General features: G+C 32.6%; 7 protein-coding genes across 8 annotated transcripts; 2 read left to right on the top strand and 5 right to left on the bottom strand.

Moving 5' to 3' along the window:
- Nucleotides 1-3,659: 3,659 nt before the first annotated feature.
- LOC11436998 (vacuolar cation/proton exchanger 5) lies at nucleotides 3,660-8,393 on the bottom strand. 2 transcript variants are annotated; one of them, XM_003601435.4, is made up of 13 exons: nucleotides 8,190-8,393; nucleotides 7,981-8,066; nucleotides 7,291-7,548; nucleotides 7,138-7,205; nucleotides 6,668-6,696; nucleotides 6,242-6,438; nucleotides 5,941-6,153; nucleotides 5,700-5,834; nucleotides 5,377-5,493; nucleotides 5,052-5,105; nucleotides 4,668-4,784; nucleotides 4,256-4,352; nucleotides 3,660-4,137 (listed from the first exon to the last, which is right to left on the bottom strand). In XM_003601435.4, exons 2-13 carry the CDS (start codon nucleotides 7,996-7,998, stop codon nucleotides 4,109-4,111), a joined length of 1,332 nt encoding a protein of 443 aa, XP_003601483.3. In that variant the 5' UTR covers nucleotides 7,999-8,066; nucleotides 8,190-8,393; the 3' UTR covers nucleotides 3,660-4,108. The 2 variants fall into 2 exon arrangements, with proteins under 2 accessions (XP_003601483.3, XP_039687495.1); XM_039831561.1 differs by lacking the exon at nucleotides 7,291-7,548 and having other exon boundaries at nucleotides 8,190-8,392.
- Nucleotides 8,394-14,558: 6,165 nt separating this feature from the next.
- Nucleotides 14,559-19,208, top strand: LOC11429054 (uncharacterized). The gene is made up of 4 exons (XM_003601433.4): nucleotides 14,559-15,948; nucleotides 16,716-16,788; nucleotides 17,319-17,457; nucleotides 18,901-19,208. Exons 1-4 carry the CDS (start codon nucleotides 15,110-15,112, stop codon nucleotides 18,909-18,911), a joined length of 1,062 nt encoding a protein of 353 aa, XP_003601481.2. The 5' UTR covers nucleotides 14,559-15,109; the 3' UTR covers nucleotides 18,912-19,208.
- A 734-nt stretch (nucleotides 19,209-19,942) lies between these two features.
- Nucleotides 19,943-23,743, bottom strand: LOC11436552 (glucose-1-phosphate adenylyltransferase small subunit 2, chloroplastic). Its single transcript, XM_003601432.4, has 9 exons — nucleotides 23,398-23,743; nucleotides 22,211-22,507; nucleotides 21,835-22,104; nucleotides 21,563-21,742; nucleotides 21,348-21,451; nucleotides 21,131-21,242; nucleotides 20,883-20,981; nucleotides 20,658-20,777; nucleotides 19,943-20,447 (listed from the first exon to the last, which is right to left on the bottom strand). The coding sequence occupies exons 1-9, from the start codon at nucleotides 23,641-23,643 to the stop codon at nucleotides 20,331-20,333; spliced, it is 1,545 nt and encodes a 514-aa protein (XP_003601480.1). The 5' UTR covers nucleotides 23,644-23,743; the 3' UTR covers nucleotides 19,943-20,330.
- Nucleotides 23,744-27,550: 3,807 nt separating this feature from the next.
- On the bottom strand, nucleotides 27,551-31,817 carry LOC11435659 (transmembrane 9 superfamily member 12). The gene is made up of 2 exons (XM_003601431.4): nucleotides 31,616-31,817; nucleotides 27,551-30,039 (listed from the first exon to the last, which is right to left on the bottom strand). Exon 2 carries the CDS (start codon nucleotides 29,960-29,962, stop codon nucleotides 27,983-27,985), a length of 1,980 nt encoding a protein of 659 aa, XP_003601479.2. The 5' UTR covers nucleotides 29,963-30,039; nucleotides 31,616-31,817; the 3' UTR covers nucleotides 27,551-27,982.
- A 2,992-nt stretch (nucleotides 31,818-34,809) lies between these two features.
- LOC11443035 (receptor-like protein EIX1) lies at nucleotides 34,810-38,114 on the top strand. The gene is made up of 2 exons (XM_003601430.4): nucleotides 34,810-37,520; nucleotides 37,843-38,114. Exon 1 carries the CDS (start codon nucleotides 34,928-34,930, stop codon nucleotides 37,517-37,519), a length of 2,592 nt encoding a protein of 863 aa, XP_003601478.2. The 5' UTR covers nucleotides 34,810-34,927; the 3' UTR covers nucleotide 37,520; nucleotides 37,843-38,114.
- On the bottom strand, nucleotides 38,081-39,953 carry LOC11443034 (LRR receptor-like serine/threonine-protein kinase GHR1). Its single transcript, XM_003601429.4, has one exon. It carries the CDS (start codon nucleotides 39,493-39,495, stop codon nucleotides 38,260-38,262), a length of 1,236 nt encoding a protein of 411 aa, XP_003601477.1. The 5' UTR covers nucleotides 39,496-39,953; the 3' UTR covers nucleotides 38,081-38,259.
- An 11,517-nt stretch (nucleotides 39,954-51,470) lies between these two features.
- On the bottom strand, nucleotides 51,471-53,440 carry LOC11443033 (36.4 kDa proline-rich protein). The gene is made up of 2 exons (XM_003601427.4): nucleotides 52,313-53,440; nucleotides 51,471-51,845 (listed from the first exon to the last, which is right to left on the bottom strand). The coding sequence occupies exon 1, from the start codon at nucleotides 53,365-53,367 to the stop codon at nucleotides 52,351-52,353; it is 1,017 nt and encodes a 338-aa protein (XP_003601475.1). The 5' UTR covers nucleotides 53,368-53,440; the 3' UTR covers nucleotides 51,471-51,845; nucleotides 52,313-52,350.
- Nucleotides 53,441-62,563: the final 9,123 nt, after the last annotated feature.

The raw sequence follows: 62,563 nt of genomic DNA, 5'->3' as shown, positions 1-62,563 counted from the left end.
TTTTGGTCTCTATAAATATACCATCTTTTGGCTTTAGTCCCTCTAAAATTTTCCTTCAACTTTTAATCGTTATAAAATTTTCAATCATTACTTTTGGTCTCTATTTTTAAGTTAATTTTTGTATTTTCTTTTTAATGAAATTGTGGAAAAATATGTAGAATATTGTAAAAATCTTTCCCAACAAAAATTAGAATTTTTAACGAAACATAAATTTAATATGATTTTTTAACCATCAAAAATATAAATATTCATATGTTAAAAAATTCTAAATTTTTTTGGGGTGAGATTCTTATAATATTATGAATTTTTTCTACAAAATTTTATTCAAAAATATGAATTCTGAGTTTACTTTAAAGGAGGGGTTAAAAGTGAAGATGAAAAATTGTTTGGAGATTAAAAGTTGAAGGAAAATTTTAGAAGGATTAAAACGAAAAATTGATATATTTATAGAAACAAAAAATATATTTAACCCTAAAATCAAAAATTCTCTTTCATCAAAATTAGATCGTCCACCCGTGCTGCCGCACGGGTCATATACATTGTAAGTGTAGTAGACAAAAGTAAAATTTTATAATACAGTCCCAACTTGTAATTTTAATGTCATAATTTTAAATACAACTATAGAAGGAAATTGTATAATTGATTCAAAATGTTTTTAGTGACATTGAGCAACAATCTATAATTTAATAACATAAGAGATTTTGCCAAAAGCATTGCACACATCTCTTTTTCTGGTAAGTCAATTACATTGAAAATTCATATATTATATATCACTAACAAAGATACAAAAATTATGTTGAAAGAAATTTGTATAATTGATTCAAAATATGTTTAGTTAACTTTAATATATAAGAAGATGTATCGAGAAATTGAGAAGGGGGAAAATTCAATAAGGTTAAACAAAGGAATTTAGCATCAGGGTTTAAATAGTAAATTTATGCAATAGGTTTAGGTTAAAATTAGGGCTAAAATATGCTTCTGTGTTAACTTTAATATATAAGAAGATAGAAGGAAATTGTATAATTGATTCAAAATATTTTTAGTGACATTGAGCAGCAATCTATAATTTAATAACAAAGAGATTTTGCCAAAAGCACTGCACACATCTCTTTTTCTCGTGAGTCAATTACATTGAAAATTCATATATTATATATCACTAACAAAGATACAAAAATTATGTTGAAAGAAATTTGTATAATTGATTTAAAATATGTTTAGTTAACTTTAATATATAAGAAGATGTATCGAGAAATTGAGAAGGGGGAAAATTCAATAAGGTTAAACAAAGAAATTTAGCATCAGAGTTAAAATAGTAAATTTATGCAATAGGTTTAGGTTAAAATTAGGGTTAAAATATACTTATGTCTTGACTTTAATATATAAGAAGAGAAGATAATTTATTTCTCTGTGTCAACCGACTCTTGCGGATCAACAGTTGAGATTATATTCTGGAAGAAAAAAAAAGGAGTGAACAATGGTCATGGAACACTTTATTTATTTATTTATTTATTGAAACAGATGAATAATAGAACACTTAATTTAACATGTCTATTGTAACGAAAAAGAATATTTAACATGTCTATTTAAAATGAAAGGTTTCATAACTCACCAACTGACGTAGAATCAACTCACATAGGATCAGTATGTTCAAAATCACTTGTAAAAACTATCAGTTGCAATTCCATTATACTCCCACTTTTCAAATTTTACGACATTTTACTATTTCACACAAATTAAGAAGATAATTAATTTAAATGAAAAATTAAAATTACTATAATTGAACGAAGAGACCAATTAATTTGTATAATGATTTTTTTTTTTTAATTGATCATCCAACACACATAACACAGAGATTAAAGAGGCCAAAAGTTTTTTTTTAGGGGAAAGAGGCAAAAGATTATAAGATTGGTGGAAATTCTTGTTAAAGATAGTAGTGATATCTTGTTTGTTTGTGAGAATTTCATCAGAGTTTTGTGAAGATTCTTGTTGTAAGGACAGTGGGGTGCTATCTTGTACTTTTTAGAAAGATTGTTGGCCTTAGGGTAAGGCTTGCTTTGTAACAAAGATTACGTTTTATTGAAAATCCTTCATGTGGTATGAGGGGACCAGACTATCCTTAGGTTAGAAGGGGAACCAGTATATATCGTTGTGTCCTTTTTCTCTTCTATGCTCTCTTTTTTTAGTATTTTGTTCATACATTCATAATAGTTTTTCAGAAAATAAATAGAACCAAAAAAGTCTTAAAAAATTTATTTTTGTTTGGAAATAAATTATATTATATGATTCCGTATAGGCAATAAGTCAAAGCTTCGTTAATTATCGACGACATTTGCTGCGCCGTTGTCGACACCCATGATCTCCTCCGGCCTCCATTGGGCATCAACGGTGGGAGATAACGGATGAAAGGTGAAGAATAGTCAAAAACCCTCTCCATTCCGGCCAACATGTTTACAAGTTGGCGGTGATTGGAGTGAAACACCGCCTACCGCCTGAGTTCCAAACCCTAGTTTATACCACTTAGAAATTTTTGATATCCCGTGTGGATCCAGTCTCGATGCAGGTCGGGAAAATTAGATTAGTAATATTTTTTTTAGGGATAGATTAGTAATATTTAAAGAGGACAACAAACAAGTTATGCATAAATATGTATGATTAACGTAAAGTTTCAAGTTCAATATGTTTTGTGCTATGTACAAAAAAAAAAAAAAAAAAAAAAAAATTGGTGATATGTTGGATAATATGTGTATTGTTTTAGATTCCCTAAAAACAAAAGTGTAATGTTTTAGATAAATTGAATAAAGTTTTGTATTACAATAATGTATTATTTTAGAAAATTTAGATTTAGTTTGTCTTAATTATGTCAGATATTTGTGTCTTATTTTGGACGATTTGAGCCTTAAAAACATGTCGTCATAATATTTTTAGAACTGAATAAAATACTTTAAAGTGACATATGTTTTTTAAGAGTAAAATATTTATTTGATAGACAACGTAAATAACCCCCCTTTAAAAAAAAAAAAAAAAATTATTGTGACTCTGTGAGTCTTATCTTAGTTTATATAGACAATGCATAATAATAACATGTAATGTACATGGTTCGAATCCCAATCACCACAAAAAAAATTAAAATAAATAAATTAAAATATCCCTGTAAGCTTAACTCAGTTGATAGGATATTGCATTTTACATGCAGGAACCGGAGTTCGAACTCCGGTCACTCCACTTCTTTAGGAAACCTTGATATCAACCATATTCCGATGTTGTTCAATGTTTTATTTTAATCCGAGCTTTTTGGGTCACATCCCCTTGCTCATTAGAATTACCTTCATTCATCAATCTCATTATGACCCTACTAAGCCAGCACCTTAAATGTCAATCACCAAATGAACTACTTTAGCCATGTCTCCTTGCTTAGTATCATCACATTCCACAACAATTCTGACATTTATTTAATTTTTCAAATAATGAGAAATTTAAAATTTAATACAATTTATGTTGACACCCATAATTTGTTGCGAGGGCGTTGTCGGTGATTGCACCTGACGTGATCAATTATCATACATTGCATGTATTGGATACGGGCATGCGCCAGATACGAGTATAGGTACGTGTACATGTGTACGTTATACATGATTTTAAGAGAAAAAAACTAAGGTAAATATATATAGATAGATGTAATTTATAATACTGAACATGAGTACAACATGGATTTTGGTTACTAGTTACTACAGTTGCCACTTGCCTATCATTTTTATTTTATACAAGTACAGTTGCCTATCATCTTGTTTCAGTATTGGAAAGTAGTACATAAAAAGAATAGAGTATCAAATGTAGATAGCCAACAACTCAATGGTGCAAAATAAACCTTAAGCGGGGACAAGTCGAAAAATCTACCAATGTTTAACATCAGTAAGCTGGAACAATATTCATGAGCTTCTTAATTTGTGATGTGATTTCCTCTGTTAGATATACATATCTTATTTTCGACTTTAGCCTATGGTCTTGAAGATTCTTTAACTTGATATTTTACCACGAAGTCGCAAAACCAATCCTTCGTTTCAGAAATGGGAGAAAAGAAAACAAGAGAGACCTTAAAGGCAACTGATTCTTATGGACCGGCAGTCGAGGGATTATCTTCTGAAAAATATAAAATTTGGAGCTTTTAATGAAACACTGAGAGCTTATACTTTATAAAACCATATACAATTGAATTCAAATATTCTATTTAAGATGAAGGAAGGGTTTCATTACTCACCAACTAACATAGGATCAATATGTTCAAAAAAACTTGCAGAAACTATCAAATAGCAAAGAATAAGCACAATCCCTTTGAAGTAGTTTGAAGTTCCATTCTGCATTTCGAAACAAAGTTCAAGTTGTAAGGTTTAAATGTGATTATCCACTTGTTATTGATACTATCATGGCATATATATAGCCAATTACACAAGGGATTAATTGTCTCTGTTCTTACTTGTATTACAAGTAACGTGCCAAGTAAGGACTAACTAAACAATTAACACTAATAGTCCTAACACAGTAAAGATCAAGTCTATAAAGATATAAGTGGTTCATATAAGACATTACTGAAGACAAAAACTTAGTACAAAATCATTTGTAGTATACTCAACAAATTACGGAGAAGGAATTTAGTTCAGTGATTGACTTACTTGCAACATGAAGGCAACTATGATAACTGACATGAAAAGTGAAGTTGTCTCGAAAGGCTTAAAATTCAAGTCCATAGGACATTCAATCGTCCATCCAACGACCACACAAAATGGAATCTGCAGGGAGTGGAGTAATAACCATTCATATGGAATAAGATGATTAGTAGAGTGTTAGCTAGAATCTGTATCTCAAAATATTCAGTTATATTCAATTTCATTTCCTAAGAGTTCTATAACCTGAATCACATTTGTGTTTTGTTTTGCTTCATTAAACTTGATTCATAACAAAATAGAGTAAAAACCGCAGTTAAGGAACTATGAAACACTATAACAAACCATGGAAAAACCAAAAAAACATAAGAAATTTCGTTGACAAAATCTTACCACAAACATTGATATTTGTATTGAAGATCCTACAGCCACGCCCAACGATATGTCCTACAGAGCCAGTGAATTATAGAGGAAAATCACACTCTTAATTTTTCTCATATTCATTTATCATTAAGATTATTTTTTCATCATATAAATTAAATGTGACATTTTAATGTATCCATTTTTAATGGTAAGTTTTATGTTGTTTTCTTTCTTTCTTTCTTTTTTTTTTTACATTAAAAAAAAGGAAAATAATACAAAACTTACCCTTAAATTTATAACAAAACCTTTCATATATGTTAAAATCACGAAACTTGTAAGTAGTCAAAATACTTACAAGTTTGTCTTTGATAGCAAACATAACAGATCCAACATGCTCAGCAGCATTCCCTACTGCTGGAAGAAGAATAACACTAAGAAATGACACTGGCATTTGAAACTGTTTTGATGCCCCCTGAAAATATTTTATTATATGTTATTTCAATAACTTATCCCATAAAAACACAAATATTAGGAAGGAAAAAGTAAACAAATATTAAGATTTTTTTGACGACAAAGAATATGCTATTATTAAGTCGAAAATAGGAAGAAAAAAAATATTAAATCAAACAAAAGATATATGCTCTATAATGGAATGAAATAAACAAGATTTTAATTTACCTCTATGGTGTTAACCAAGTATTCTGACAAGATAGATATACCTCCTGTTAAGATTGAAATCCATATCATTGATTCCCACATTGAAATCTCAGGAGTTTCTGCATCATTTGAAGCATCTTCATTGAAATTCTTGTCCTAAAAATCATTAATTACAATTATAGATCAAAAATAATATTAGTACGATTCTCGCTGTAACCTGGATATCATTATTTGCATTAATAACTAACAATTAAGGCTTAACCTCATGAACTGAAAGTTCTAAATTCTTCTGAATCTTCAATTGAAACACTACATAGGAAGCATATGCCACAAGCATAATGCAACTAGTAAATCTTGAAAGAGATAACTGAGATGTCCCATATTCTGATTCTGTTTGTGTAGCATGGAGAATTGCTGGAAATAACAGTCCCATTACCGCCATCAATAATAATCCGAAATCCACGTTTGCATCTGCCTGATGATCAGTTAAGGTCAATTTTCTGCTATATACAAGAAAATAAACTCAGAGAAAGCGAAATTGTTTGAATTGAACAAAACCATACATGGTTAAATAGTTGTTCCTTCTTATGAAATACTAATCCACCAGCAAATAATGCAGATCCAAGCACTAACAATAGGTTAGATAAAATTGAACCGAGTAGCGATTGTTGAACAAGACGAACCAATCCACTTTTGAGGGCGTGAATTGATATAATTAATTCTGTTGCATTTCCAAATGTGGCGTATAAAAGACCACCAACTGCAACACAAAGTCATATTGGAAATGAAGTAATTAAAATAGGCTGCTAACGATTATGTTAGCGAGTATTGGCAAAAACACTTAAATTCCTCGGAGATTCTCGTTTATAGGTGCAAATTAACATCCCTAAATGTCTATAGCAGTGGTGCTACTTCAGAAGAATTTCAATGAACAGATTTGCACAAAGTTAAACAAATTAGGATGTAATTGAAGGGAAACCTAAGATTACCCGCAGGTCCAGTAAAGAAAGCTAGTTGCCTGCATCAAAGGAAGACCAAAATTTCCATTATAATCAAATTCTTAAACTAAGTTTCTATGAAATTCCATTTGAGCATGTTGTATTAAACATCACATATGATTGATCTTATTACAACATGCATACCAAAATAATAATGAGAAAACAGAATAAATGTCACATTTTTTCATCTTCTTCACAAAAGAGGGGTAAGAATTAAGGTGTTATGAATGATGATTATAATAAGGTTTTTATTTTAGTTGCAATACTTACATCACAAAATTATTCCCACTCTTAATATTTTAGTAAAAACAAAGTTAGCAACAGTTTTATGTGCAATTAAATGCTTAGTATCCATCAACAACAAAAAAATTAAAATAAATGTTTAGTATCCTGGGTCCGAATCCAACTCTAGGAATGCAGCAACGTTAAAACTCTTAAGCGTGAAATTTTGAATTACTTACTCAGTCGTATATCCCAAACGCTCTGCCAAGGGTATAATGCCTAATAAGCTAAAAAGAAAGACCCAACCCTGAAACACATTTGAAGAAATCAAATGTAGCATGATTTACAATTGAATTTGAATATTTAGCAATCAAATGAACAAAGAAACTTACATGACTATGAAACAATTTATCTACCAAAATTGCCATGGGACCAAAAGGCAGGAGTAAGTTTATCTTGGTTGAAAGGATTACAAGTTTTATGCTACTAAGCATCTTAATTTTTATTACATCCTGTGAGAAATTCCTATACTCATGATCAATTGGTGAATCTTCTTCTCCAAATGATGCATCTTTTTTAGGAAATGAAGAAGGATTAAGTAAGCTCGCGTTTTCGAGTTCTATCACACCTCTTCCCTCTAAAGATCCCACCTGCACAACCATATCTTTCTTAACACATGATATTCCTAACTATATAAAGAAAGTAAACCAAGTTGCTTGGGCTCCAGTGGCAAGGAGCTTCTTCCAAGGACGTACCCGTGGAATATCGGATTAGATTTCCAAGGGGAACAACGTTTGGCCAGTGCGCATGAGCCAGATTAGTCGTCCACCAAAGTCGGAAACCGGTGCGAAAGCCAACAAAAAAAAATAAAGTAGAAAAATGCATTGATATAATTGTGTGTATAAAAACATATCTTGAATTAGTGACATACATTAAGTTTTTATATACACGATTATAGTCACGGGACTGAGTCTTCGATTTCTTTTGAGAAATAAAGAGAATGTGTATCTATACCGTACTTACAATTAGACATCAACATAGAATGCATGTAAGTTAGCAATTAAGGAAATGTTACGACGTACCGAGATAGCCCTCTTCATATTGTTTTCAAAATTTCACGTCTTCTTTGTAGAAATGTTTACCAAATGAATGATAAAAAAACTAACACCTGCATGAAAACAATTAGAACGTGACAAAATATCATCACAATTCACAAGTTTATACATTTAATAATTGTGGAAAGTGGAAAGTTAGAAGAAAAATGAAATTAAAACATAAAGTATAAACTAACCTTTCACAATTCCATTGTCCAAACCAACTTATATGTGGATGAATATTCAGAAGGGGAGTTAACTCAAACGGATGCAGATAATAAACAAGTTTTATTAAGAGAAGTTTAACTAACAAATTATATTTTCTTGTTCTTTGGTCATAGAATCTGCCTTTTGTTTTAGATCTAAGTTCGTAGAAGAGATTAAGAATTCATCAAAACTCATTATCGACGTGGCTCTGATGGCGCAAACATAGCCTAGTTCTCTCTTATTTTCTAAACAATGCAATTTTTATTTTTATTTTAAATAAAAACAAAGCACCTAATCAACTAACAATTTCATTACATACTATATATACTATTAAGATTTGGATTATTATTACCGTAAAGAAAAAGATTTGAACTATTAATTTCTAATAAACTAATGAGTTTAATGGTGATGTTTTGTATCATAAAAATTGTAAGTATCTTAATAAGATATGACGTTATGGAAATAAATTAATTAATATTTGAATTTGAAACAAGATTAAGTAGAAATAAATTAATTAATTATTTACTATTGGAGCAAAATATGTATGAGTTGCATAAGTATGATGTGACAATATGAAAACACTTATTTGTAGTTTATGAGACTTAAAATAAATTCCTTATAAACGAATCATGGAAGATATATAGAAATTAATCTTATCTAATATTTTTATTTTAAGAAGTTAAATTGAAATATATTAAACGAAGAGGAGATCCTAACATGCAAAAGGAGTGCAAAGCTAAGACTCAAAAAAATATGAAGTTATGTTACAAACCAAACAACTACAAGAAATAAACAATGAAACACCTAGCTAGGAAGCAAAACATGGTTCTAGCAAGGTAACAAGGTTCAAACTTCAGAAGAAGGGATTTATCCATCACTGATGAAAATCAAAGTTAAGTGTTTGTGTTTGGATTTCAACCACCACAAAATAGAAGTTTCACTTTATCACATAGATGATGTAAGGGCAACTGATTTTGCTGAAAAATGCTACAATTCCTTTCTTTTTAGAGAACACATATACGAGCCAACCAAATCAAATGTTTCAAAAGCTGAATTTTTCTAGAATCACCTCATAAACTTCTGTTGCCAAATCAGAGACCATATGCTACCGTAAAAACCACATCCCACAAATACATGATCAACGCTCTCCTCCTTCACATAGCCATCCGAACAGATAATAGTTATACGGTATATTTCCACGTCGAATCAAATAATCCTTCATTGGTAAGCCGTATAGAAATGACCGCCCTTAAAAAAAACAATCAAAGGATATGTTTTGTTGCAAACTATGATAGACGTTGCAAACAATATAACATTTGCTCGGATCTAAATTTTAGATTGATATCTAATGTGACAATTTATTTTGGAATCCAAAGTATTATACAAGACTACTTTGTAAAAATTACATTTTCAAATTAACTACCCGTTACACATTCAAAAATTATTCAATAAATCAACTTTTTATGATATATTGATATATCAGTAAATAGTCAATCTCCCTCCTGAAATTATAAGTTTCGTCAATTATCCCTCTAAAATTAACAAAACTTCAATTACCTCTCTGAAATTGCATAACGTTAATCAATTTACCCTTCCGTCAAATTTTTCTGTTAACTGTTTACAGTTATGATCAAATACCCCCCTGAAATTTTGCACTTATGTGCAAAATGCCCTCTAAACTTAAAATTTTAGATTTTTTTTTACCAAAAATCATACATTTTGTTCTTCAAGTAATATATTGTACCTATTGTCATAAAAATTCTATTCACAAGAAAATGAATGAATATATGCCAAAGAAATCATGGTTTTGTCATGTGTAGTCTTTTCATTTATATTTCATATTTATCAACAAGGAGCAAAATAAATTTTTTACAAAGAAGGTAAAACTAAAAACCAAACATTAAAAAGATATCAAGTTGTTGAAATAAACCAAGACAAGAATGTCATAGCAGCAGAAAATTAATATCTATCACATAACTTTGTAGTACAATGTGATATACCGGCTTCATGCAGAAGGTCTATGACATAATCTATTTAACATGTTGCAGCTAATAGATATGACATTTCCTGCATTATAAAAATTATATCATTAATTAAGTTGCAAATTCACAAACCTAAGTCTTGTTTCTTCTTCCTTATGCAGATATTAACCTATGAATTTTCTTTATGGATACACAATTATCAAAGACTTGTATACTTTATGATTGCATACTCTAACATAATTACCAACTTGTGTAAAAAAAAATCTTCTATATATATATATTTAAAACACATGAGAGTAATATATCTTCCATAAAGATTTATATGACCAATAGCTGCATAAACATACATTCCATAAAGATTTATATGATCAATAATTGTTAATTGTTTGCCTTTAATATCTTTTGAGTCAAGGATAAAAAAAAAAAATCAAGTTTAAGGGGCATTTTGCACATAAGTGCAAAATTTCAGAGGGGGTATTTGATCTTAACCGTAAACAGCTAACAGAAAAATTTGACGGAGGGGGTAAATTGATTAACGTTATGCAATTTTAGGGGGGTAATTGAAGTTTTGTTAATTTCATAGGGGAATTGGCGAAACTTACGATTTCAAGAGGAAAATTGACTGTTTACTCATTGATATATTATTTTGACAACTCGTTACACATCTATTGGACCGTGTCAATTCTTTAGCTTGTTTGGCAAGTTTCACTTAATGTGATTTGCCTAAACCCTAAATCCACTAACACTCTCTTTTAACACATCCAATAACGATCCACCATGTCATCAACTCTTTTAATTAGTTTTACCTACAAACCAGTTTCACCCTTGTGAGTGTTTCCATTTATTTTATTTTTATTATTATTAAAGATTTTAATTGTTCATCTTCTGCACTGCACTCAACTTCCCACAAAACTGGGTCACTTCACAGAAATGGTTTGCTTTCATAAAGCAAAACAAAACAAAAGATGCATAAGAGAAAAAAATAATGGAACGTAACCATACTTTTCAATCTCTAAGGCTCTGTTTGGTAAAAATAGCGGATAGCTGATAAGCTAACTGATAGCTTTTAGCTGATAAGCTAACTGAAGTGTTTGGTAAAAATAGCGGTTTAACTAGCTGATAAATGTAAAATGACATAAAGGGTATTCTTAATTCATAATAAAAATTATATCATTAATTTAAGTATTTGTAATTTTGTAAACTAATTTTTCTTTAAAAAAATACTTTAAATTTATTAATTTAATATATCATATGTATTATAAATTAAATTAAATTTTATTCACTAAAATTTTATCTTATATTTATTATCATTTAAGTGTTTCTACTTTATAAAGGAAATAACATTTACCTCAAAAAAAAAAAAAAAAAAAAAGGTAGCACTAATAGAGTAATACTAATAACAGAGAATAAAGAAAATAACACTTACCTCAAAAAAAAAAAAAAAAGTAACACTAATAGAATAATAGTATTTTGTTTCGTAAAAAAAAACAAAGGTATATATTTTTTCCAAAAAAAAAAAAAGGCCAGTTGATATATATACAAAAATTGGAATAAAGGGATAGTAGTCTTTATTACGTAACTAATTATAAAAATTATAATGGATAAAAATACAATTTAAATGAAATAATAAGGGTAAAATTGGAAGAAAAAGTGAGAAGCTATAAGCTATAAGCTCAAACGCTACTTGGAATAGCTTCTGAAAAATAGCTTATAAGCTCGTGAAATAAGCTATAAGCTCATGGTGAAAAAGTATTACCAAACAGAGCTTTTTTTGTCAAACGAGCTTATAAGCTATAAGCTAAAAGCTAAAAGCTCTTTTTTTGGGTTTCCCAAAAAGACCCTAAGTTTTTGTATAAGTTGTACCCTTTCAAAATAGGCTTAAATTCACTTTTTACCCCCTAAGTTTGCAAAAGTTGCAAATTTTACCCCCTATTAAAAAAATGGCAAAAGTTACCCCCATGTTTTCCCCCTTTTGCAAAACGTCGATTTTGACCGAGTCAACCATATGTGGCATGCCACCTGGATATTTTATTTTTTATTTTTTATTTTTTTTAATCCATAAATTCCACATGTATAATTAAAGAAATAAAAAATTAAAATTAAGAAGAGAGGGCACGTGAGTGAATGAACATAACACCATTGTTGTTTCTTTTGTCCATAATGCTGGAAAGAATGCATTTTGCAAAAAAAAAATCTTCCAATTCTTTCTTCCTCTTCCTTCTTTCCTAACCAAGACTTGCAAATTATTAAAATTATCAACACTGAGAAGCAATCCATGGAAAAAGGTAGCAGTTCATCATCGGCAACTGTCATAAGAAGTGTAGCTTCTGGAAAACAAACTGAAAACAATAGATTTAAATTCCGGCGTGGTGGTGATGTTTTCCGGTGCGGTGGTCGTCGGAGAAATGTCATCCAAACATGATTTTTTGTGGGTTTTGTAGGGAATACGAAGGAGAGTACTTTTATTGTGGCAATTTGTCGAAAAACGTTTTGTGGTGGTCTAGATCTAACAATGAAGGTGGTGGTTTGAAAACTCAAAATATCTTCAATCCAAAAATAAATTTATGATGAGATAGAGAAGGAAGGGTGAATAAATATTATGTATTTTGTTTGACAAAGGATGGTTGGAAGCACCATGTTGGATGGCCGGAAAAAGGGAAGAGGGAGGCGGCAATTAGGAAAGAAGGAAGAAGAAGAAAGAATTGGGAGGAAAAGAAAGAAGAGAGAGCATAGAGACTCTCTCACTCACGTGCCTCTCCATTTTTTATTTTTTTTTAATTCAAAAGATACACACGTGACAATTTTAATATTTTTTAATTAAAAATTTACACATGTGGCATGCCACATATGGTTGACTCGGTCAAAATCGACGTTTTGCAAAAGGGGGAAAACATGGGGGGTAGCTTTTGCCATTTTTTCTAATAGGGTGCCAAAATTGCAACTTTTGCAAACTTAGGGGGTAAAAAGTGAGTTTAAGCCTTCAATATAATGTGCAAAAGCATTCTTTAGATTTTATCAATCAAACAAATAAAACTTTACTAAATTTGAATCGTGCAATCTCCACCCCAACAAAATCAATAAAATGAGAAAACGAAGACAAGATCGGAATGAAAAAGAGACGAGATGGGTCAAATCAAACGAGAAAGATATAGATCTTGTGCGGCAGAGAAGGATGGCATGAGCAATGGACAGATCGGATGGAAAGGAGCAGTGGACAGGCTGGAAGAAGTTTTAGATCTTTTGTCTTTGTTTTTTAATTCATAGACAAACGATGAGTTGCAGTAAAATAAAATAAAGGGTTAATAGGCTTTTACCCCCCTGCCATTTGAGCGTCTTTTGGTTTACCCCCCTATGAAAAAAAAACTTGGAGATTCCCCCCTGTAAAATAAAGATTCTTTGGTTTACCCCCCTACAGCCAACAGTCAGCATCTGACTGGATAAATTTGATGATTTGGCATGCTGACTGTTTAACGATGGGTGACGTGGCACTGACACGTCATAATTTTTAATTTTTAAAAGTATGTTTAAAACGTGAAATACCTAAAATACCCCTAGTGATAAATTAAAAATTCCAAAATTTTTTTCTCTTCTCCTAAATCGAGCCTCTTCTTCTGTTCTTCACCATCATCAACACAACATCTTCAACCTAAAAACTTCACAAAACCTAGAAGAAAAAAAAATCAGAAAACACCCTCCACAAACACACAGTCCCATTTCTCTCTTTTCCTCTCTCACCAAACAAAATGAAACGGTGGCAACAATCACCACCGTCACCGCCACCATCACTGCCGTTACACATCATCCTCGGCAAATACCAACCGTCGCCGTAAAAGTCATTGACAAATCCAAACAACTCATTTTCTTCTCCAAATCCACCACCGAATTCGGATTTGAATGGGTTGAATCGGATTCAATCAACAACAACACACAAACAACCCATTTTCTTCTCCAAATCTCAAACATAGGCATTCCACTTCTTCTCAAACACAAACATACAATATGGGTTCTTAATCCTTTTGTTATACAAATCACAAACCAAAAAATAAAAAGGGATGAATAAAGAAGAAGAAAAAACCAAGAAAGCACAAAAATTCGACATGGATCGGTTGTGTTATTATGTTTGGATTTTTTTAATGAAATATTAGATTTGTGTTGTTGTGTTGTTTATGAAAAGAGGGCTGTGGTTTAATTTAAAGTTGACAGAAATTCCTTCCCCCTTTTAGATTTGATGATGTTGTTAATGAAAGAGAAGTTCAATAAGAAGAAAATGAAGAACAAAAAGATGATGTTGTTAATGAAAGAGAAGTTCAAGAAGAAGAAAAGGAAGAACAAAAACAGAAGATGGGAGAGAAGAGAAGGGGATTTACGCAGAGAAGAAGAGAGAAAAAGAAATGGTTTTTTTTTTTTTTTTTAATTTATCATTAAGGGTATTTTAGGTATTTCATCTAAAATCCATTTTTATAAAAATAAAAAATTATGATGTGGCAGTGCCACGTCACCCATCGTTACATAGTCAGCATGCCAAATCATTAAATTTATCCAGTCAGATGCTGACTGTTGGCTGTAGGGGGGTAAACCAAAGAATCTTTATTTTACAGGGGGGAATCTCCAAGTTTTTTTTCATAGGGGGGTAAACCAAAAGACGCCCAAATGGCAGGGGGATAAAAACCTATTAACCCTAAAATAAAAAATGTCATTTAGCAACCTCTAGTACCGGTTACCAGTCAAGGAATTAAAATAAGCGGGTGATGTGGTTAATTGTCATTGATATGTGTGTTATAAGAGAGTGTTAGTGGTGTGTCCTTAGCAATTCTCATTAAAATTTATTAAAAACAATAATTCATATTTTTAAAATATTTTTGGGTGTTTTTCTGGGTTTTAGAATCATTCGTCTTTTTCCCTCTGAAAAAGCACAAGAATTGTGAGCGATGAGAAAAAAATCCGTCGTCAGCGGTATTCGCCACCGCCGTAGTATAACACCTTCAACCGCCTCTCCCATTCCTCTCCTCTCCACCACCAACGACGACCACAATGCAACCGTCTACAACAGCAACAGCGACGGCGATGACAACCACCACACTCACACTCCATTTCCCGATTCCGTTCCCGAAACCGTACCCGTTGATTCCTTAGACGATAACATTTGCATTACCTGCAACAAACTCGGAGGCGAATTGCTCGTATGTTCCCAAACCGATTGCCCCGTTTCTGTCCACGTCACTTGCATCGGTTCCGAACCTAAATTCGATGATTCTGGAAACTTCTTTTGTCCTTATTGTGCGTACAAGCGCGCGTTGAAGAAAACTCGAGAGTTAAGAGAAAAAGCGGTTCTAGCGAAGAAAGCCCTTTCTAGCTTTTTAGAAAAACACCAAACAGTGCATAAGGATAAGGAAGAGCAACCTGTTGAACCAGAACCGGAAACGGTTCAGGATCATGTAAACCGGAATGAACCGGAAGCGAATGAACCGGAAGTGGATGAACCAAAAGTTTCTCATTCTGAAGAGGAAAGTAATAATGATAAGGAAAACGATGAAGAAAAGGTTTCTGTATCAGGTAGTTCAGTGAGTGAAACTAAAGATTCTGATTATGAGGTTTCGGTGGCGGAGAAGAAAGTTCGTGCCAGTGTTAAACGTAAGGCTGCTCCTGTGAAAAAAGCATTGCTCAGGGAACGGAAAAATGGTGGTGGTGGTGGTGGTAGTGGTGGTGGTGATGACATAGACGAGGAGGAAGTTACTAGCTCCAGAACTTCAAGTCTACGAAAGCGAGTGTGAGTCATTCATCAACCTGAAGTTCAATGAATGTGAAATTTGATTATTCATGTTTTTGTTGATTTGTTCAATTTTAGTTTAATTTCTCATGTAAACACCAATTAAGTAGTAGTAGTAGTAGTTATATCTTATGTAGCACTGACACTTTAGATTGAAGGCGTGATAAGGCTCTATTTGGTAAAAAAATAGCGAATAGCTTGATAAGCTAGCTTATAGTGAATGAACTTATAGTGGATAGCTGATAAGCTAGCTTAGCAGATAAGCTAGATGATTGAATTTTAGTGTTTGATAGCATTAGTGGTTGAACTAGTTTATAAGTATGAAATGACATAAATAAGATATATTTAATTAATGTTTAATTATTTTTCAATTAAGGCTACAAGGGTAAAATTGTGATAAAAATATGATAAGCTATAAGCTACTTGAATTAGCTTATTAAAAATTGCTATAAGCTAGTAAAAATAAGCTATAAGCTCGTGAGAAAGTGACAGTTACCTAACGTGTCTTTTTTAATCAAATGAGCTTATAAGACATAAGCTATAAGCTCGAATATGTGGCTTACCAAACAGACCCCAAATGTGGTTATATTCGTCATTCGATCAGTTCTATTTTATCAGCTTATTACTCGTGTCTACGTGTCAGTGTTGTATTTGATATCCGTTTTTTCTGTCAGTGTTTTGTAGAATAGAGCTGATATTTTGATGGAGAGTTGATTTGTCTTTAGGTATTGTTGGTTGTGTAAATGAGTTATTGTTTTTTACTGCAGCACGAAGCAGAATATACTGACTGGAAAACGTAAGAGATTGAATTGGACAGCTGAAGAAGAAAAAGTTCTCAAGGTTTTCATTGCAATGCCTTATTGATATCATGCTCTAATTTAATTCCTTTACTTCTGACTTGATTTTGGATGGCTTCTGGTTTAATTACGGAAAGAACAATGCATGATCCATCTCTTTTATGATCGAACATTATGGCGTAATTTGGTCCTTGTAGCCGACCCCACTTAGTGGGATAAGGCTTGGTTGTTGTTGTTAGTTTAAAACTTCCTGGTAAACATTTTAAGTTTCTCAGAAATTGTTATGAACGTTAAAGTTGTAAAGCAGATATAATCAATTATGGTATGCTTACATTTGATCAAGGTATAGAGTATTCGTCTTAGCTTTATTTTCTATAGGAAAATTCTTGGTGGTTAATTTGTCAGGGGGAGGGGGATTTGTAAGTAGCATGGATCAGATCTTAAATCTACGTATTACTCTTTTGGTGTCCCAAACTCATACCACTGGGCAAGAACTACACTCATCTTAGCTATTATAACTGCTCAAGGTCTTCATTTCTCAATTAATAGTTACTTTTATTTTTTGCATTGCAGGAAGGAGTGTTGAAGTTTGCAACAGAAGATCAGAATATACCTTGGAGGAAAATTTTAGAATTTGGTTGCTGCGTGTTTGATAAGACTCGTACTCCTGTTGATCTCAAGGATAAATGGAGGAAAATTACCTCCAAGCAAGGTTAAATTACCAAGATACAACTGATATTTATAATTAGTGAATTTCTAGGTTATATTTCATTATTTCTTGTTTTATATTGTATCGTATGTCCTGGAAACTTTGGGTTTTCTGCTATGAGGTAGCTTTATTGGAAATTTCATGGATAAACAAACATACAAAAGAATTTTTTTTGGGGAAAATGTTTTTGTCTCTTCTTAATAGGTGTTCTTCCAACTTTCTTTCAGATGCATTATTTACAATTCATCTTTTTTCTATGCATCCACTCACCCACCTTGATATTTCATTACACTTTTGCTCTCGTATGCACATACTGTCTGCCACACACTTTCATAGGGTATTGTCAGTCTTGTTAATCGAAGTAACACTGATGACTTTTAGTTACTGCATATTTAAAGTACGACAGGGCCCTCTATTCTGATGTGATGTTTGCTTAATATTCAAAATGAACTCCTAAAGAGTAAGGCATTTTTTCCTGCGTTGGAAAATAATCACTTTTCTAATTTCTTTGGAACAATCATTTTAGTATTCTTGAGTACCTTTTTGACGATTCTATATTAAGTATTTTGTGAAAATGAGAGGATTATTTCATGATATTCATTTATGCAATCATCTTGTGCCTTTTGTTGGAGAGGAACATGCAAGTTTTCAGCTTGCGAACTTGTTTTGACATTTGTCTGGGGATTTGTTATTAGAAGGCCTTAGTATGTAGCTTCTTTATACAAGACCATTGGTAAAAGAGGCTGTATGATATGAAGAATATGATGAGAAATTGGGGATAATGCTACCTACTTGTACCATTACACCTTCTAGAAGTCGGTTCAGTAGTTGGGAGAAATAGTTGTAGGCTGTTATGACTGAACTGTATAACAGTTAGGAGGGGGAAGGAGTATAAGGGAGGGCTAGAGAAGTGGTAGAGGGGTGAAAAACTTGTGAAGAGAAAGTGGGAGAGTAAGAAACAGCTCTCTAATTTTCCTTGAGAGGTGTATTCAGATCCTTTTCACCCTTTTCTTTCTCACATTGAGCGGCGACCCAATAAAGAATTTTTTTCTCTTTGCATATGTGCCAGTTGCAAATGCTCTTTTGTTTCATCTAGTTTTTTTTTTCCTTTATTCCAACTGTATTCGTCTGTCTCCGTCCTCCATTCCCTAGCTAAATTCTGTTTTCCCTAAAAAAAATTGATAGTGACTGAAGGTTTCCTTTCCTCTTTATTGTCTGAAAGAACCATTAAACTGTTATTAGTATTTTAACATACTTTCTCCTTTTTTCTCCTTTTTACCACACTCACCCTCGGGTTACATTGCCTGAAATAATAGAAGTTAGTAGCTTTATATTCAAAATGCATGTTTCAACTAATATTCACAGAAATGTAGCCATAAGATTATGATTTAGATGACTATGAACTTCTTTTAGATTATTTGAAATAATAACCGTTTTGCTACACAGGATGCAAGTAGAAGTTGTGCAGACCTGAGTTACTTACCGGTAACAACCAACAGGGGAGTTTTGATTACATTACAGCAAAAAGTGGAGGAAGGATAGGAGTTGCTAATGAAATTTGATGACCTAGTCATGTTTTTTATGGAGTTCTATGTATATAATTGATTGCCTCCAATAATTGTGTTCGAAGTCATTTCAATTTACCTCTGACTTAATTATATCAACTGTACGAAGAACTGTGAAAATGGGATATTCTATTAACTAAATATCCTAGTTCGGAAAATTTAATCACCAACTTTTAGTTTTTGAAGTCATATGATGCGCTGAATATTCGAACAAAGGAATTTGTGATACACTGGTTCAATAGAGGTAAAAATTGAACTTAAATGATAGTCTAAATAGTTGGCAAACACATGATGTTATAAAATGGCTAAAATTCTCTCAACAACTAGTAATCTTTATAGAAGCAAAACAATCTTGTGTAATTACACATTGATAATGTAAATTTTTGGATTAAATATGTTTTTCGGGTCTTAAATTTTTGTTATTGTCTCTGATTTTAAATGTCATTTGTGTTCCTTTATTTTGTGGGAATGTGCATTCCCTTGAAGCAAAAACATCAAAGGGAATTCTAACGAAATATTCAGAGATCATGAAAATCAGCATACATAAAAAATTGGAAAATAAAAACACGTCATTTTGAATATGGGACTACAACTGAATTTTAGGAATCGTTGCATGTTTCAAAAGATGTTGAAACTTGTAACACTAACGAAAACTCAAGCATCAAACAACTTATCAGTGTCCCTATAACAAAGTCATTTTCTCAATAGTTTTCTTTCTCTGACCTAAACAAAATTTTATCAACTGGGTTCGTAAAATTCAATTTATATTCCATCCGTCGTTGGAGAGCATTCCAATAATCAAGATAAAGAAATATGATTAACATATCTATTCTCTGGCTCAATTATATTTTCTGTTCTGCCCTCACTCCACTTAGCAAAAGGTATGCATAACAAATTAACTGGCCAAGTGTCTTAGAAAGTTACAAAAGGTGAATTAATATCTATTAGTTGAGTTGAAATAGAAAAGAAAAAGGTCTTGAAAGACCTACAAGAAGCAAATTACATCAGCAGAAGCTAGTGTCCAACGCTTTTATTGTATTCCTTTTCATTGTTTTAAGTGAATATTATTCCACCCTTCTGATAAACTACAAAAGAGCATGCATTGCAGACTAAAGAAGCTTTTATTTGACCGAATAATTAAATTTACATCATGACTACCAAAAGAGTCTTCTACTCTATATACTTTCGAGCCAAATATAATGTGCACCAGAAAACCAGCGCGGAAGCAGAGCTGTTCTTGTAACACCTTCCAGCAGTGAAAATGAGGTGTTGCACAGCAGCAAGAGGAAATAGTTGAGACTAGAGAGGACTTTAGATGACAGTTCCACTTGGAATCAATGCATCCTTGATTACTGTGACAATCCCACTTTTTATGAAATAACCTTCGGTTTCCCTTGCAGCTTCTTGCACATTGTCACTGTTAATGATCTGAGAATTGAAACAAGATGAAAGTTATGAGTGAATGTTTTTCCATGTAAACTTGATTAAATATCAAAAAGTTAGTTTTGTAAACCCCATCTCCCTCACTCTTCCAGCATGCATGTGGAGCAAGATAGGGAAAAAAGAGAGAACAGTGCAGTTTAGACTGGAAAGAAAGAATATGATTGAGAAAAAAATTCTGATGAGACTGTATATAACCTTCACATCGTCTCCAATTCTAGCATTCTTGTCAATAATTGCCCTTTTGATATGAGAATTCTTGCCAATACCAATCGGAACACTGCCTTTAGCAGCCAAAAACCTCCTATCAGCATCTGTCTGCAGCACACCAATCAGAAAACCAATACTGAAGTTAGCACTTCTAGTCAAACTAAAGTCAATTCCTATTAACTTAACAATGTGACAGCTATTTAGCAATGTTACCTCATAATAATCTGCCCCCATTAACAATGTGTCCTCAATAATTGCACCTTCTGATATGCAAGATCGCAGCCCAACCACAGAATGATGAATTTTGCAGTTCTGTGGAACAAAATATTGAAAATAAGGTTGTTTTTCAAAAAATTAACTAGTCTCATTCATTTAGATATCTTTGCCAAGAAATGTACAAATTTGTGCCATACTAGTAACAATGGACTAAGGAAAAATATGAAATTTTTGGAAAAGCTTGCCTTAATTACACATCCTTCACCAATAACACTATCGGTGATATCAGCATCAAGCATCTTAGATGGAGGCAAATACCGAGGTTGGGTGTAGATTGGAGATGAACGATCATAGAAACTGCAACCAATGTCCCAACAAACATTAAACACAAGCTGACTGTTATTATGGTTAAAATAAAACAGACAGTAGGATGAATAAATAAAAGGCCAAACATTGACTTACCTAAAATCCGGTACTGGCTTTTTGGTGATTCCCAGATTTGCATTATAGAAAGCCTCAATTGTACCGATGTCTTCCCAGTATCCATCGTATAAATAAGCTTGCACCTAAGCAGATTCACAAATACGTCAATGATACAGTTGCTAAAGATCTGAAAAACTTTTCTAGCAAAACTATACACATTTTCTTTGTATTGAACAGATAGAAGGAATTCTTACTCTCATCCCAAGTTCAGTTGCACCAGGAATAACTTCACTCCCAAAGTCGTTTGCACCAGGAAACTTGTCGCGGAGCAGATCTAGCATCACATGTTTGCTTACAACATATATACCCATACTAGCAATATAAGGCATTTCCTTTGCTCTCTCGTCATCGAGACCCAAAATAGTAGTATCAACCTAATACAGAAAAGTCATAGCAGAAATCTTTAAGCAGTTACAACTAAAGAACAAATAATAACATAAAAATAGAGCATATTATATGGCCTCACTTTCATAGCTTTCAACTGTTCTCCTTTTGGCTTCTCGGCAAATTCAATTATACGCCCCTCTTCATCAATCTTCATTAGACCGAATGCAGTGGCACGTGCTTCATCCATTGGCAATGCAGCAACAGTGATATCAGCATCACTTTCCCTGTGTGCTTGTATAAATCTCTCATAATCCATTCGATACAAATGGTCACCAGCAAGAACTAAGTATTCCAAAACATTGTGCTCCTCGAAAAGCCATAAATATTGCCTCACCGCATCTGCAGTTCCCTGTAATAGTGAAAGCATTCAAAATCATAAGATAGTTCTAGACTACCATAAGTGATCATAGCAATAAACAGTAACAATAGAAAACATAAATAAGGTTGCTTATTACCTGGAACCAGTTTGGATTCTCAGGACTCTGCTGTGCAGCAAGAACCTCAACGAAACCTTCATTTTTGTAACCACCCATGTTGCTCGCATATGCACGGGACAAGTGCCTATTCAAGGATGCTGAATTGAATTGTGTGAGGACGTAGATCTTTGATATGTTACTGTTTAGGCAGTTGCTGACAGGGATATCAATCAGCCTATAGTTTGCTCCAAGAGGAACAGCTGGTTTTGCCCGCTTCTTGGTCAATGGATAAAGACGCGTCCCGGCACCCCCTCCAAGTATAATACCAAGCACACTCTGAAAACCATCATAAAAATCATTACATTACATTCACAACTGACCCTGCCAAATTCAAGTATAGTTCCTAACAAATATGCCTAAATAAAAATACAGGGTTAACATTTTCCATGTAATAGTTCTTGCTTTGTATTGGTCTAGCATCAAGTTTCACCAATCTAGCAGCCAGAGGCCACATGATAATATTGTGTGAATCAAGTACCAACAAACTCCTACTATGCACAATCATTAATCAATTGCACAAACAATGAGGAAACAGGCAAGTTTGCATTTTGAATATGAAGCACGGACATTCCTTGGATTAGGTGTGTCCCCGTGTCGGACATGCGTCCGTGTACGACACCGACATGACAATGACACATATGATTCCATTGAATTATGTTATATTCTCAAATTATTATCGGTGTCGGCGTGTCACTGTCCGTGTCTTTATCCGTGCTTCATAGATTTGGATCATTTCAAATTAGTGTGATAATGCAAATAATGTCATGGACTTGACATTATCAATCATATGAGGTAAACTCAACAAAACATATTTAAAAAAGCATACAAATTGAGTCAGAACCAACCACATACAAAAACTCAAATAAAGAAACTCAACCCATCAAACACGTAACATCTTACTCAATTAAAATTTCAATTTTATGTCAAAAACTCATCATTTTTCCAATCTGATCTAATTTAAGAAACCCAAAAACACATTACAATATTCAAGAAAACCCATCATCAACAAACTCCAATTATGCATACCCAATTGCTAAAACATTGCGAAAACAAACAAAAGATTGATTTTTCTCATTTCAAACATACCCCACTTTCTCTATCTCTCACTACACTCAAACCAAAAATAGTCAAAGTCGGAAAACAAAAGTAAAGACAAGTCAACTAACTCTGCTAGCATCTGGATCAAGACAAGTCTGAGAGTTTTTGGAATCAGAAACAGCCTTAGGAGAAACAATGAAGGGTTTGCTGCATCCATAGCTTCTTCTTGTTGAAACTGTGGTGATCTTATCACCACAGAGCTGTGATGAAGTGAATGAGAGGTTGCGTGCAATGGCTTTGGATGATGATGAAGAAGAAGATGAGGATGAAGAAGAAGGTACTTTGAGAACACCGATCGAAGCCATTGAAGCCATATAGATGGCTCTTCGAGGTCTGTACTGAGTGTGTGTGAATTCTCTCACTCACTCTGTTGCAATTGCAATGCAAAGACAAAGAAATAAATCAATGTGTGGCTCTACATTCATCTCTTACTTATGTTATTTTTGGTACAATGTTTATTTATTATTATTTATTTATAATATATTCATCATTCATGATTCGATTTTTACCCCATATATACCACTTTATTTATTTATTTATGTTGTTTAAGAAAGGAAAAAAAAAAAATTAGTTGGTTTATCCGTGTGTTTAGCTTAGTTTGTAGCGACATTGTATGTTTTTTTTTTTAAGGACATTGTATGTTATATATAGGGACTTTGAACACCCTACTTCTTTATATTTAAAATGTGTGAGCTCCAGCCATTAGTTTATTTGATAAAAAAAAGCTTAATTACATTTTTGGTCCTCGCATTTTGATCAGCTCACGAAAATGGTCCCGCCTCTTTCAAATCGAACAAAATCGTCCTAAACTATCATGTTTTTTACATTTTTAGTCTTACCTTCTATTTTTTAACTCTAGAAACGTAGAGAAATGGCAGTTTTAGGCAGTTTTAGACTTATCCCCTATGCTCAACCATGAAATAAACAAGGAATAAAGCATGTGGATACAAAGAATCTACTCTATCTAAAAAAACCCTAATTTGAAACATATCTTAGAAATTAGGATTTTTTGGTTAGTGTGTTGAATAAAGTGGATTCATTGTACCCACATGCTTTATTCCTTCTTTATTTCATGGCTGAGCATAGGGGGTAGGTCTAAAACGGTCATTTCTCTGCGTTTCTGGAGTTGAAAATAAGAGGTAGGACTAAAACTGCAAAAAAAAACATATAGTTTAGGGACGGGTTTGTTTGATTTGAAAGAGGCAGGACCATTTTCGTGAGTTGGTCAAAATGCGGAGACCAAAAGTGTAATTAAGCATAAAAAAAATCTTAATTACTAATAAATATAAAATGAGGTAAAAAGGATAGATTTAATTAATATTTTAATTTCTTTTGATTAATAAAGATGGCAATGGTAAATTTGAGAAGGAAATTGATAAGCTACAAAGGGTTGTGCTAGCGAGTGTCCTTAAGGCAGAACACATTAAAAATAAAAATAAATGATTAATTTTATGTAGAAAAAATTAATTTTTGTTGTTTCAATGTCTAGAATGCACAAATATTTTCCTAAACTTAAATGATATAAGCTTGTTCAAAAAATAAATAAATGATATAAGTTTGTAGGATGTGTTTAATATGCTAAAAACTAAAGGATAGAACAACTCTAATTGTACTGAGTTTGATTGTAAAAATGATTGAGTGACGAGACAACAACTCGAGGGTGCAAGGGACATGATAAGAATTGAAATTCATGTCTCTCATTAAACCATAACACAATTTTTTGTCTTACGTATAAGTTGTCCAAAATACAGAAATAGTATTTTGCCCACCAATACTCCCTCCGCCCCAAATTATAAGAAATGAAAAAAAAATGATACTTATTAAAAAAACTAAAACATAAGAATTTGAAGTATAATTTTTTGTGTTTTCTTTGGAAAAAGTTTTATAGGAAGATGTAAACACAATTTTCATTGGCTATTGGTTATAGAAAAAATGAAAAAGAGCGATAAAATTGAATGTAATTTGCATTTAATTTTATGAGAATAAACAAAATAATTCTTGAAAAAGAGATTTTTTTAGAAAAACAAGATTAAATAGGATAAAAGTTTGTCTTTTTTGCTTATATTTCGGGACAAAGAAAATGAATTTTTTTTTACTTATATTATAAGACGGAGGAAATATTGTATAAAACAACAAAAATTGTTCGATACTATAAAAATTTATTTTGTGTTGTTTTACCTAATATTATATTGTTATGTTCAATACTTATATTTTAGCATAGTTTCAACCTAGTTATTTGAATGTGATGATATTTTACGTAGGATTTCAGGTTCAATCTCGATTCACCACACTCCCCTTTTTATGTTTATTTGAGTATTGTATTATCTACTAGACCAATAATAAAATAAAATAAAAGCTATAAGATATCGACTATGGCTAAATCTTCTGCAATATTTTTCCTGTCACTTCCCCCTTGCAGAAAAATGAATCTTTTTTTGTGTTTAAAATTGTAAAGACTTGTGTATTATTTAATTTATCATCTGTAGAAAAACAACTTTCGCTGGGAGAAAGTGACACGAAAGATATACTACTAATTAAGTGGATATTCTTTAAGGCTAGAGGAAAGGGTTCTGCAAATTGCAATGGGATCACGTGAAAGTATCAAAGCAATATTTGTCCGCTAGAGAGTAGAGGTATGTTTGGTTTATGATTTGCAATTTGGACCGTTCTTTTTTGTCTTCCTTAAATTATATAGATTATTAGATTACAAAACCCGGATGGGTGAAGGAGGATCGTTGAAATTCTGCCTTTACAAAACAATGAACATGCATATCTCATTTCAATGCACATAAATCTTATTTTTAAAAGATTGATATTATTTGGTCAAAAAAAAAAAGATTGATATTATTACCCTACAAAGTCATATTTAAAAAAATATATTGACATTTCATGATGAATCAATTATAAATAAAGAGTATTAATTGTGTCAAAAATAAAGAATATTAAGAAGAGTATTCTTAACATTTCTATTGTATTGTATGTACGGTCAAATAATAATTCCTATCATGTGTATTTTTCTATATAAATTATTGTTGTTTTCATAACCTTAACTTCCTACCAAGAATTAGGATACATTTTTGGTAACATTGGATCTTTCAGAATAGAGGAATGATATTTGTACAACTAATATTAGATAATTTTGGTGATCATCACTTTTCTGCTCTTGTTATTGGACAAAAACAACGGAGAAAGAAAGAAGAAGAGAGAATAAAAATATATGTGAATATGAGAGAGAATGTTGTTTCAAAAGTTGTCAAAAAGTGGTACAAATATCATTTATTTTCGGAATAACATGAGGTCATAACAAACTTTTGGTTGTCTTTGTTTTATCTTTTTCGTAAATAGAGGTTTGGCGTTGGAAACATATATATGCTCTTATCAGAAATTTTTAGTGCATGTTTGGGTTTAAAATTCGCAAACGTCAATTTGATTCAACTTTATTTTATAAACTTAAGTTTATAAAAGTTTACTGTGACAACAAAGTATTGACTATTGAGGTTCGGAAGAAACTGATCCTGTGTCATACCATAATTGTCTGTTTACATCATTAAACATTTCTAAGAAATGTTAACGACACACATTCTAATACACATAAAAATGTCACAAAAAAAAAAAAAACAAATTGCTCTACCACTGAGTGTAGCCTTTGGGAGGGACACAAGGTAAACTCAATTTTGACAGATGTATCTGATATAGACAAACGTTTGCTAAATTGCTTGAGAAATCCTTCAGCATAATCAATTAATCGTTAACAATATCTGCAGCTTGATATTAAAAACTGCATCACTAATGCAACTAATTATATGAAAAGTGAAAACTAAAGAAAACACAAACTCACATATATGCATTAAATAGATTATGCTATTAAAACACACACACACACACACAAGATGTAAAACAGAGTGCCATAGGAATACTAACTATATTCTTCTAGAATTTAATATTTTCCCATATAAAGTGCAACATACAGAGCTCCACCACAGTAGGGATCAAGGGAAATGTGAATCTATTGTAGTAGGTACCCTTACATTAACCCGTGAGTGTGACCTCACAGAGGCATCCAAATATTGTGCCAAGGCTCCTATTCAATATTTTCATTTTTCCATATCTAGAGTATTATCAACTAAAATCTACAAGCATCAAGTTATAAAATAATTTCGCAAAAAAAATAATATTATAAGTACAATACAAGCCAAAATTGTGGCTTGTGGACAATAGGTATAGATAAAATAAGAATAAATCATCATAAGTATAATACTTGGTCTTCCTCCCTATCCTTGAACGAATAGAAGATATAAAAACACCCACAAACATAATGAACATCACATTGAAAGCTGATTATCCATCTAACAATTTTCTATATATTGAAACGAAATGTAACACAGACTAAATTACAACTTCCTAAAGAAACTTAGATAAACTAGAGTACTTGAAACATGATGAGCTCAAACACTAGTCCTTGAATGACTATGTTCAGAGACGAACTGCAGACCGCATTGCATTATAAAATTGATTGATGATTGTTTAAGGCAATCACTAAAGCATCAGCCTCCACCCTATTCTGCAATGCAATCAAGCTACAAAAAGAACTCGGTAGAAGTTATATCAATTGATTGATCTTTTACATGGGTAATAAGAGATACAGCCAGAACCTCAGTCTATCTTCACTGATGAGAACAAGTAGTGCACAAAGTAGAATGACATAAGGAAGCCAATGGTGCCAGTTGACAACATGATTGCAATTGCCATGAGTAGTGAATAGCCAAGGTAAAGGGTAGCTGACACAGGTCCACTCAAACTCTGCAGGTCGAAAACCAAGTAGTTAATGGAGTACAAGAATACATAAAGAGCAACAGAACCGGAAGCATAGAATGCCTTCCACCACCACCGCCAATCTTCCACACACAGATGCATATATGTAAGCACCACCGACACCTCGGCACAAACAACAATCAGCAATAGAAGAACAACCAACAGGAAACCAAACACGTAATAGAACCTCCCGAGCCAGATGCTAGAGAGGATAAAGAAAAGCTCAATGAAGAGGGTTCCAAATGGAAGAGTTCCAGCACCAAGAACAAGAAGCCAAGATGGATATTTCCTTGCAGGAATTTCCCTTGGAATCTGATTGGTCCTTACAGGATATTCGATTGGCTCTCCTTTTGTCCCCATAAATCCGCCAATGAGGGTCAGAGGTACTGAAATACAGAACCAGAGGAAGAACAGCTCAAAATACAAGGAAATAGGTATAGCACCAGTACTGTTGCTGTTCCATAGAATAAAATTGAGTACTGTAAGGATAACAAAAGCAATGCCAGGAAAAAAACATGCAGCAGACCAAGAAACTGATCTCCACCCTTCTGATGTTCCCTTAATGATCCTCCATAGACGTACGCTGACATAGCCAGCGGCAATTCCAAGGATAAGATATAAAATGATCATCCCAGTTAGTAGCATCCCTCGGGATGCTGGAGACATGAAACCAAGTGCTGCAAAAACAATAGTAACACCTGCCATTCCAAGAATTTGAACCCCATCTCCAACCATTACACACAGAAGCTTTGAGCATTCAGGCTCCCTAAATACATCACCTACAACAAGTTTCCACCCAGAAAGCTCCTCGTTCATCTGAGCTTGTGCCTCTTTGTCCAATTCCTCATACCTTGTCAAATCCCTTCTTACAGTTCTTAAGAAAATGACAAAAACAATGCCAGCAAGGAAAATAATAACCATCAGTGAATTTAGGATTGAGAACCAATGAACTCGAGAACCCTCCATCTTCAAATAAGCATCCCAACGTGATGGCCATCTTATATCACTTTTCACAAATTCAACATCATATGTGAATGATATCCTCTCTTGCTCTTTTATTACCTGGTATTTGTCGAGCTCATTTGGGCAGCTTACAGAAGAGATACTATCATACATTTTGTGCTTTGCCATGGCTTCGGGGTCATATTTAATACTACATGGGACAACATGAAAACCAACTATTTCATACCCAGATGCCTTCTTCTTGTCAGCTTCAGAAATAATGCCCAAACCTTCCTCCCCAGTCCCAATAATTTCGACCCCTCTACCTTCATATTCATGAACCAATACAGTGAATTTCAGGTGGTTAATGATGTAATCTGCACCGCCATCAGATGGAGTGTACCCAACAGGGTACCCCGTCCACTGGATTTTAACCCCATTTTGGCTAGTATACCTCATAACTGGCAAGTTGTCAAGGATCATATTCACTTGATACAGATCACGAGTTCTTTGTTTGAGTAGCTTTACCTCGTGCTCATTTAATGGTGCTGTTGTACAGAGGTAGAGAGTCTCATTTTTATTCATTCGAAATCGGTAGGGTGAATTATCAATCTGATCACCCATAAGAAGTTCTCCAAGATTCTCAGCACTTTTCTTTATTCCACCAGGGGGTTGGCAGTAAGGGAGGCTGTAGTAACTGAAGGGAAGCTCGGTTTCAATAGATGTCAACGAATTGACTTTGGCATTAATATATTCTCCATTGGAATAAGTGTGCATGTAGCTTCCCGGAAGATAAAACCCATTGCTAACTTGAGCAAACACAGTGAAAGAAAAGAAAACCCAGTAGATGAAAGGTTTTCTCAGAGTTGGTAACTCCATTTCCTTGAACGCAAGACAACTGCAGATGCTGAGAAGTTTTCCGTGAATCAAAGCTAATTCCAACAGTGATATCAAATCTAGATAGGAGCAAAAATATTAACATCAGATGCCATAGCAGTTTTTAAACAATATTAAACTAAGATGAGTAAATAATCAAATTAGCCCTTGAAATATATATACTGTTGCCTGTTGGTCATATTAGTCCACAAAGTCCCTTATTGTATATTATTTCAGTCAAGTTAGTCTTCACATTTGATATCATGAAAACTTAATACACAGACAAAATTTCATTCAGGGAAATTTAGCATATTTCGTGTTATTCGTGAACCGATATGAACAATGTTGTAGGGTTTAGAGTTTTAAGGATTAATACGACTGTCTAACGAAAGAAACAACACACATGCATATAACACGAACAGCAACAAATTCAATAACAAATCTCCATAAGAGTAAAAGTCGACAATAAATGCTAAAGATGATTTTATTAAAATAAACAAATCATGAAATTAGAATCTAAAAATACGGATCAATGGTCTTAAACTCGGAGATGCCGTCTACTTTTGGTTAGGATACTGCGTAAATGGGTCATTGGTCAAACCGGCGGCTTACTAGTTAAATTGCAAGACTCGGTATATATTTATTTTGGTGAAACATGACTCAGTATAGAATATATTATCAAAATTAAAGTGTAGTGAAGTGGCCAAGTGAATATATTCTCGAAATTAAAGTGTAGTAAAGTGGTCAAGTACAAAAAGCCCACATAAACATAACCGCAAAATATCTTTGTCGTCTTCTGCATACAATAGCCGCCACACACATCAAACATACCACAATGTCTTTCTCCATATCTTTTTTTTCCTTCTGCATCTCCTTCCCACAACAAACTTTCTCCTTCTCCTAAGTATGTGTACAACTAGGCTTTTGTGTGTTACATTGTTTGACTACGGATGAACTTTTGTACAAGGAGCTCCGCAAGACAAAACCACAGAATGTTCATATTTTCACTCAGCGGGATCTTTGGAGCCAGTTCTATCTGGTTTGGGTTTAACCACAGGGTATGACGTGATAACATAAAAAATTCAAACATGTGACCAAACTAAGACCGGATCTCAGTTCACGGTCAAACAGGTTCAAACAAACTGACAGCACCGGTTTTAATGACAATATACGGAATCATTAACATTATTTCCTAACAACCAAATCTAAGTTTAAAGTCTAATTTTGTCGATACCGCAGGCACTAACTCAACCATTAAATGCACATTCAAAAACTAAATCCAAAAACCTTTATCATAATTTTCTTTTCTAAAAGTCTAATACGAAGGACATTGCAATTTCATGAACTAATTTGACTAATTGCATGCAAACAAAACCATCAAAGTACAAAACCAAAGGTTTTAAATCAGATCCATTAATCATGAAGCATAAATGAAATAAGAACAAAACAAAACAAATCAGCTAAGGAAAAAAATTAAACACTAGGTAAACCAAATTACGGTGTATTAATCACATCAGTAAAGTAAGAACAAAAAAATGTAAGTAAAACAAAAATTAGCAAGAAAAAAAAAAAAGAAAAAAAAAAAGAGAGATCCAGGTATGGCGTCGTTTAATCTCTATCATAGCTACATGAGTAATTTGAGAGAGAGAGATTTACCGTAGGGTTTTGGCAATGAATAGAAATGGATAGAAGGAGCAGAGAGATAGATAGATCGATCGAAATTGAACTCAACGCAAAGCGAATGATGATTTTGTAGCTTTGGGTGAGATAGAACAAGAAGGAAGAAAGTGAGAATCTGAAATGGGATTTGGATTGGGTTTGGGTTGATTTCATATGGGCCAAGCGGCCCAAGAAAAGAGCCTTTGTAATTTGAACATTTCTTTTTAGGCCCCCTCAATTTATGTGCTTTTTAGAAATTATGACAGATGTCTTCTCAACTTAATATTTGTGAGGTTAAATCTCCATTATTAATCGGGAAAATTACACAAATCTCTCCTAAAGTTTCATTAAAAGACACTCACACCCCGTCCAGTTTAGAAAATGCACTCAACTCCCCTTGAGCTAAGGTTGTTAACTTTATGGTTTATATTCAACTTGTTGATATGCTTCTTTCTCCTACTTGCCTCTAAAATTGGAAGTCTACGACTTTCTTTCAAACGAAACCAAGCCCATAAATCTGGAACGTCGACATTTCTTCCATTGGCTGGTTTAATTTGTCCCATTTGTTACTAATTTATTCGTCCCACTAATTATTGGGTTTAATTGGTTGCTATTATTATTATTATTGGAATTATGGGATAACAAATCGGTCCATATTGATTTTTTTTTTTTGAAGGGACGGTCCATATTGATATTATGTACCAGATTACGGATGCTGCCATGTGTGAAAATCGTGAGTTAAACCTTCTTCTGTAATATATTATGAATTATTGGTAAAAAAATGTGTTGAATTCTGTCCATTTATATTATTTGTTTTTAAGTTTTATCATTTTTATTTATTTCATTTAATAATTTTTGTTATTATAATGAAAAAGCTTATTAAACACGGTTCTGATTATAATCCGAAAATGATCAATTAAAAAACGTGTGAGAAGTTAGTAGGATGAGAGAAAAATTCTCTTCAACATAAATGTTTCTAACAAGGCAAGATGATGTAATATTTCACCCAACTTCGAAAGGAATTGAAGCAGTCAACGTGGAATAAGGAGTTGATTCAATGACAATGTTTTCACTTTGCATGGACAAGATCTGCCTTCATACTTCATAGAAATTTTGTAACGGGGGTGCCCAACTATAATAAAACGTGTCTTCTAAGTTAGGGGTACTAGTAAAGTAGTAAGTGTAGAAATGAACTCTTTGATAGACATATCGACATTATGTCACTTGCACAGCGAATCAAAGGAGTCAAGCAACTTTCAAAGTTAGAAAAAGTCATTGGAAAACTATTAAATACTTCAATGGACTTTTTACGACAAGTTGGTTAAACTTAAACCATTTTCTCATTAAAAGCTTTCTTTACATATTCTTTGTTAAAAAAATTATAGAAAAAAATGATACACTTTTAAATTTCTTTTTTAAAAAGTTAAAATAAGCAGACTCTTAATTTAAAATACATTTATTAGGTGTGATATCCAAACTTAAAATTTGTTAGAGCAACTCCAACGGTAATCATTTGCCAGGGTCCGCCAGCTGGAGCTACAAAACATGGGTTACTTTGCAAGAATTATGGTTGGGGTGATAATTGGATTTTCCATATTTTTAGCTTAATGCTGCTGTTTTTTTATGAATACTAGTGGTACACGGTTCAATTTGTAAACAGTTATGGGATTTGCCATATTATTAGCCGAATATTGTTAACAAAATTTAAGTTCAATTTATATTAATTTTTTAATAGAAATACATCAAACAACACAAATTCTAAATCGTTAAAATACGGATTGAATTCGCGAAAAACTCACAACATATATACTATTAACATACAATAGTAAAATGTCTACAATTATGAAGAACTTAAATTGTCTGAAATACTCATGTATTCAGATTTGTAATATTTAAGACATTAAAATCATTGATTGAAGTTGCATTGAAACAAAGTTAATATATATATATATATATATATATATATATATATATATATATATATATATATGAGGAGAGATATTTTGACTTCAAGAGTAAGTCTCTAAACTTACTCCAAATCTTGATCCTTAATCTCAATATCAATTAATGGTTAGGATTGAATAATAGTAATTGTTAGGGTGAGGTTTAATTCTTTTCTGCACTGGAAAACGGCAAAACGCTTAACGCTGCAAAAGCTTGTCATGACAAAACGGCAGACAACATTAAACTCATGATCATCATCATAGATATAAACCTTCTCCGTTTCATGATTTGAAAATTTGATTTCAAATCATAGTCATATGTATACTGTCTCCATTTTTTATTCTTTAAGAGTGGTTTTTTAAACTTGGATAAATCCCAAAACGTATTTATTTCGTCAATTTTCATTTAGATTCATTCTTCTTCTCTTTGGATGAACACAAAATTCTTAGGCTATCCATATGTACCAATTGAAGAGGTGAGATGCTTGTGGATAATTATTGTTGGCAATTGAATTAATAATTTGAATTAGTCATGCATATACTGTGCGATAAAAAGATCTGAAAATTGTTTTGTGATAAAAAGTTGAAACAAATTCAAGAATTGAAATACTGTGTTTAGTGGAAGAAAACCGAAAAGGGGTTCATGTTAAATAAATTTTAAAACCGTTAGATTAAAAAGAATTAAGGGCAAAGATTTGGAGTAAGTTTAGAGACTTACTCTTGGAGTCAAAATATCCCTCCTCTATATATATATATATATATTGTTCTGAACCGAACAAACACGGCAACGAGAAGGAAAAACAAAACAATATTGCACCAAGACGGCAAACAAATCAAATGAACATTAATTAAGATGACAAAATAAAAGTAAATACACGTGAAAATAAGTTATTCAAACAAAAGAATAGGAAAAAGTGATCTAGGTGATTTTGGACAAAAAATTAACCCTCTTATTTTTAAAAGTTAGCTGTTACTCAATCTCTTTTACCCAAATGAATTGAGGCACGAATCCTCTCCCATTTGAAATTCACTGACGCTGATCCCTACCCTTAATTTTTTTTTTAAATAATTTAAATTACATATTGCAAAAAAATAAAAATGAGTGGAGGAGATTTCATTGGATGAAACTTTCATAGGAGACAATCCCCTCCCAATGAATTGACCTATCTTTTTATTGGAGAATAATCAACGCACGAACCAATGTTGAATATTTCTTATTTTTAAGTAGTGCTACGTCCACATGGTTGTGGAAATAGGAAATAGATAGAGTTGTGATAGTGAAACACCACCAACAAACTTAACCCTTTAAAACCCATCACCACCACCCACACAAATTTGTAACACTTCAAACTAAATAATATCAACCATGTTAGGCTTCACTTCACAGATTCCCATTGTTTGGCTACTGCTATTATTGCTATCTACAACAATATTTGAAAGGTGCAATAGTAGCAATACACAACTTGGGATTAGTAACTGCAATGAGAAGGATCGTTCTGCATTGCTGCTCTTCAAACTTGGTGTGGAGAATCATTCCTCCAACAAGCTTTCCTCTTGGTCCATTAATGAAAAAAATTGTTGTTCATGGAAAGGAGTTCAATGTGACAACATCACAGGTAGAGTTACAACACTTGATCTACACCAACAATACTTGGAAGGTGAAATCAACTTGCAGTCTTTGTTTCAAATTGAATTTTTGACCTACTTAGACTTAAGCTTGAATGGCTTTACAACTCTAAGTAGTTTCAACCAATCAAATGATCATAATAATAATAATTTGTCTAATATTCAGTACCTAGACTTATCCTTTAACGATGATCTTCACTTGGATAATCTTCATTGGCTTTCCAAATTTTCTTCACTCAAATCTCTAAACCTTAGTCAAATTAATCTTCAAAACCAAACAAACTGGCTTCAGTCCATAGATATGTTGCATGTATCATTGTTAGAACTGAGATTATCAAGTTGTCATTTGACCGATATCTTTGCATCCGTTAAGCATGTGAGTTTTACTAATTCACTTGCAACTCTTGATCTCTCAGCAAACCATTTCGATTCTGAATTACCTGCTTGGTTGTTTGAACACGGCAACGATATGAATATCTCCCATATTGACCTTAGCTTCAATTTTTTAAAAGGACAAATACCAAAGAGCTTGTTAAGTCTTCGAAAACTTGAAACTTTAAGGTTGAGTAACAATGAACTAAATGAATCTATTCCTGATTGGTTAGGGCAACATGAAAATTTAAAATACCTTGGTCTAGCTGAGAACATGTTTCGCGGTTCTATCCCTTCATCTCTTGGAAAACTCTCTTCCTTGGTTGACTTAAGTGTTAGCTCCGATTTTCTGACCGGTAATATTCCAACCAGCATTGGAAAACTCTTTAATTTGAAGAGTTTGGTCATTGGAGGAAGTTCCTTGTCAGGTGTTCTATCTGAAATACATTTTTCCAATCTCTCTAGTTTAGAAACATTGGTCTTGAGTGCACCGATTTCATTTGATATGGATTCTAAATGGATTCCTCCATTTCAATTGAACGGGATAAGTTTAAGCAATACAATTCTAGGTCCTAAGTTTCCAACATGGATATATACACAAAGGTCACTAGAATATCTTGAGATTCCTAACTCTAGAGTTTCATCCATAGATGGAGACATATTTTGGAGATTTGTAACTAATATTACACACCTTAACTTGTCTAACAACAGCATGAGTGCAGACTTATCAAATGTCACGCTAAACTCGGAACTTCTATTTATGGACCACAATAATTTCAGAGGAGGGCTCCCACATATATCAGCAAATGTCATCTATTTGGATTTGTCACACAATTCTTTCTTTGGAACCATTTCCCCTATGTTCTGCCACAGATTAGGTAGGGAAAATAGTTTGGATTATTTGGACATTTCATTCAATCTTTTAACCGGAGAAATTCCTGATTGTTGGGAGTATTGGAAAGGCTTATCTTTCCTTTTCATGGAAAGTAATATGCTAACTGGTGAAGTTCCTCCATCCATGGACTTGTTTATCGATCTCATAATACTGGATTTGCATAACAACAGCTTGTCTGGTAATTTTTCATTGGACCTATCTAACATAACAAATTTGCAATTCATTAATATTGGAGAAAACAATTTCTCTGGAACCGTACCAGTGAAGATGCCACGTAGTATGGAGGTGATGATATTGAGATCAAACCAGTTTGAAGGTAACATTCCACCACAACTGTGCAATTTCTCATCACTGATACAATTGGATCTTTCCCACAATAAACTTTCAGGGTCTATTCCCAAATGCATAAGTAACATCACTGGCATGGGTGGAGCAAAGAAAACGAGTCATTATCCATTTGAGTTCAAATTGTATACAAAAGGGCGAGACTTAGAGTATTATGACTATGGACTGTTGAGAACTCTTGACCTTTCAGCTAACAACTTATCAGGTGAAATCCCCTCACAAGTTTTCAATCTAGTTCAACTCAAGTCATTGAACTTGTCTCGAAATCATTTCACAGGAAAGATACCAAGAGACATCGGAGACATGAAAAACTTGGAATCTCTTGATCTATCCGACAATAAACTTGTTGGAGGAATTCCTGTTACCACATCAACTTTGTCCTTCTTGAGTTTCTTGAATCTGTCAAACAATTACCTTGTTGGGCAAATCCCAGTTGGGACTCAACTTCAAAGTTTTGATGCTTCCTACTATGTTGGGAATCCTGGACTTTGTGGAGCTCCTCTACCAATATGTGATCATGGGTCATACCTACATGGAGGACACAATGATATTGATAATGATGAGAATTCTTTTACACAATCACTCTACTTTGGGTTGGGTGTTGGATTTGCAGTGGGTTTCTGGTGTATTTGTGGTCCTCTATTCCTCAACAGCGCTTGGAGGCACACTTATTTTCGGTTCCTTAATAATGTGTTTGTGGTTGTGGGATTTTCCAACTGAGGTAAGTGAAAATTGAGCTCTTTCTTTGTCAATACTTTTACTAAAACCTTATTTTCTTTATCACATTTAAGTTTTTTTTTGTTCTATGATGTTTTATATATGTTTGATATCACGGCGGTGGGTTTGACAAAATTACATAGTGAGGCAAAGTAATTTTGTAAAAGCCACACTCTATAGCTTTTGCAAAATTACGGTCCGGTTGCTCATTGTGATTCTGTCAACCTCACCGCAAATTCAAATATGCACTTAAAACACTATTTACATGAATAGAAAGAACCTCAGCTAAATTTGTAGAGCTAACACATAACTTTTGTGATTGTCAGGTCCAAGACAGAGTGCATCCATAATTTGCTGAAAAGATAGGAAGAAAGTTAAATGACACTAAAATTTAGGGTAGACCAGAATCAAAATAGAAGAAGCAGATTGAATAGGACCTTCCTCAAGTGGTTGCTGCATTTATTTACGTTATGTATTGCTTGCTATATTATGTAATCAATATGATTATGATGATATACGTATTTTTACACAAAAGTCTAGAAATGTAATGCGACAGTAGCAAGATTAACACATAATTGAAGTGCTTCATTTCATTTCATCACAATATTAATAATACATTTGATCACATAACGTTTCTCTACACTAAAATACATCTTATTACACTATCAATGGTAAAAATAAAATAAAAATTGAAAATTAAGCTATACTCAAACCTTCATATTAATTGCCTAAGTCTAATCCAATTAACCACTGTCATCATTGTTAAACACAGAGCACTGTGCTGCCGGCCTCGACAATTCTTCTCCGGCATTCGCCGGACAAGTCATTTGCTTCGCCGGAGGTTCCATGCAGTTATACGACAAGCACAAGGACACCGTATCAGGCAGCACGATTCCTTCATTCAACGGTATCCCCGTGAAGTAGTTATGCTGAAGATAGAGTGTTCGAGTGCTACCGCGACACACGCTCTTGACATACTCTTCAGGCACCTTTCCCATCAAACGGTTATTATTCAAAAATAAACTCTCAACTCCATCTAACACCGTTGATAATTCTCCGCTGATTAAGTTATGACTTAGATCAACTATCGAACCTTGACCGTTTGATCCAACCAACGGTTCTCCATCTTCAGGCTTTAATGGAAGCCCACCAGAAAGATAATTTCGTTGTAAGAAGAGTGAAGAAAGCATGGGCCTGAAGAAGAGCTGGGCTGGAATAGGCCCAGTAAATTGATTCATGCTCAGGTCAAGAAACTCCAAATCTGAAAGCGACTCTAGTGTTCCGTTGGTAAGTGGACCCCACATTTGATTCTGTGATAACGAAAGATAACGTAGAGATAACGGAAATGACGTTGGTAACGTTCCTGTTAGTACGTTGTTTTTCAAATCCAAATGAAGTAGCGGTGAAAAAACGTTTTCCGGTAACGTTCCGGTGAGGGAGTTCGAAGCGAGGATTAATATTCGGAGTTGTGGTAACGCGGTGAGCGACGGTGGGATTGTTCCGGCGAGTTGGTTGTGACTGAGATCGAGTGTGTGGAGATTTGTGAGAGAGGAGAATGTGGCGGGAATGGTGCCGGTGAAGCGGTTGTTGGGGAGGGAGATGACACGGAGGTTGGTGAGTTGAGCGAGCTGAGGTGGGATGGAACCAGTTACGATTCCGGGGGAGAGTATGAGCTGGGTTAACTCGGTGAGGGAGGAGATGGAGGAGGGGAGTGAGCCGGCGAGGGGGTGTCTGTCGATACCGAGTGAGAGAATGGTGACTCGGTTGAAGGTGCAGGTGATGCCGGAGAAAGTGGTGCAGGGATTTGGGGAGGTGAAGTTCCATGTTGAGAAGAAGGAGTTTGTGGGTGAGATTGAGGTGAGAGTGTTTTTTATGGAAAGAAGAGCTTTGAGATCTAAGGGGTTCATTTTTTGAGAATTAGCATAAGGGGGTGTGAAAAGTAGAACTTGTAGAAGAAGAAGAGCCACAAAGGTTGCCATTCGTGAGTGTGTTTGGAAGCAGAAGTGATGAGAAAACTTTTGGAAAAATGACAGTACAGTACAGATGTTTTGGGAACTTTGGGATTAGTTTTTGGACTTTTGTAGTATTATTTGTTGAAAAGTTTCCGGAGCTGTGTTAATAAAAAGTTAACTCATCTATAAAATCGGAGATCTCCTTAATGGATGAATAGTTAACACTGGTTGAGTCTTAACACCTGCATTGACTCTTGTGATCTCAGTTCTCAGAGTTCAATCTAACAAAAGAAATGAAGGGTTTACTATTGATGGTGTGTGTCGGTTATGAAAGCAATTCCAAGGGAGTTCATTGCTCATGCATTGTGACTGACAGAGTAGCGTGAGGATGGTGGGTCCCATTCTCGAGATTTTTGCAGAGAAATTTAACATGATGGATTTGCATTAATGAACAATACAAATGCTAGCTACAGGTTTCAGATCTTGTAGGGCAACTTCAATTACTTTGTTCACTAAAAGAGATAACCTAATTTAAGTAATGTTGATCATTTGTACGAATAAATCGTACAATTTGACCCATTTACAACGGTGCAATCAAAGTATGGATGCTAACAAAGATATCAGACACGATACAGACATAGACACACGCATACATGAATAATAACTTGAGAGAAGGACATCATTCGGTGTAATTTTAGATGTTATGTCCTGTCAGTGTTGGACACTGATGCCGCAACGACAACGAAATTATGCCGCGACGACAACGACATTATGTTCTGTTACTGTTGGATACTGACGCCGCAACGACAACGAAATACATCTAATCTAAAGAGTGTTCCTACTTCATAGGAACTGAGATTAAAAAATTATATCAACAATGTAAGTACTGTAGACGAATTCCAACCGCAAAAGAGAGAGAGAATTGAGAAATTGTGACCAAGTTAGGCAGTACGTACAGATGATGAGCCCATCTTCGGGTTAGAATTTTCTTTAATTAATCCCAATCCATCGTTACACCTACTCTTCCTATGGATGGTTCAACGTTTTTGTATTAATTCCATTGGAACCTGGAGGTAGGATCTAAAGACAGTGAAATCATAACTGGTGCCACTCAAGGTTTTAAATAGATGTGTCACATTGGAGTAACAATTAAACATTTTGATAAATTGAATGAGTCAAACTGACCCGTTGGATTTAATTGGGTTTTGCAGCATGTTCTTTTTTTTTCTTTCTTTTGTCAGGTAGTTTAGTGGTTAGAATTCATCTTATAAGATGAATAAGTGAGGTGTTCGGGATTCGAACTCCAGCCCCTGCATATAATAATGCATTATCCTACCAAGTGATTTATATTCACAAGACGTTTTGGAGCATGATCTATTCCTCAATGATGATAACAAAAATACAAAAAGAAAAAAAAAAGAAGCTTAGGATCATTAACAACATAGTACTTTCTAATAAATTTTTTTTATTGGTTAGAATTTGTATGAACCTACATAATTTGTTGAGACCTAAATGAATCCAACCAATAAAATAGAGTAAGTTTAGAGTATGTTTTCAGGATTGTGTTAGAATTATTCATAAGAAATAAAGATATGAAAAAGATGGAATATGGATATAGGAGCGGTGAAGTTTTGTTCTGTGTGCAATTTACGAGAGAAGATTATTCTTCTTACTTTTAAAATTGTACATTATCTTAATTTAACGTAAGTTAACTTACGCTCGACATTTTTTAACGGAAGTTAACTCACTTTAACATTTTTAAGATCGATTCAATCATTTTTTAAGTCGATTCAACCGATCTTAAAAGTGTTTGCGTTAGTTAACTTCCGCTGAAAAAATATCGAGCGTGAGTTAACTCCCACCGAATAATAGAATGAACAATTTTAAAAGAAAGAAGAACAATTTTCTTTATGAAGGTATTGGGAAAAACCCAAGTCCCACATCAGATAGACAAGACTCTTGAGAAGAGTATATAAAGAGGAGGTAATCCTCACCTTACAAACCGGTTTTGTAAGGATGAGTTAGGCCCAAAATTTCAACATGGTATCAGAGCTTGTCGAATTCAAGGGCCGCCTAAACCTATTCACGCACCAAGCCCAAAGAGTGCTGGGCGTGAGTTGAGAAGAGTATATAAAGAGGAGGTAATCCTCACCTTATAAGCCGGTTTTATGAGTATGAGTTAGATCCCAAATTTCAACCGAAGGCATGAGATGAGAATAAGCCCATGGGCCCAAAAGCCGAAAACATGTGCAATATATTGTCCGTAAAATAAAGTTCAAGTGGTCCTTGACGTGAGAAGTGCAAGACAGGTTTCAAATCACCAAACATGCTATCAAGTTAGTTGTTGCTTGACGCTAATGCTACGCGTATTCAGACCTCAAGATTCTTCTTTATGTCAGTTACCAGATTAAATTGAACTCGATCATTGACCAGATAAAATTTGATACGGATCCATGCAGGATTAGACCGAGTTAGTCTCCCAAGTCACCAAATAGTAAAGCATATTTACAAATATAATAATGTTGACATAATCTTTTTACAAATTTATTTGTCAAAACTACTCCAGTCTTATACATGAGGTTCAATGCAACTCCAATATTTTGAAATATAAACTACTTTCAAAGTTTCAATGATACGAGAATATAACATATATTGTATAATGTAACTATGTAAGTCGCATCCAATAAATCTAGATCAATGATATATTAACAACCAAAAATCTACAACCTTGCTTCCACCACCGTATAGATTCCATCAAGCAATTCTAAGCATGCACAGATTTCAAGATTGTAAGAAATAGTAAAAAATTAAGTTTGTACATAAAACCGTATCAATATATGGTGTGGGACAACTTTTTGATTGTTAAATTATCATTTCTCATAAATCTAATTATTGGTTAGAGTCAAACCGTATGAAACAACATATATCGGCAAATGTTTTGTCAAACAAACAAAAGAAAATATCGGCAAATGTGTAACTCGAGTAGGGAAGTGAAGATATATCGACAAATGTGTAACTCGAGTAGGGAAGAGAAGGTGAGACGAGTTGCAAGTAATAAAAAAGTTCATGTCCTCACAAACTAATGGGTAAAATGGGTGATCCGCATGTCAACCTAGACTCGGTCCATCCTTCCGGCCAGCGGCGAAGCTAGCAATAATTTTATGAGGTGACCACCCGAAAGTAACCAAAGTTATAAAAAGTTATTGCACCTAAAATCGAACTTGGGGTAGCCAAATATATATTATTAGGGGTAGCTAAACATAAAAATATACCTACTAACTCAATAAAATTTATTTTTTTGGGGTGGCCATAGCTACCCCTCTCCTGTACAAGCATTCGCCCCTGCTTCCGGCCACCAGGACAAATTCTTTGGACTCCTTTTTATTTTTATCTTTTTATTGGTTAGAGTCAGACATGACCCATAGCCTAGGAGACAAAATAAACTGAGTTTTGTACACCCCTAATTGTGTCACTGTGCAATTTTTGGTGGCGTACGTTTAGGCTAAGTTTGGTTCCCAAAGTTGGTGGCGTTTACTGTAGGAGAGGGGTATAGGTCTCCTACCGTAGGAGATCATATAAAAGGGTTTTTATTTTTTAACAACTATATTGACATGTGTTTGTAGGTGGTTGGCAGAATGGTGACCAGTGTTGCATTTTTTTTCGGGAGTCATGAGAAATAATATTTGAACAACCATTTTTTGATAATTTTTATGACAATTTTCTCTCTCATGTTTACATTAATTTTTTACTTTATCTCTCTATTGTTTTTGTTTTTGTGTCAATACCTCATTTTCTTTGTAAAATATTGGTTGTCTCAAAAGTTGTCATATAAATGGATGTTCAAATAACACAACTCTTAAATAATTCTTGAGTCAATTTTGAAATTTCCTTCTTAAATAAAATACTCCCTCCGTCCCAAATTGTATGACGTTTTTGGCATTTCACACATATCAAGAAATGCAATTAATATTGTGTGGAAAATATATATTATGAGTTGTTTTACAAAATTGTCCTTAATAAATAATATGGGAAAAATAAATGAAAGAATTGAAATAAGAGACTAATAAATAGTTAAGGTTATAATAGGAAAAATAACATTAAAGTTGTATTGGTATTGTAAAGCGACATACAATTTTGGACAATTTTTTTTCCCTAAAGCGACATACAATTTGGGACGGATGGAGTATTATTTTTCCACCTAGAGTTTATAGACAATATATTCAATATTTTCCAACTCGTTCAACAGTAAGACATTAATATAATGACTTTATATAATGAGAGGTAGTTGAAAATATATTAAGGTTTTTACTATAGATATGTGAGTTTTTTTTTTTAAATAACTGAATATTATTAGTTTTTTTAACAATAAAAAATAAATTGTATTGATACAAAAAAAAAATTATATTAACAATGACAGTGTAATCTCCTTAGCATAAATGAAACCAAAAATAATTACAAGCTGTCAATCCATGAATACACTAAAAGGTGAGTCGATATCCAAGCACCTAAACGGGTTCAACCACGAGCCATAAACAAAATTGACCTTATTAACTTTAAGCCACCATAACAATAAATATTTTACTTTTTCTAATAACTGTGGAATGGTATTTTCTAAATTTGTAAATAATTTACCATTGTGTTCATTCCATGCAATCCAAATGTTATTAGTTCAATGGTCAATAGATAGAAAGGTTGAATAAATTTTTAGTCCCAATAAATATACTGAATATTGTTTTTAGACCTTAGAAGAAAAAAAATTGGCATGTTGGGTCATATAATTTTTCCAACAATGTCAAAAACACCCTTTGTTAAATGTGATTCCAAAATCAATTGAATTTTTAAATCATTCTATATATTTAAAAAATAGAATTCTAGTGAATCACATTACCTGAAATCCCAACCATTCAAAAACTTCCTCCTATTTTTTTTTTTAAAAATCTCGTTTAAAAAAAAAAAAAACAAGTCTTCTATAGTAGGAGACCTAAGGAGGTCACCTACCGTAGCCTTGGTCCCCAAAGTTAAGAAAGTGAAAAAGTTTCAGCAAAAAATGATGTGTAAAACTTAAGTTTTTTTTTTTTTTTTATCCAAATAGTGGTGATTGTTCATGGGTAAACATTTTACAATGTTTATAATTTTTTTTTTGCCATGGGTATCTAATAACTTTTGATAAAGATATCCAACTAAAGTAGACATAGATTGGATCTCTAAAAAAAAAAAGAAAAAAGAAGCCTATGATTTTATTAATATTTTAAAGGGTTTGTCTAACATGTACAATATTGCATATGTTAAAGGAACTAAAAATAGTAACTTTACATTGAAAAAGAACAATTATTTATTAAAAAGTTTTATAGTTAATATAAAAAACACAAGTTCCGATACAACTTTACTATTTTAAACTTCTTAATATGTGCAAATTTTCACATGATAGAAAAATCCTATTTTAAAATAGTCTCTAACTTTATCAAACGTTATATTAAGTTAATTCCTTTGATCAACACTGTTTGATGACACTATTAATAGCTTTAACATGGCTAGTTAAATGATCAAGTTGGTCTCTAACTCTACGAGTCGCGCTTATAAATGTCCTTGACTTTATCAATATTTTATAATAATACTCGACTATGTCAAACATTACTTAGTAAGTCTCTCATCAACATCATTTTTTGGAATACAGTACAAACAAGTACTTGTTAGAGGGCCAATTATACATAATGGCTAGGAGAATATGGATGAAGTTAATGGAAGGGTTCAATGGTTATCAGAAATTGATATTTAAAAATTACAAATGTGTAATGTGTACACATAAATCACACTTAAAAATTCATTTTCAGAGTTATTCATTATAGATTCTCTAAGAGTGTGTTTGGATGGAGTATTTGAGAAATTTTGAAGAATTTAGAATTCTAGGTAATTCAAATGATTCAATTAAATTGCTTTCATTCTTAAATATTATTGTTTGGATGGAGTAATAAAAAAAATTTATTGTCATCATTTTTGGGCAACTTTTATAAATTTCAATTTTTTTGGGCCAAATTTGAAAAATGAAATTAGAGGTCAATTAGTAAATTTCAAATTTTTTGAGGGGCCAAATTATAATTTTTGGAAAATTTGAGGGGTCAATTTGCAATTTTTATAAATTTATTGGGGTCAAATTGAAAATTTTGGAAAGTTTGAGGACCAAAATGTAAAATTTGAAAAAATATGACAATGAAGATTTTTGAAATTCTTAACTTTTAGGTGTCATTTGAAATTCTCTACATTTAACTTGAACAAAATACTTCATAAATTTCCATCATTTTGAAAATTCTTCAAACTATTACCCAAACAATGAAATTCACCTCAAGGTATTTGAATTCCTTCAAAACATTACATTCCCTTAAAACATTCCCCCATCCAAACACACTCTAAGATTCCTCATTAATTTAAAAAGGAAAAAAATAAAAAATAAAAACAAGACTCCTCATTTAAAGATGGTCTTATATACTAACGTAGTAAAGCTTATTTAAAACTTAAAAAAAAAAAATCAAAACAATGTATAATCTTGCTTATTTTCACTATGTATGTCAATTCTTACTTATTTTTCACAACATCGACTCATTTTACATCGTACTAAAGCTCTACAAAGTAGAAAATTGTTTATAGGCAACAACACATCATTATTGGAAGGGGTCATGTAATGTTAGAAGGTTGCAATTTTGATTTATTGAGTTGCATGTTGACTCCTTAGTTATTGTAAAAGCTATCACTTCACATGTGCATGATAGCTAGAGAAGGAGGTAGCTAGTTGAGAAGATTCATCGCTTCCTTTCACTTGATTGAGAAGTTGTTGTTATCACTCTTATCATGAAGCAAATCAATGCGCAAACAATTTAGCTTGTTCGATGGATTTAGGGACCTGTTCCTTTGATGTTCGTCCTAACAATATTAGTCTTTGTTGCTTTTTGATTTGATAGGGAATTTTACTCCACCTATAATCTCGTTGTTATCTCTTTCTTCTTTTATCTTAGGCCCTCATTGTTATAAAAAAACATACTATTATTACTTTTTTTATAAATAAACATTATTTTAAATTATTATTATTATTACTACTACGTCGGTGTTTAAAGAAACATTATTGCATCAAGGTCAAGCATCCCATACTTGTTAGATTAATCAGAGCCAACCACACGAACATAAAAGATAGTATGATGTCTAGATCGTTTCTTGTTCTTTATAACCTTTTTATTTGCTACTGACACTATATTCCATGCTTGAGACACATGCTTGAGTCATTTTCCCATAGCTTACACATTATACCCATATGCTTGAGACACATGCGTGAACATAATAAAAGATAGTATTACTAGCGTATGGTATAATACATAAACATAAAATTGATAAACCTGAATAATTTTTTCTCAATTTAGACTCAAAGTTTTGTATAATGTTATTTCTAAAGTTTATGTTAATAGAATTAAACTTTTATTTGATGGGATAGTTTATCCATATCAGTTTATTTTTATTTTTGAAAGAAGTACCCATCATAACATCATTGTAGTTGGGAGATGGTACACTAAAAGATTCTGCATCTCAATCCTATTTCTCTCGCTTGCATCTCTCTCTCTCTCTGCAATTTCACCTCTACCAAACACACTGTATATGTCTATTAAAATTGAACTGAAAAAAGCCTATGATCGTCTAAACTAGAATTTTGTGAAAAAATGCTTAAAGGGGTGCAATTTCATTCTAAGCTCATTTAGGTAATTCATCATTGTATTTCTTCTCTCTCATACAAAATATTGTCGAACAGAGAGAACATTGACACTTTCGTTCTCATAAGTGGTATTAGACATGGTGACAGTGTTTTACATGGTGACATGGTGACAGAGAGAAAAAATGCATATCCCTTAAACCTCTCATTTGCTTTTTGTTGATGATAATCTTCTTTTTGCGAAGGTTTCTATTGAGCAAGCTCACAGTGTTTTACATTGTTTGGATATGTTTTGTCAAGCATTGGGACAACATATACATAACCAAAGACCCAAATTGCCTTTTATCGAAATTTTCTTATTGAAGACTCTCCACGCAAAAAACGACACTTTAAGAGGCATTGCATTGTTTTAAATAATCTACGTAAAAGGTGCATGGACCGGCTCTTCTTGAGTCAAAATATGATCAAATCATTTAACTAAGTAGTTTGAGTTTCTGAAGCATGTTTCCAAATCCAACTATCAACTATTTTATCAACGTATAGTTCAAAAGATCAAATCCTTTATCGAGTATTTTTTATTTTGATACAAAATTCTTCATTAATTAGGCAACACTTGACACTTATTTTGTAGTATTATTTTCTTAAAAATATAATCAATTAAATAAATTTAGAGAGAAAAATTATAGGTTTAACTGCATATTTGACCTTTAAGTATCACGATTGTGCGATTTCATGACCTTCCATTCTTCCTTGAGCGATTTCGGCATCTTATAGTGTGTTTGTTTCAAGGGTTGTAATATGATTCCCGGGAATGTGAGATTGGAAATGCAACATTCCCGTGCTTGTTTCAAATTTTGAAAATTTGTTCCCATGAATGTCATTCCAAGGAATGTAATTTCTTTCCTTGAAACAAACACACTCTTATGTTTTCATCTCTTCTTTAATTTGGTGGCCTTCCTCCCCGATTTTCTCCAAAATTTACATCAACCGAACATCATTTATTGACGTGACACTCAATTTCGTAACTTGCGCAACTCTTCTCGAAAATTAATGTTTTTTTACACAAAACAAAGGACACATTCATTCATTCAAATTGACAGAGTACATCGATGCAATACAAATTCACTAAAAACAAAAAGGATGAATTTGTGAAAAAACTCACAACATCCATGTTAATATATAGCATAAAACGGCAAAGTACATAAGCCTACAAATATGACTATATTAAAATCTTCGGAATAGCTATGCCTCCGGATCTGCAACGTTGATGACGCCAAAGTTATTGGTTGGATCTGCACTGGATCGAAACTGATCTGACAATCTGAATCGAGCAAACACCTGAACCATGGAAAAGACAAACAACGTCGCACTAAGACGACGAAATCACAAAAGGAAAACCTAATTCGATGTGAAAATCACTTACTTAAATAGAAGGGAAGGAGAAAAACGATTTAGAGGGGTGATTCAGGGTCAAAAATTGACCCTAAATCATCCCTCTTTGGTGGATGAAAGAGAAGAAATTAGAGTTTCGGCCGACGGCTCACAAAAGAGAGAGGGGGAGAGAGAAACATCTGATTTTCGAAAATTAATGTTAAAAACAAAGGCAGCATGAAATCTATGGGATCAAATTATTTGGTTGCCAAAAGTATCTTATAGTCAAAAGCTAGATATTAGGAATTTTTAAAGTACGAAGATTCAATTAAATGACCTTTCTCTTTCAACAAATATTTTTTCATATGAACCCACTTGGGTTGATTTAGTGATATTGATTTGGGATCTGGGAGTGTGTTCCTCCTTAAAGTCTCAGGTTCGATTCTCTCTTGCACCGATTTGAGGGGGTTAGTTTAGCTTCTTCAAATTTTATTTTTTTTCATATGTAGGGATTAATTTCATCATTAAATTTATTGGTCGAAATTGGTACATGATTTTTTTTCTTTTTCAGACTGTAATTTTAATATTGCACTAGTGGAGTAAGTACGCTTAGTTAATGTGTCGTGTCAATTATTCCATACGCATTATAAACAATAGTATGTGAAAGGGTCAATTTATTTTATTTTATTTTTATCAAGGAAAGGGTCAAATTCTTTTTGATCAAGGAAAGGGTCAAATACTGAAAGAGAAATTATTAATTTTTAAGATAGTTAGAGACATTGTTTAGAAAAAAAAAAAGTAGTTCGACTTTAATAAAAAATAATAGTTAGACATTAAGAATTAATTTATATACACATGAATGCAAAATAGAGATTTATGCTCTGAGAAATCATATTATATATGAACTTCATTTGTTAGTCGTACACACAAAGTGATTTGAAGTAGATGCGTTCACGTTAAAGTTTGAATCATTTATGAAGTAAAAAGAGAAATGTTAATTAGTGTCTTAGAACACTAGTTAATAAAACCAATATAGTTAGTATGATCCAACAAAATATCTTTTAATCAAAAAATTAAAATACTCATAGTTCGATTTAGATGATTTCTAAAAAAGATGATGAGATCCGTTTCAATTTTATGGTATTTGGTTTTTTTTTTTTTTTTTAAATGACAATTATTATTTTCGTTGAGTATATGGAAAACGTACAAAACACTCGCGAAAAAGACTAAAAAAAAACAAAGCGGAAGGTTTTTTAAATAACAGTTTTGTGAAAAAAATCTATTGATGCTATAAAGATACGGTAAAATAATAAGTTTGATGCAAAATATAGCCTATAATATATTAAAATTTAACAATCATGGATGATAATAATCGATTATGTTTGAAAGATATGAAATAGGGTTAATAATGTTTCACCCCTATAATATAAGTCATTTCTGGATTACCCCTATATATATATTTTTAGATTATGTCCTTATAATTTGAAGATTCTTTGATTTTGGACATTCTTTGACATCAATTACAAAATTTAAGGTACTTTCGCCCCTTGTAATTTGAGCAAATTTCGATTTACCTTCTACCATGTCATCGATTTTATAGTCAAAATTCATGAAGGTCTAAAATAAAAAATCTTCAAATTACAAGGATGGAATCTAAGAAAAAATCACAGGAGGTAAACTGGAAATGACTTATATTACATGGGGTAAAACACTATTAACCCCATGAAATAATAAAAACAAACAAATTAAATTTAACTCATAAGTATTATTAAAAGAAAATAAGAAATTTACAAATAATGGATTAATGCAATATATTATACCAATTAAAAATAAATAAGTATTAATATTTATGTATGTGGTCTGTTTTGAAAAATGAGTTCAAAATTCAATCCGATCAAAACGGTTGTTATAAAAGTACATCCTAATTAAGACATCCAATAAAATTTGGTTTGGCACAATTTTTTGTTTTTTTGAATTGATTTACGGTTTTATTTTGGATTTTTTTGGATGTAAGTACCTCTAACTTAAAGTGTGAAATTGTGGGTTCAATTCCGCGTCAATTGTGTTTAGGGGGACATATTTACATGACATATTATATATGAATTTAATATAGAAAAATACTAATGAATATCCTAAGAGCAATATTTATTAATTAAAACGGAAGTTTTGTGAAATTCATATAGTCCATTTTTTGAAAATTCAAAATTGAAATGCATAGTGTACACTTTGCACACTAATATAGACCAATTTTTTATGAGGGGGGAAATTTAGGTATAGTACTCTATAATGTACTGTTTTAGACATTTTTTTTTTGACAGTGCTACTGTTCTTCAAAAAAAACTTTATCCTAATTTTAAGGAAATAGTTTTGGCGATATGTGTAATTAGCAAGAATATTAAAAAACATGCACGTACGTTTGGCGCAAATTAGGGAAAATCGGCGAAAACTAGCAGATATGCTCTCCAAACAAAATCATTAAAGAGAAGTTTTGTCTCTAATTCACAATACTAAACAACATGAGCAAAAAGTTATGTGGAAGATATATAGTAAAATTTTATTTTATTATAATAGAAGATAGGTTAAACCAAACTCTTATTATTTGATAAAAATAAAAGAGAAAATATTATATAAGTTAGACCCGACTCACACATCCCACCAACAAAAAAATCAGTAGAACAAATTCAAATAAAAAAAAAGTTTGTTGTTAATTTTTAATTGTTTAAATTAGCACTAATTTTTTTATTAGGGTTTTATTTTTAATATTCGAGCGGGTCCTCCAATTTGACTGAGACCGTTATGCTAAACAAGCATTTACTAATCATCATAAGGAGAAATATTATCACACTGTTTATTCTTTCTTTCAAGATTTTTGTTTGTAATTTTCTTTTAAAGGACAATATTCCGGATAATACGAAGAAATGTGTTAGATGAGAATCAAGCATTTTGAAGAAAATATAAAAAGAACTTATTATACATTTCCCCAAAGCACTCACGGGTTGAACTTACAAACGCTGACATACACACACAGCATCATACGCAATGAAAGAAAGTGACAAAAAGATAGAAACAGAAAATAATTAAATTGAAAGTTTATGTCATATTAATGCATGACGACGACTACTACGTGAAGTGCAGAATATTTTTTTGGTCTTCTTCCAGTTACATAATTTCCATCAAAGTACAATTCTACTACGTTCTTGTCCTTCATTTCTGGTATCCCTACACCAACTTGAACGAGAAACAATGACAATTTTTTCACTACATCTCTTTCAACTTGTAAACGCTTATTCCGAGCTAACTAATATTCATGGAATTCCTGTAAACATTAACACATCTAGGTCACAATCACATAGTATAAAATCTTAATCAATGAAATTGAATGTAAACAAATTTTATTAATATGATTTTAGCAATAGAAAAGTTCCGAACACAACTAATGACATAAATATACCAATTTTTCGTTTTTAGTTAGTCCATCCAAATATATGAAATTTTTGTTTTTATTCCCTATAAATATACTACTTTTTACTTTTGATCATTGGTGTTTTATTACATTCCCTGCAAAGTTGTTATGTTGGAATTGATCTATACAATATTTATTTTAGTCCTTATTCATATTGCAAAGACTAAAAACAAAAGAAAAATTACGAAGACCAATAAATGGCAAAAAAACAGTATACTTGTAAATACTAAAAATATATTTGAATCTAATCTAAATAATAAAATTGCATGTACACAAATTTTACTAAAAGAAAAGTATATAAAGTTGAATTAAATAGTTACCTTCAAAATATAAATGTACTAGCTTTGTGCATATATGATTAAGAAGCTGGGCACTTAAACCCTTCTGGTGGAGTTTTGCCACAATCAATGAGAACCTGAAGAGCAAGGGGGATAACAAGATTGATATTAAGAAGTTTAAGTCTAATAGTGGTGCAAAGACATATAGCAGCATCCAAATCAACAAGTCCTTGAAGCAATGGACAACATGTTTGTTTAGCACTTCCACCTATACCAATATGTATGAGTCCACCAAGCACATCAACACATGCACCCAACTTCAAAGCATCAATGGAACATGTTTGTTGTGCTGGTGGTGGTGGATAAGGTACAAGTGGTGGTGGAGGACAAGGTGTTTCACTAGGTGGTGTTGGTGGTGTCACAATTGGAGGTGTTGGTGTTGGTGGAGTTACAATAGGTGGTGGTTGCACATAAGGTGGTGTTACAGGCACAACTGGAGGTAGAGGAACATGTGGTGGAAAAACAATTGGTGGTTTCACAATTGGAGGTGTTGGTACATAAGGTGGTGGTGATGGTACAACTGGAGGTAGAGGAACATGTGGTGGGAAAACAATTGGTGGCTTAGGAACATAAGGTGGTGTTACAGGTACAACTGGTGGTTTAGGAACATAGGGTGGTCTCACAACAGGTGGTTTAGGGACATATGGTGGTGGTTTCACAACTGGGGGTTTTGGTACGTAAGGTGGATGTACTATTGGAGGTTTAACAATTGGTGGTTTTGGAACATAAGGTGGATGTGGTTTTGGAACATGTGGTGGGTGTACTGCTGGGGGTTTGGGATGATGAGGTGGTTTTGGTGTTGATGATGGGGGTGGACAAGGTGATGGTTTAGGAGGATATCTTGGTGGTTTATGAACTGGTGGTTTAGGAGTAGGAGAATGCTTTGGTGGTTTGTGAACTGGTGGCTTAACAATAGGAGGGTGGTGTGAAGGTGGTTTAGGGCTTGGGTAAGGACAATAAGGGCAAGCAAGAACATTGAGTAAGGTACTCAAGTTCAAGAGAAGGATCAAAACATTGGCTATAGCATAGTTAGCCATGTTTTAAAGAAAGTAGTGTAGTTTACTATGAAGTCATACACTTAAGAGAATTGAGTGAGAGTGAGGAGGTTTATATGGTGAACAAGACCTTGAAATTTTATTTGTTAAAAATAAAATAAAATACCTTGATACCTCTTTCTCGTGAGTTACATTCACGGACCGTATTGCAGCAATCAATCTAAATCATAATACTGCAAATTGGAATTAAATTATTCAATGTTATATGTTGAATCATTGACTTGGATGGACATTGAAATCCTTCATGGATTTATATGTGGGTCCCACACATGCAATGGGCAGAGTGAATTTTTTGTTTGAATTCATAGCCAAATTTGATCAATATGAGTTTTCAAACAAACTAGGGCAGAAGAAAAAGGAAAGTGGGGGCAAATTTTTGTGTCCAAATATTGTTTGATTTTTTCATGGACAAGGGGAATCAAGTAAAAAGCGGTGTTGTACTAGAGGACATTTTTAACATGTAGTGACAAGTGGTGCTATTAGACCCGTGATGAAAGGGGCAATCCTAATCCTATATTTCTAAATGAATATCCACATGCTATGAAGCTTTATAATCTTAGCTTTAAACTTTGTGCTAGAATTATTAGTATTTTGTTTTTGTAATCGAATCATGCATCCTTTAAACTATATGAAATGTGTCATCGCAAAAACAACATTTTGCTAGACTTTGATGTTTTTATGCTTAACGAAAGAAGCAACATTTCAATGTTTATTGGGTAAAAAAGGAGGATTGACGGGGTATGTATTGACAACAATATTTTTAAATTTGATACTCCAACCATTAATTTAAGTATATGTGTGTGTTTTCCAAAGCATGTTATGCTAATGATTCTTGTGTTTGATGCATGAAAAATCTATATTCATCCTTGAGTGGCTTTTGAAAAGGTGTAAAAATCAATACCCTCCATGTTCCAAAAAAAAATGTCATTTCATATAAATCAAGAGAGAAATTTTTTTTTTTTTTACCAATTAACTTTTTTTTAAGAAGGTAAAATGATATATATTCACAATAAGAGAGACACCTCTTTAGCATAAGGCGTACTAAAGAGGTCGCTCAAAGTACAAAGAGACTGTCAAATAGATACAAAACCAAACCAAACCATAACATAAGAAAAATGTTAATTAAACATATGTCATCAAGACCAATACTCATAGAAACTCAATGAAAACTTTTATAAAATGTCATATTTTTTTTCTCTTGTTAAGTTCATTATTTGCTTTTTATTTAAAAATGTATTTATGTGCTACTTAACTTTTAGAGAATGAGAACATCTCAGTCTTTTGCATTTCTTACAAAATAAGATTACTTTTTGTCCGCGTTTTTAATTTGGTTTATGTTGTTGGAAACATTGTAATGAAAATGAAATTGTAATGTTTGATGAAATTTAAAACATTGTTGAAAATATATTGTGTTTCAGCTTTTTATCTTGATTTTAATGTTGGAAACAAAAAATCGTATCGTCACGAAAAAAACCGCACCAACCGATACAACCCAAACCATATTGGTTTGGTTTGGTTCGGATTTTATTTTAAAGCCAACCGAACCAAACCAAACTGTAACATCCCAGACGACTTTAAGCATTGTCGACTGACCCTACAAACCAACACGAGTCTTTTCAGCGTGTTTTGTCCTCACTCGCATGCTTATCGGGAATCCCGGTAGGTCACCCATCCAAAGACTACTCCAAGTCAAGCACGCTTAACTGTGGAGTTCTTATGGAATAGGGTACCAAAAAGAAGATGCACCTTGTTGATATAGGTATTACCAAACAATTCTTATAAGCATTCCTTCATTCATGTAGTCCCACACCTACACGGCCTCAGGATCCCTCTCATTCAGATGTGATTCGGTTCCTCTAGAAGCTGTCGGGAGCCGCTCATTGGCGTGCCTTGTGCACCGGTGACCACTCCCCTGCCCTCGTCAGCTGTGGGTGTTACACAAACCGCATGTTTTTTTATCTTGCGGTTTGGATGACTTTTTCTCTCAAAACCGAACCAAACCGCACCGTAAACACCCCTACCATCAACCACCAGTAAGAGTGAAATTTTACCAATTAACTTCATTAATTACTAGTACTGGGTATCCATCTATCCATTTTTGTACTGCGACAACGCTCGTGAATTATAAACAATATTTATTTTTTTATGAAATTTTTGATTTTTTTTTGGGTGAATTTTTATTTTTATTAAAATTATATGTATAGACTATATTTATGAATTTTAAATAGCAACAAATTATTTTGTCAAAAAAAAATATAGTAACAAATTATATTCATCTTTTACCATCAACTAACAAATATAATAAAAATTATTATATATTTAACTAGGAATTGGTAGTGGTTTATAGATCGACAAAATTATTATCAACGTTTAAATATTTATAAAATGTTATAATAACGTGTCTCCTACACTCACGTACACTTTCGTTCTGTCTCATTATTAGTCCTTGTAAGTTTTTTTTTTTAAACATTAGTCCTTGTAAGTTATAATAATGTTTATAATAATGTTTCTCCTACAACATCATTTATTTATTTTTGACAAGAAAAAAGTAATCCTACAACATCATTTAACAGCTCATAAGTCATAATCATCATAATGTGTCGTACTTATCTCAATTGTTGTAATGTACTACCTTACTTAGTTACTTAATTAGAGCATGGTTTTTCTTTTTCAAGTTCCAGCTTGGAAATACTTAGCCCCTCTCTTTAATTAGGTTTGTATTTCTTCTTCAAATTCCAGCATGATTTCTATGTTGTCCTCGATCGGTTCCTATTAAACATTAGAATCCGTTTAATTACTTTGCAAAAATATTTTTTATTTATTTTCCCTGTTTGTTGATCTGGTAGGGTGTTTGTTGATCTGGTAGGGTAAAACTACCGTCGTTCCATCAAATATTGGTTGTCACGCACAACAATTTTTTGGCGCGCATGCTTTCAGGAAGGACATTAGCTCTTGTTTTAAAGTGGTGTGCTGACATGTCTTTGAGTTATTTCGAAGGAGAGAATTTGGAAGGAGAGAAACTCGAGAAATTTCAATAACAACGTGTCTTCTAAGGATCAACTTCTCGACAATATTAAATTTCATTTTTTGTGGTGGCTAAAGACACATAAACTGAATTTCGCTTTTGATTTTTATTATTTGTGGTTTCTTTCTTTATCGAGTTTGTTACTTTGACGTTATACACAGTTTTTCGTTTGGCACATCTTGTGCTTAACTAATTTGGTTTTTAATATATTTTGCATTTAGCTTCTTAAAAAAAGTTTTATTCATTAATAAAAAGATAAAACCTCATCCGGTGATAGTTGCCTTGTACCTGGACTATATTATATAAGGAAAAATGCTATTTCACACGAAATAAAACTGTCCCGAGATTTTCCAGACACATGTGGCATGTATGCCATCCATCCATTAGTTTATGATTTCCATCTTTTTCTCCCCCACCTCCCATGATTTCCACTAACAGCTGTTTTTAATTGGCTTATTTTCATTCTTGATGCATTCGGGACAAAACTTGTCGCGGTAAATAGCAATGTTGATTATATAAGTGATGTATCCGGATTATATTATATAAATATATTGTATCCGAACTATATTATATAAGTGTTAGTTTTTTTTTTTTTTTGGTAGATATATAAGTGTTAGTTTTATTCGTTAATTAAGAGAAGGAAAAAAAAAAAACTCTTCATTAAATAAGTGATGTATCTGAGCTATATATATATATATATATATATTATATTTCAGAAACATCAATTATTTAAGGAGAATGTTAACTAGTGTTCACACTGGTTAAACAACTAAATCAAGTAAGTTTTTAATAAAAAGTAGTATAATCATTACTTGATCAAATGTAACATCCTACAATTACAAGACAAAACTTTTACATTTGAATTCCTTAATCATCACCCTTAGGACACTGGTTAACAAAATTTATTGTTTAATTAATCTAAAAAACAAAAATTGCATATAAAATATGATTGGATAATTTTTTAAAAACAATGAAAACGTTAAAAGAATTACTACTTCCATTATTTTCAGAAATTTACGATCCTAAAATTGCCATTTTATCTTTTTTTTCGTCACATTGACTCACTTAAATGGACTCTCATCTTCCAGATATCACCCACGTGGTGGAAAATGTTTGGTATAAATAATTATGTGGTTGGTTGTCCTATGTTTATTCTTTAAGGTAAATTAAAGGCCCTTAAATTAGAATTGAATGCTCAATCCAGCTTAACCAAGTACTCCCTCCGTTCCATAATATAAGCAAAAGAAATTCATTTTCTTTGTCCCAAAATATAAGGAAAAAAGACAAATTTTAATCTTTTCCAAGATTTTTTTTTGTTATTCTCATAAAATTAAATGCAAATTACATTCAATTTTCTCTTTCTTTCATTTTTTCCATAATCAATAGCCAATGAAAATTGTTTTTACATCTTCCTATAAAACTTTTTCCAACGAAAACACAAAAAACTATACTCCAAATTTTTATGTTTTAGTTTTCTTAATAAGTGTGATTTTTGTTTTTTTGCTTATAATTTGGGACGGAGGGAGTATAGCACTATCAAGACGTTTTTGGGAAGTGAAATCAAGAGTTAATTGGTTCCTTGACGACTTTGTTCTTACTAACTACTCCCTCCGTCTCATTATACATAAGTTTTTTTTATTTTTTATTTTACACATTAAAAAAGTGTATAAGTGAAAGAGAAAAAAAAAATAGTTTTGTGTTAGAGAAACATTCTCTTCATTTCTTGCATTTTAATTCTTAAATTTACTTTTCATTGTCATGTTAAAGTGTTACTCCCTCCGTCCCATAATAACTAAGTTATTTGTAAAAAATATTGTCTCAAAAATCTTGATGCATTTAACTTTTCAATACAATTATTAATTACTTTTTTTTTCAATTATAACTCTAATTAATACTACTTTCATCATTTCCAATTCAATATATTTCACTTTATATTTATGATAGTGGAGAATAGACCAATACATTTATGGCAATGAGTACCCAATGGATAGGGTACTATAGTACCCATCCCCATACCCACGTTTGTAAAAAATACCCGTACCCGGACCCGTATCCTCGTGGGCAACAACTTCAGTGCCCTTCCCCATAGTATATTTTAATATACTATTGATCAACTATGGGGAAGTTGTTGCCCACGAGGATACTGGTCCGGGTACGGATATTTTTTACAAACGTGGGTATGGGGATGGGTACTATAGTACCCTATCCATTGGGATAGGGTACCCATTGCCATCCCTAAGGTTAAAATTTTGTTGAAATATTTATGCCAAATTAAATATTGATTTTTTTTTTACAAAATTAAATATTGATTTTAAAAAATATAAAAATAATAAAAATATTGCGAATAAACATGAAAGTGACACGTGGCATAAGAAACCTTACTATATATACTATTGATTGATTGATGATTTTTAATTGAAGGGTATCGTATGTAATTTTGTTGAGATATTTCTATTACATAAAATATTAGGAATTCAATAAATAGTTAAGTAAAATATTTAATAGATAAGATCAAAAGTTTGTTGAGATATTTATGCCAAATTAAATATTGGTTTTGAAAAATTAGAAAAAAAATAAAAATATTGCGAATAAACGTGGAAGTGACACGTGTCATAAAAAATCTTACTTTATATATATACTATTGATAGAGAGAGTTGAATTGGTGAAATATGAAATTTGATAAATATCGGGGTATAGTTTTCCACTGAATATCTTGCTTAGAAGGGTTCTTCATCAGGTTCTCTTTCAGTTTAGGATGCTGATAGTTTTTGTCAAGTTTCTGCATATGATCAATCATGGACATAGCTTATTTGGAAACCTTCAATTCCTCAATCCAAATCATTTTTTCTTTGGAGACTTATTTATGGTAAAGTTCCTATAAATGAGCATCATTGTTTTAAAAGTTGTAGTAAATTATCTCTATTTATTATCATTGTAGGCATGTAGAGCAAACTTTTAACCGTTAGTTTTTTTTTTATTTTTTTTTTTAATAAAAACAAAACGATATTCATTCATTCAGATTGATAGAGTACATCAGATACAAAAATCGCTAGAAACGTAAAGGGTAAAACTGCGAACAAACTCACAGCACCCAAGTTAATAACATAAAATGACAAAATGCTACAACTAATATGATTAAATCTAAGTCACCGAAATACTCATGTTTCTAGATCGGCAACATTCACACCCAAATCATTGATTGGATTTATAATTGACCGATGTCAATCTTTCAATAGAAACTAAACGAACGCCGCGACAAGACGTGAAATCAAACGCCGCACAAGACGACGACCAACACAGCGTTGTACTTAGACGACAAAATCACAAAAAACACAAAAGGAAACACTTGTATGTGAAAACCACTTATTTAGATTGAAAGAAAATGGGAAAAAAGATGTAGAGGGGTGATTCTAGGTCAAAAACCACCCCTCCTTGATGAACGAAAGAGAAAGAAAGTTTAGAAAGAAGTTTGAGTTTCTTTCTCGTTTATTTACTTCAATCGTTAGTTTCTTATTAATCAATGGTGACGTCTAAGGTGAGGGAGTTGAGTCCCTCGCCGTTAGTTTCTTATTAATTAAGGGTGACGTCTAAGGTGAAGGAGCTATTGAGTCCCTCACAAATGGACTATTTAATTTTTACCATGAAATGAGATTAACAATTTTGATCTACTAGAATTAAAAAAGATAACATTTACAACTATCCACACACAATCCTACTATATCTCACCTTTCATCGTAAGGATTTGTACCATTGAGCTCAGATTTTTTTTGTTCTATTCACGAGAATCAAACCACCGATCGATGATGTACACCCATCACTCATATGCCTTTCCATGACAACATAAACTGAACAATGAAATGTCTCATGCTCTAGAGAAACAAACATAACACGCTATAATTCTATTTTTTTTTTCTATGTAGAATTCAAAGATGCCGCGTGTTTAAACTTTAAAGGTCATTATTGAAAAAAACTCATGTTCCACATCGAAAAGATAAGACTCTTGATAAGAGTTAATATAGAGGAGACAATTCTCACCTTATGAATTAGTTTTTAAGGATGAGTTAGGCCTCCAATTTCATTATGGTATCAGAACCTGTCGAATTCAAGAGTTACCTATCGATTCACGTAAGCCCAAATACCTACCGATTCACGTAAGCCCAAAGAGTGCTGGGCGTGACTCACCTTATGAACTGGTTTTTAAGGATGAGTTAAACCTCCAATTTCATTAGTCACCACCTCCAATTGAACCCATAAACTAGATTTTTAGCAAACCCCGTAAACTTTTGAAGACACACTCAATTTTTTGTGCAAATTCTCTTTTGTAGCATTGCTCCTAAATTGAAATGGAGTTTTTTTTTTTTTTTTTATTACGAAAAAATTGGAATGGAGGTTGAAGATGATGAATACCAAAAATAAAAAAGTTTAATAGGGGCAAGATTGTGCGAGGCAATTCTTAAATGTTCTTATTTTTATTTTGTATAAATCATGACCATTGATTGAATCTAATGGTAATTTTGCTCTGGTTCATCGATGATAGAAAGCACGTTTGTAACGCCCTATTTTAATATTTATTTATTTTATTGAATTTAGATGTCTTTTTATAATTTAGTCGATTTATTTTGATGAGTGATATTTTGTTATGTTATATGTTGGTATTTATTAGTATAATATATATGTTATTTGGTGTAGAAATATATATCTAATTTGGTGAAGAAATATATATGTTATCTGGTACATAAATATATTTGTTATAGAGATATATTTGTTATTTGTTATAGAAGTATTTTATTATACATATATATTAGAATAGAATATTGAGACTTTGGGGGTAGATTTGGAAATAAGAGAAAATAAGTAGGTTAAGGATTTATATAAAAGGGGAGAGTTAGAATTAGAAAATAAGGATCGCGTAAAACAAGTTTTTGGAGAAAAAGGGAGAAAACAATAGAAGAGAAGAACCTAGAATGATAACATTCTTTAATTATAAGTTGTATAATTCTGAAAATTGGATTTAACATGTTGTAGGTTGTAGTTTTGGGAATTTGGGAAATTAGGGTTAAAAGTTGTAATTGGTTGATTAGATGATAGAAACCTGTTGAATTAATGAAGAAACGATGTTCAGACCTTAGATTATTCACAGTACAATGATTAGAACCAGTTTTGGGGTTGAGTTGATGAAAATTGAGATTTTCGCTTGAAAAGTCGGTGTCTAAACGTTTTTGCAAATAAGGGATTATGTGAGGTTTTGGAAAATGATTCTTGGGATGGTTGAGACTTGAAATAGCTGTAGATTATGATAGAGCCAAGTTTCAGGAGCGTGTAGGCGAAAACGGCATCAAAATCCGATTAACGGTTTGAATTTTACGCGCGAAATGGTGAAAATTGCACTTTTTGAAAAGCAGATTTCTGGACCTGATGCTGTCAAAACGTGTCACGATTTTGCAAGCGTGGCACAATTTTGTTGGCCGAAAGTTCAATGGTTCTGGGCATAAAAACGTGGCACGATTTTTGTGAATCAGATCCTTCTTATTTTACTATTTTTCACCCCTTTCCGCTTTGAACTGTGTCTAGTTGTAAACATGAAAGTTTTAGATAATTTTATTAGCTTTTCAATGGCTTTGGTTTGATTTGAAAATGATTTTTGGTTTTTGAGATATGATAAAAAATACTCCAGAGAGGTCTTAGTGAAATCTTATGAAAATTCAGCATAACCATTTCTAAGTTAATCCAAAACTTATGGGATAATTCAAAACCTCAAAACTAGAAGTACTATGAGTTCAATTAAGATGTTTAAGAGTATTTAACCTATGTTTTGAGTTGATCTTTGGATAAGAATGGAAGTTGTTATTAAGTTATAGAGTTAAAGAGAGCCTGAATCAAATGATTAATGATTGTTGGTTAATTTAAGATATTTATATAAGGTGTTGAAAATGTATGATATAGAAATTATTATTGTTTATATCATTCAAATTGTTATTATTGATGTTGCTATGTTGCAAGATGTTTATGTTGCTGTTTCTGTTGTTGTTGAACCATTATTGTCATTAAGTTGCAAGTGTTGGTCTAAGTTGTAAAGTTGTAAGTTGTTATTCCAAGATATTGGATCATATAAGTTGTGAATTTGTCTAAGTTGTACGTTTTTGAGTCCATGCA

This window comes from Medicago truncatula, chromosome 3 (genome assembly GCF_003473485.1).
Source record: "Medicago truncatula cultivar Jemalong A17 chromosome 3, MtrunA17r5.0-ANR, whole genome shotgun sequence".
Lineage (NCBI taxonomy): Eukaryota > Viridiplantae > Streptophyta > Magnoliopsida > Fabales > Fabaceae > Medicago > Medicago truncatula.
This window is presented reverse-complemented; position numbering and strand designations above follow the sequence as displayed.

Bases quoted from the DNA above. Each gene is read 5' to 3' on its own strand.
- LOC11436998 (XM_003601435.4), bottom strand. The intron at 5,835-5,940 runs GTTAAGCCTTAA...AATGATTTTTAG, and splicing joins TAGAACTTTCAGTTCATGAG to GACAAGAATTTCAATGAAGA. The intron at 5,106-5,376 runs GTAAGTATTTTG...CTGGCTCTGTAG, and splicing joins TTGCTATCAAAGACAAACTT to GACATATCGTTGGGCGTGGC.
- LOC11429054 (XM_003601433.4), top strand. From the start codon at position 15,110: ATGAGAAAAAAATCCGTCGTCAGCGGTATTCGCCACCGCCGTAGTATA. The intron at 15,949-16,715 runs GTGAGTCATTCA...TTTTTACTGCAG, and splicing joins TCAAGTCTACGAAAGCGAGT to CACGAAGCAGAATATACTGA. The intron at 16,789-17,318 runs GTTTTCATTGCA...TTTGCATTGCAG, and splicing joins AAGAAGAAAAAGTTCTCAAG to GAAGGAGTGTTGAAGTTTGC.
- LOC11436552 (XM_003601432.4), bottom strand. From the start codon at position 23,643: ATGGCTTCAATGGCTTCGATCGGTGTTCTCAAAGTACCTTCTTCTTCA. The intron at 22,105-22,210 runs GTAATAAGCAAC...TCACTATTACAG, and splicing joins AGAATCCAAACTGGTTCCAG to GGAACTGCAGATGCGGTGAG. The intron at 21,452-21,562 runs GTAAGAATTCCT...GAATCTGCTTAG, and splicing joins CAACTGAACTTGGGATGAGA to GTGCAAGCTTATTTATACGA.
- LOC11435659 (XM_003601431.4), bottom strand. From the start codon at position 29,962: ATGGAGTTACCAACTCTGAGAAAACCTTTCATCTACTGGGTTTTCTTT.
- LOC11443035 (XM_003601430.4), top strand. From the start codon at position 34,928: ATGTTAGGCTTCACTTCACAGATTCCCATTGTTTGGCTACTGCTATTA.
- LOC11443034 (XM_003601429.4), bottom strand. From the start codon at position 39,495: ATGGCAACCTTTGTGGCTCTTCTTCTTCTACAAGTTCTACTTTTCACA.
- LOC11443033 (XM_003601427.4), bottom strand. From the start codon at position 53,367: ATGGCTAACTATGCTATAGCCAATGTTTTGATCCTTCTCTTGAACTTG.